The 72,089-nt window shown below is 40.5% G+C and overlaps 1 protein-coding gene, 1 long non-coding RNA gene and 1 pseudogene across 9 annotated transcripts; 2 read left to right on the forward strand and 1 right to left on the reverse strand.

Annotated features, from left to right (window-relative positions):
• The first annotated feature begins 40,219 nt into the window (after window positions 1-40,219).
• On the forward strand, window positions 40,220-43,393 carry LOC145109015 (putative lipid phosphate phosphatase 3, chloroplastic). Of its 2 annotated transcripts, none has more exons than XM_079046117.1 (9): window positions 40,220-40,720; window positions 41,306-41,395; window positions 41,477-41,693; window positions 41,944-42,031; window positions 42,228-42,337; window positions 42,406-42,496; window positions 42,594-42,782; window positions 42,865-42,924; window positions 43,031-43,393. In XM_079046117.1, exons 2-9 carry the CDS (start codon window positions 41,379-41,381, stop codon window positions 43,171-43,173), a joined length of 915 nt encoding a protein of 304 aa, XP_078902243.1. In that variant the 5' UTR covers window positions 40,220-40,720; window positions 41,306-41,378; the 3' UTR covers window positions 43,174-43,393. The 2 variants fall into 2 exon arrangements, with proteins under 2 accessions (XP_078902243.1, XP_078902242.1); XM_079046116.1 differs by having other exon boundaries at window positions 40,221-40,720; window positions 41,472-41,693.
• A 510-nt stretch (window positions 43,394-43,903) lies between these two features.
• On the reverse strand, window positions 43,904-46,909 carry LOC145109016 (uncharacterized). 7 transcript variants are annotated; one of them, XR_013708702.1, is made up of 7 exons: window positions 46,516-46,907; window positions 46,018-46,407; window positions 45,574-45,861; window positions 45,483-45,515; window positions 45,130-45,185; window positions 44,767-44,912; window positions 44,266-44,551 (listed from the first exon to the last, which is right to left on the reverse strand). It is a non-coding gene; the product is annotated as an uncharacterized LOC145109016 (long non-coding RNA). The 7 variants fall into 7 exon arrangements; XR_013708701.1 differs by having other exon boundaries at window positions 45,574-46,407; window positions 46,516-46,909; XR_013708707.1 differs by lacking the exon at window positions 45,483-45,515 and having other exon boundaries at window positions 45,130-45,482; window positions 45,574-46,407; window positions 46,516-46,906.
• Window positions 46,910-47,627: 718 nt separating this feature from the next.
• Window positions 47,628-48,217, forward strand: LOC145109017 (large ribosomal subunit protein uL24z pseudogene; annotated as a pseudogene).
• The last annotated feature ends 23,872 nt before the right edge of the window (window positions 48,218-72,089 follow it).

The raw sequence follows: 72,089 nt of genomic DNA on the forward strand, positions 1-72,089 counted from the left end.
TCAATTTTCAGGCTTTCAAAGCTTCGATTTTCAGTTCTTCAAAGTTTCGATTCTCAGGTCTTCAAAGCTTCGACACTCAAACTTCCCAAGCAAACTTTACAAGTAAGACGTTTGAGCAAGCTTCAGAAGCAAGATCTGATCAAGCTTCACATCTCAAGTCACCAAGAACAAACTGAAACATAATATTTTTGGTTTTTCGTGTTTTTCTGAGGATTAAAAAAAACAAACAAAACAAAAATCTTTTTGAGTTTTGAGGGTTTCTTTGAGGCATCAAAGAATAAAGAACAAAGAACAAAGACGAAAATGTTTTTTGTGTTTTCCAATTTTCTTTAAAATCATACCAAAAGAAAAGATAAGAAATAAAATTAAGATGGATGAAATGTCATTTGAGAAAGCTTCGCTATCAAAATCGATGGTCAGAGGCGAAGGTTAAACTTCGATTAAGTCGCCAACAACAAACTGAAACATAATATTTTTGATTTTTCGTGGTTTTCTGAGGATTCAAACAAAAAACCAATAAAACAAAAATATTTTTGAGTTTTTAGGGTTTTTTTGAGGCTTCAAAGAACAAAGAACAAAACAAAAATCTTTTATGTTTTTCTATTTTCTTGAAAATCAGACCAAAAGAAAAGACAAGAAACAAAGTTAATATGGATGAAATGTTCTTTGAGAAAGCTTCACTATCAAAATCGAAGGTCGGAGGCGAAGGTTAACCTTCGATATCAGAATCGAAGGTTTTTATGCCTTCCCATACACATCTTCCCAACCTTCCTGACACGTTTGATTTGCACTATGATGTCGAAGAATAAACTTCGATATGCAAACTCTTGATGGAAGACTTCAATTTACTCACCATCCAAAAAAAATCTTGAACAAAATCCAATTTGTTTTCTTCCCAAAACTCGTTAACAGCTCATACACACTTCCCAAACTCGTTTCAGCTGTCTAGACCCGCTTTCCAACAAAACACAATATCCAATGCTCCTTTACAGCTCATACATGTGTCACATGTTGTTTCTGATATGTTGAAAGCCAACAACTACACACATTCTTCAAGACAAATGAGTTGTCAGTACTATTCTCAAGAATATTAAATGCACCACCGCTTTTCAATTCCCCCATGAGCTTTTCAGTCCTTTTAAGACCTTTCGGTATACCAATGACGAAGAGGCTGGTGGTCTACGTGGACACGAGCGTTATCCGTGCACACCACCCCAACCTATTGTGGTCCAGTGTTTTCGTGGTGGTTTGTGGCGGGGAAGACGCAAGACAACGACCAATCACTTCTTCTTCTCTCTTATGCCTCAACTTTCTTCTTCTTCTTCTTCTCTCTCTCTTTCTCTCATTTGCAAGACGTCAATTCATTTGCAAAAACTCAAGAATAATACCAAGAAGTTCCTTGCACATGCCATATACGTGTATTAAATTCATATATATCTCTTGATATTTAATTCATGATAAGAATACCAAGTTATCAATTTTTGATAAGGCCACCAACATATTAAGTTTGATATGTCCACCAACTTATCAACAATCCATAAACATATCAAAGCTTCGATATTTGACCACCAGTATCATATTCATTTTTAAAAAAATCAATTCACCCATGTCGTTTATATCTTCAAATTGAATTCATGTATTTGTCGAAGAAATATCTCCAAATTTTGATATCGAACTTTTCCCTTTATAAAACGACTTCAAATATTTAATTGGCTCACTCTCAAAATAAGCTTTATCAGTTATCAAGATTTTTAGGAATTCACTTGAAATTAAGAATTGGAGAAATTGCCTTGTAAATTCGTTGCTCTTTCAAAAATATGAATCGAATCTAGAAGATCCAATATCATTCTTCTAAGAATAAAATGAACTTCTAGGCTCTTTGGTAGATACATAAGAATTATCAAACATCACATTGTACCATCCATGAAACTTTTTCTCACTTCTCCAATATTGAACTTCGTCATCATGTCGAATTTGAGAACCTTCGATATTTTTGGCTTTGAAATTCGAAGTCATAACAACATTTGAAGACTTTTTCTTAGGCACCCAAATTTTCTTGGATTTACTCTTCTTCTTTTTCATCTTTTTCAAACTTGAAGTTTTGCAATCAACAGACTCAACATCTTCCTTCACAACTTCAACATCATACATTTGTACCATATCATTTGGTGTTTAATACATTTGAACATCTTGCATTATGGGTTTTCTGTAAGACACCATTCCTTCAAATGAATTGCAAGAACATGAAAAATCATCAGTTTGAGTTCCAATAGAACAAAATACTTTCACAACTTCAGGAGATCTGCTGTTAAATTCTTCATTTGACATATCAGATTCGAAGTGTAAATCTTCTGAATCACAAGAATTACCCAAAACACCTAACTCCCCCTCAACATGAGCATTTGGAGTTATCTCCTTTTCTGGAACCTCAAGAACATGATGAACACTATGAACATCTTCAAGAACACCATTATGAACTTCATGAACATCTTCAACAAATTCAAGAGCACTAACAACACTTGGATCTTCAATCAGAGAAACATATTTCCTGATATAAATTTCCAATTCCTTAGGTTCTTTATCATAAGCTCTTGAAAGATTCATTGTTTCTTTAATCAGACGTAAATTCGAACTATGAAAAAGAGGTTGAATATAAACTTTCCAGAATTGTCTTCCATGCCATAAGAAATTGGAATGCTTCAATCGAATCTACCATCTTTCGAATATTTGAACATAAATCCATAATATTGCTCCCTATTGACTTTGTACTTGACATTTTCAATCATCACGATCCAAGAATCATACTCCAAATTCACCACTTTTTGATCAAATACCAAAAAGATCACCAGATCTTAGATATTTCAAGAGAGAGAAAATAGATCTGAATAGAATTCTAGAGAGAGAAAGTAGATTTGAAACGAATTTTTAAGAGATCTACAATGAATCCATGAAAAAAATCTGAATCTTTTTAACAACATCGCTTCTAAAAATTGAATCAATAACATATCTGAACGGCTTTTCGAATAAGAAATAAGATCTGAATAATGTTCTAGAGAGAAAAAACGAATCTGAATGAATCAAAGAATAAAATTTGATTTCTAGAACAAGAATTCCTTCCAAAACAGAATACTTACAACATTTGAAGATCGATGTAAGATTCACGAGATCAAATTGTCATTTAGGATCGTTTTCTTTAAATAGTTGCTTAAACCTCCAAGATTAAGCTCTGAGACCACATGTAGGATCCCATGGAAATGACATTGAGGAATTAAGAACATCAAACATGAATCAAATGATAAGCAAATTGACACAAGGTGTAAATAATTCTGTTTAAACTCAATTAGTCTGAAAGGTTATCTCAAGTGTACAAATTTCGAAATGTAAGAACTCTCTATTTCCAACACTTAAGCCTACAAAACTATATATAGTAGTGACCTTAACAGACTCAAAATACATAGCATGACTAAGGCATAAAGTACAACCTCAATGTTCACACTAAAATAGATAAATATATCGAAGTAAGATAGAATTCGATATAGAGAACTATCTATGACCTTCTCAACACCTTCTCTATCACCTTCTTAACACCTTCTTTAGAGAAGCTTCTACATCAGACTTCTCTATCAGAAATGCCACATCAACAGATTTAATATTTTTTGACTCAACAATGGTGAAGAACCGTTATCCACTTCCAAGAATCAACAATTTGTTCGATCAGCTGCAGGGTGCATATTGGTTTTCCAAGATTGACTTGAGGTCAGCTTATCATTATATGAGGGTCAGGGATGAGGATGTGTAGAAGACGACATTCATGACTTGTTATGGTCATTACGAGTTTTTAGTGATGCCTTTTAGACTCACCAATGCATCAACAACATTCATGGATCTCATTAACCGGGTGTGCATGCCGATGTTGGACCGATTTGTGGCTGTATTCATTGATGATAATTTATTATACTATAAGACTAAGGAGCAATATGAGGAGCACTTGAGAGAGGTTCTGTAGACTTTGAGGAGGGATAGGATTTATCCCAAGTTCTCCAAGTGCGAGTTCTAGTTGCGTGAGGTGCAATTTCCAGGGCATCTTGTTAACCAGGATGATATGTTGGTTGATACGGCCAAGATTGAGGCAGTGATGCAGTGGGAGGTTCCGATGTCTCCATATGAGATTTAGAGTTTCCTTGGGTTAGCAAGATATTATCAGAGATTCATCCAGGATTTCTCTAAGATTGCAGTGCGTTTGACCATGTTGACGAAGAAGAATGTCACCTTTCGGTGGGGGCCTGAGCAGCAGGCGACATTTGAGACCTTGAGACAGAGACTGTGTGAGGCCCTCATACTGACTCTTCTCGAGGGTGTGGATGGTTTTTTGGAATATTGTGACGCTTCTATCATGGGGTTGGGGGAATTGCTTATGCAGAGGGGTCACGTGATCGCTTATGCTTTAAGGCAGTTGAAGCCTCATAAGACGAATTATCCTACTCACGACCTATAGTTGGGGGTTGTGATTTTCACCCTCAAGATTTTGCGACATTACTTGTATGGGTGTACCATCTACACATATCATAAGAGCTTAAGATATTTGATGGATCAGTTGAATTTAAACATGAAGCAGCGCAGATGGTTAGATGTGGTGAAAGATTACGAGTATGAGATTTTGTATATTCTGGAAAGGCCAACGTAGTGGTCGATGCCTTGAGTCGCAAGGCGAACAGTACTCCTATCAGAGACCTATGTTTGAGGATGATTATCACTTCACCGTTGTTATATTTGATCAAGGAGTCGCATGTAGAGGGGGTTAAATAAAGAGAATTGGAAGAAAGAAAAGATTAGGTGTCATATTCCTTTATTTGCCAGAGATAGTCGGGGCTTATTGACTCAATGTGGCAGAGATTGGTTACTGCTTCTAGTGGGGTTAGGCAGACATTTTTGGAGGAAGAACACAGGTCAATGTTTTCGATCCATCCAGGCACTAAAAAGATATATAGGGATCTGAGACTTAGTTATTGGTGGCCCTGTATGAAGAGGGAGATAGCTTGGTACGTAGAGCGGTGCTTGACTTACCAAAAAGTCAAGACTGAAAATTAGAGACCCCACAACAAGATGCAACCATTACCCATCCCCATGTGGAAATGGGAGGAGATCATTATGGATTTCGTCACAAAGTTGCCAAGGACAACGCAGGGTTGATTCTATCTGGGTTATTATCGACAGATTGACCAATAGCACCCACTTCATCCCGATTCAGGAGAATTCATCCACTGATTGTAACATCCTTAAAAATCAAGCCAATTTAAAACTTTTTAAAACATTTAAAACCAATAATTATTACATATTTGTTTTCAAAATAGTTTAAACCAATAATTATTACATATTTGTAACATCCTTAAAAATCAAGGCACTGATTGTAACATCCTTCCCGTGATCATCAGAAGTACCTGAAACATAATCAACAACTGTAAGCCCGAAGCTTAGTGAGTTCCCCCAAAATACCAACAACATATAGATATAACCATATCATATAAACAAATACAACATGCATAATGACCCATCAGTCTGACTGGACCGCCTCACATGCCATCAGTCTATCTGGACCGCTCTCCGAGCCTTTGGCACGTCTGGACCGCCTCTCAGGGCCTTCAGCCTATCCGCACCGCTCGTCGGGCCTTCGGCCTGACTAGTATGCCCTAACCGTGTCTGCAGTCTATCCGGTCCGCCCTGGCTATCTTGGCCTACAGCACAAAGCAGGACCTGCCTCAACCCAATCCCCAAAACCAACAAACATGTGCACATAAATATCATACGCTAGCTAGCATGTACAGATAATCATACAGATCTACAGATCACTAACATAGCAACCATCCTATAAACAGGATACTGATCCAACCGATCACTAACATAACAACCATCCTATAACCAGGATACCAATCTAACAGATCACTAACATAGCAACCATCCTATAACCAGGATACAAATCATAAGGGTCGGCCTTGGTGCCTTAGACCCTGTTGATATAGTGAGAAGAACTCACCTCACAAATGTCGAACTGTAGTGATAAGATCAAGCACTCGAATCCCAGCCACGAACTCCACCACCTATATACATCAATGATTCACTTCCATAAATTCCCAAATTACCAAAATACCCCCAGAAGTCAACTGGTCAATCCCTTGGTCAAAGTCAAAGTCAACGGTCAAGGTCAATAGTCCACTTTGACCCAACTCGTCGAGTGCAGTTCACTGACTCGTCGAGTCCTTCCAGACTCGATAAATCGTGAAAACCCTAGTTGACTTGCCAAGTTTCCTGACAACTCGTCGAGTCTATGCGTGTCTAAAAGTCGGGAAAACCCTAACTGACTCGTCGAGTCGTCTCACTGACTCGCCGAGTCCACACAGAAACCAACAACGGCTAATCTTCATCGGACTCGTCGAGTTGACCCTGCAACTCGTCGAGTCCCTTCAGTCCATTCTCATTCAGACATTTTTAAGCTACCCCAAAGCTCCAAAATGCATATCTAACCTCCTAGGGCATGGTTTCCACATAAAGTTGCAAACTTTACATGCATGCATGGTCCTAGATGCCAAAACCAAGTTAAAGGAAAGGTTTAACCCAAAAAGAAGGGCCCAAGCTTGCTAAATCTGATAACTTTATGGCTATAGGGACTTAGAGAAGTCCAGATCTGAAGTTACAACTTCAGATCATGACTAACACCCGAAATGGTTCACATATATGCTAAAATGGCCCTAAACTTAAGCATGAAGAGATCTAGCTAGAGGGAAGTCAAGGTAATGACTTGTTACCTTCAAAATGATGCCAAGATGAAGTAGAGTCAGATCCACAAGCTTTTCTTTGCTCCAAGATCCTTAGACTTCAAGCCTTCTTCACAAGAACCACTTTCCAAGCTTCTTCACACACACAAATGGAGGGTATTCGAGATTAGGGTATTCTGGACTCAAGGGGGACAGTAAGGGAGGCTGGTGGAGGCTAATGACCCTTTAAATAGGGTGCAAAACCCCGGAAATTAGGGTTTCATTTTCCAGTTCCTACTCGTCGAGTCGGGTAGGTCCAATAATCCACGCGGGCTAACCCGCCTCTACACGACGAGTTGGGGAAACCAACTCGTCGAGTAGGTCCATAAACATGTATATAAGGTTTTAAAACTTATACCTGGGAATCGCGGTGTTACAATTCCCCCCACTAGAACTAGACTTCGTCCTCGAACTCTGCTGCGGCCAACAATTCTGGATAGTGCTCCCGCATATCTGCTTCAGGCTCCCACGTCCACTCGGATCCCCTCCTGTGCTCCCACTGTACCTTTACATTCCTCTCAAGAACGGCCCCCGACCTCTCCATGTAATTTAGGCGCTCATCAACCTGAATATCATCAAACGACACTACCGCCTCCTCATCCGGTATACACTTTCGCAACTGCGAAATGTGAAAAGTGTTGTGAATATGACTGAGCTTCTCAAGGAGGTCCAGTCTATACGCCACCTTGCCAACCCTAGCAATGATCCTGAATGGCCCTATGTATCGGGGACCCAATTTTCCCCTCTTCCTGAAGTGAATCACACCCTTCTAGGGTGAGACTGTAACGCCCCGATTCCAGGTATGGATTTAAATAAAAGGTTAATTGGTTTAATGCCCTACTCGACGAGTTGGTTGCCCTACTCGACGAGTTGGTTGCCCTACTCGTCGAGTAGCAGCGGGTTTGGAACGCGTGTTTAGTGACCTACTCGACGAGTCCACTAAGGGACTCGACGAGTAGGAGCTGGCAGATGAAACCCTAAATCTCGGGGTTTTGCACCCTATTTAAGGAATGATAAGCCTCCTATGGCCTCTTTACAGTCTTTGAGAGCCCCTTAAAACCCTAATACGTGTGTGTGTGTGTGCCCATTGTGTGCTTGAAGCTTGAAGAGAGGATCCTTGGAGGGAGAAGGCTTAGAGGAGAAGGAGATTAGAGAAAGTAGAGTGTGGGAATCAACTCTTATCTCAGTTATCATCTTCTGGAGGTAACCAAATCGCCTTTTTCCTTGTGAATCTCTTCTATTGGTTGAGTTTTAGGGTTTTTGGTGAGATATTAAGTTAGAAAGATGAGCTATGGGCTAGATCTGAGGTTGTAACTTCAGATCTGGACCCTCCTTGGATTCTATAAGCATAAAGTTTCAGTTTTGGTCAGGATTAAGGTCCCTCTTGAGCATGAAGTTTCATTAAGAACTTAAAATAGGCATTTAGAGCCTTTATAGCCATGCATGCACGTAAAGTTTGCAACTTTACGTGATAAGCATGCCCTAGAAGCTTGGATCTGTTATTTGGAGCCGATGCATGGCTCAAAACAAGTCTGTATGGAAAAGGGACTGAATGGACTCGGTGAGTCGCAAGGTTGACTCGGCGAGTCACATGAAGATGGCCGTGGACTCGACGAGTTGGATGAACAACTCGGCGAGTCCGATGAAGATTACCATAAGACTCGGCGAGTTGAAGAACAACTCGGCGAGTCGGATGAGTTTTCCCTAGGATATGTATGCGTGTGTATCCGTCGAGTTGCAAGGAGGGAACTCGACGGGTGGCCTTAAAGTTTGAACGAGAATCGAAGCAACTCGACGAGTCACCCCGATGACTCGGCGAGTTGGATTGTGCTTCAAGGAACTCGGCGAGTAGCCAAGGGTACTCGGCGAGTTGGGGTCAACATGGACTGTTGACCTTGACTGAGGACTTTGACTTTGACCAGGGGTTGACTAGTGGGTTATGGAGTACCTTATAAGTTTAAGGACTTATGAGTATATTGTGCTTTGGTGTTAGGTGGTGGAGCCTGTGCCAAGTGATTCGAGAGTTGGGTTTTATCTTCCGAGTCGACATTTGCGAGGTGAGTTATCCTCACTATACTAAGGGGTCTAAGGCACCAAGGTCGGCCCATTGGATATGATATCCTAGTAGTTGTATTATGTTGAGTATGAGTTGGTTATGCATCCTAGTTTGATATGCTAGAGGGTGGGTCTGTAGGACTACCTGTGATACTGATTGATTTCCTGTATGTGCATTATCGTTACATGTTGATATGTTATGTGGGATGGGTTGAGGATGTACTGCTCCGTGCGGTAGCCAACAAACCCTAGAGTATTCCAGATATGAGCTGAGGGCCCGGTAGGCATTCCAGACTCATACTGAGGACTCAGGAGCATTCCAGATACGAGCTGAGGGCCCGGTAGGCATTCCAGACTCATACTGAGGGCTCGATGGCATTCCATATATGAGCTGAGGGCCCGGTAGGAATTCCAGACTCATACTGAGGACTCGGGAGCATTCCAGATACGAGCTGAGGGCCCGGTAGGCATTCCAGACTCGTACTGAGGGCTCGATGGTATTCTAGAGACGAGCTGAGGGCCCGATAGGCATTCCAGACTCGTACTGAGGGCCCAGGGGTAATCCAGCTTGTAAAGCTGTGGACCCATTGCATGCTGTTATGTTCAGTTTGTTATGATATGTCATGGTGTGACATGGTTATGTGGACTGTATGTGTATCGGTATTTTGGGGGTAACTCACTAAGCTCTCGGGCTTACAGTTTCAGTTTATTGTTTCAGGTACATCAGGGGATCGCGGCAAGGCGAAGGCATAATCGTACAGCTCCTCCTATTATGTTTATGTTTCTGAGAATACTCTGATAAAAATGTATTTTGAAAACAAAGTTGTAATGTTTCGATGAACTTGACATGTTCTGAAAGTTTAAATTTGTTCGAAATTTTTGGGTATTACAAGTTGGTATCAAAGCCTTGGTTTGAGTGAATTGGAGGAACACTCGTGTAACTACAGTCTCAAATCAAGGAAAGGATTTTCAAAATGATTTTTTTTCAAAAAGGTTTTCAAATTAAATAAAGGAGGATGCAGGGCGTACGATCAGTCGGAGCCAGTAAGTAGACCCCAAAATACCATACAAATTATTTGATTATGTGATATGTTAGAACAACATGTTAGTGCTAGGCTAGGGATCTTCAGGAATTGCATGATAGAATTGCCTGATTACATGATGCCTGCTAGCCTAGGGTTTCCTTTATATGAGATTGACATCATTACTATAGTTGCTTAGTGTACGCATCACAGTTGTACATAATTAAGATCTTATAGCCTGAGAATGTTTGATTTGGCCTTATGTTCTATTCTTGTTTGATTGGGAGCTTAGGGTAGGATTGGATATTCGAAAGTCTATAGGGTCCAGCTTTATGTATGGCTAGCATACACTAGTGCTGCAGGGTTGGTGGAAGTTTCAGGGATAGGAGGGTGGAGTGACGTTGGGAGGCCAGTTATGAGATGTTTATCTTTCCTCTAGGGTGAGGGTTGAGCGCTCGCCATGTTGTGTATTCAGCTAGGGCATTGTGATGATGCCTAAGACAAATATGGGTAGGTGTGGAAGGTAGTATGGGCCCGTACTACTGAAAGCACAGGACCCATACGCGTGTCAAGTAAGTCACAATCCCTAGGGTTAGCAGGGAGTTGCTCCCAGTTATTTATATGGATATCTTGTGGTATGTTTCAGAATGGTGATGACGAGGCGCTTTGTGGCTGGATCCGGTTCGGGATCAGGATCAGGAGATAGGGGCCAGGAGGGGCCGACAGCACCCGAGCCGGTGGTGCAGATGGGTACAGAGGAGTTGGATGCCAGGATTCGAGAGATCCTGCATGATGAGGTTGTTGCTGCGTTCCGGGCTCAGTTACGGGAGATGTTCAGGTTGATTAAGACCGCCATGGTGGAGTATTTTGATGAGCGCTATGCAGCCCTTGCAGAGACAGCCGCCGCAGCAGCTGCATCAGCTGTTTCAGCGGCAGGAGGAGGAGTTGGTAGAGGTTTTCAGTACAGGGACTTCGATAACACGAAGCCCCCTACTTTTGATGGGACGCAGGATCCCATCAAGGCTATGAGATGGATTTCAGACGTGGAGGGGTGTTTCTTCACCTGCTCGTGTCCTGCTGACCAGAAGGTCAGGTGTGCTCTGAACCTGCTTAGGTCCGGGGCCAAGGACTGGTGGAGACTTGCGACTGGGTCATACACTGATGATCGGAGAGCTGCTGTTACTTGGGAGCAGTTCAGGGATATGTTTCGTGCCCGTTACATTCCACGGGTTGAGCGGGAGCGATTGGCACAGGAGTTTCTGAGTTTGAGACAGGATGGGGAGTCGGTGACGGAGATCACCCGGATGTTCACTGAGAGAGCGATGTTTTGCCCGAAGTTTGCTTCAGAGCAGGCTCAGATGACCCGTTATCTGAGCATGCTTAAGACGGATATCCGTCAGTTTGTGTCTACCCAACGATATGATACTCTTCTAGAGTTGCAGGAGGCCGCCAGACGGCGTGAGTTGGAGATTGAGCAGCAGTTGCGAGAACAGCGGCAGGCCCCGGAACATTCTCAGCCGGCGCCGAAGCGGTCTAAGACTGCTGATACTAGGACCGGGGGCCAGCAGAGCCGCACTTGTGGGAAGTGTGACAAGGGTCATTCTGGTGTGTGTCGAGTTGGTAGTGGATGCCACAAGTGTGGCAAGGAGGGGCATTACGCGAAGGACTGTCGCCAGGCCGCCCCAGTTCAGGGTATGAGGTGGTGCTATCACTACGATCAGGTTGGTCACATGAGGGCCAACTGTCCACTACTTTCCGCCAAGCCGGCACAGGCTCCTGCGCTGGCTACGTTGAGGATTACCGATGGGAGGCAGGGCAGAGCAGAGCCTCCGAAGGCTCAGGGACGCGCATTTCAGCTTACAGCAGAGGAGGCCAGGGCAGCACCAGATGTGGTGGCTGGTATGTTTCTATCTTTTATCTCGTTTCCTATATCTGTTGCATGCTTATCTGTTGTACCTGTGATTAGGTACGTTTTTAGTAAAATCCTTGCCTGCTTTGGTCTTATTTGACTCGGGGGCGAGTTGGTCCTTCGTATCTCAGTCGTTTAGCAGGGAGTTCAGTGCGCCTGTGGGCGAGCTAGAGTGTCCGTTGCGAGGGTCTATCGCCAACGAGCACGGAGTTTCTGCTTCTTCAGTTTATAGAGAGTGTGACTTGGAGATTTTCGGGGTGTCCTTTCCGATAGATTTGATTCCGATCCCCATGGGGGAGGTGTGCGTGATTGTGGGCATGGATTGGCTCAGTCGGTTCGGTGCTATGATTGATTGAGAGGGCCAGCGAGTGGTAGTTCGAACCCCAAGAGGGGGAGAACTGATTGTATATGGTGAGGGCACCAGAGTGGGATCAGGGTTTTGTTCAGCTGCCAGAGCTCGGCAGTACATTCAGCACGGGTGTGCGGGTTATCTAGCATATGTGGTAGATACGCGAGTCAGGGATCAGATTTCGGTTTCCGATGTACCGGTGGCCAGGGAGTTCGCAGATGTGTTTCCGGAGGAGTTGCCAGGGATACCTCCGGAGAGGCAGATCGAGTTCAGGATCGACCTGGTACCAGGTGCGGCCCCTATCGCTAAGGCGTCGTACCGATTGGCACCACCAGAGATGCAGGAGCTGTCGTCGCAGCTACAGGAACTGCTGGGCAAGCAGTTCATTCGACCTAGCAGTTCTCCATGGGGAGCGCCGATACTTTTTGTCCGAAAGAAGGACGGTTAGCACCGGATGTGTATAGATTACTGGGAATTGAATAAGTTAACGGTGAAGAACCGTTACCCACTCCCGAGGATAGATGATCTCTTCGATCAGTTGTAGGGCGCATCTTGGTTTTCCAAGATCGACTTGAGGTGTGGGTATCATCAGGTCAGGGTCAGAGAGGAGGACATGGAGAAGACTGTGTTCCGAACTCGTTATGGACATTACGAGTTCGTGGTGACGCCGTTTGGGCTCACCAACGCGCCAGCAGTATTCATGGACCTGATGAATCGGGTCTGCAGACCGATGCTTGATCGCTCGGTCATAGTGTTTATAGATGATATCTTGGTGTATTCCAAGACCCGAGAGCAGCATGAGGAGCATCTGCGAGAGCTGTTGGGAGTTCTGAGACGAGAACGGCTGTACGTCAAGTTCTCGAAGTGTGAGTTTTGGTTACGAGAGGTCCAGTTCCTCGGACATCTCGTTAACCAGGAGGGGATTTTGGTCGATCCGGCCAAAATCGAGGCGGTTATGCAGTGGGAGATTTCGAAATCTCCCTCAGATATTAGGAGTTTTCTGGGTTTGGCAGGGTACTACCAGAGGTTCATACGGGATTTCTCCAAGATTGCAGTACCCCTCACTCGTCTGACAAGGAAGGGGGTGGATTTTCGGTGGGGACCCGAGCAGCAGAGGGCGTTTGAGACCCTCCGTCAGCGTTTGTGTGAGGCACCAGTATTGACACTCCCAGAAGGAGTTGAAGATTTTGTGGTGTTCTGTGATGCATCCATCATAGGTTTAGGAGCGGTCCTCATGCAGAGAGGACGAGTGATCGCCTACGCATCGCGGCAGCTGAAGCCGCATGAGACGAGATACCCTACGCATGACTTGGAGCTGGGGGCGGTGGTGTTCTCCCTCAAGATATGGAGACATTACCTCTATGGGGTCCGATGTACCATTTACACGGATCACAAGAGCTTGAGACATATCATGGATCAGCCGAACCTGAACATGAGGCAGCGCAGGTGGCTGGATGTAGTCAAGGACTACGATTGCGAGATCCTTTACCACCCTGGTAAAGCGGATGTGGTTGCGGATGCTTTGAGCCGCAAGTCGGCTGGGTCTTCCACCCCCGCGGTATGTATGAGGATAGCGGTGGATTCTCTGCTTGTGAGTTTGATCAGAGATGCCCAGGTAGAGGGCATGCGACTGGAGAAATGGAAGCTGGAGAGGATCAAGGGTGAGAATACCCGGTTCGTATAGGATAGTCGGGGACTATTGACCCGATGCGGTCGGGTGTGGGTTCTGATGTCTGGTGGGGTTAGACAGACGGTTATGGAAGAGGCTCATAAGTCTCATTTCTCTATTCACCCGGGGCCCACCAAGATGTACCGGGATTTGAGTTTGAGCTATTGGTGGCCGTGTATGAAGCGAGAGATCGCTTGGTACGTCGAGAGGTGCTTGACCTGTAGGATGGTCAAGGCCGAGCATCAGAGGCCGCATGGAAAGCTGCAGTCCCTAGAGATTCCCATGTGGAAATGGGAACAGATCACGATGGATTTTATTACCAAGTTGCCGAGGACGGTGAAGGGGTTTGATGCTATATGGGTCATCGTGGATCGATTGACCAAGAGTGCCCACTTCTTGGCTATACGGGAGAGCTTATCGGCCGAGAAATTGGCCGAATTGTACGTTCGTGAGATCGTGTCTCGCCATGGGGTTCCTGTTTCCATTGTCTCCCATCGGGATGTCAGGTTTACCTCCCGCTTCTGGCAAAAGTTTCACGAGGAGCTGGGCACGCGGTTGCACTTCAGCACAGTATTCCACCCGCAGACAGACGGCCAGAGCGAACGGACTATTCAGACCCTCGAGGACATGTTGAGGGCATGTGTCATTGATTTCGGTGGGAGTTGGGATTCTCACCTACCGCTTGCGGAGTTCGCCTACAACAACAGCTACCATTCTAGTCTTGGCGCCCCGCCATTCGAGCTGTTGTACGGGCGGAGATGTCGCACCCCGGTCTGTTGGGGTGAAGTTGGACACAGAGTGATGGGTAGTACGGAGGTAGTCTTGCAGACTACCGAAAAGATCTAGCTTTAAGGGTCGAATTGTTGTAATTAGTCGAAGTATGTTTTGGACTCTTCGAATGTTTTGTAATGTATTTTACTAGGGCGCTTTTATTCGAAGCTTTAGAGTCAATGCCTTAGTATATTTTTTGTATGCTTTCAGTTCCCTATAAATAGGGTTATTTACTAGAGTTAAAAAAGAACTTTTACAGACTTGTCTATTGCACTCTGTAAAGAATTCGAAAGCATAATAGAGCATAACAAGATCATATTTACATCCTGTGTTCAAATCTCGCATTCTTACTTGAATTCATACTCTGATTAATTCATTACTCGATTCATTGTTTCATCAATTGGTATCAGAGCAGGAATCATATCTCTGATCTGATTTTCACGCTGTTCAAAAAGTTTTTGACTCAACTTGTTGATTCAAAAGTTTCCGCACTTTTTAAAAGTGAAAATTTGTCAAGATCTTAGTTTGTGATTCGATTCTGCATTTGAAGTGTTGAATCGAGTGTTATTCTCATCAATTTGATTTGATTCATCTAGTTTGTTTTCAAATTCTCAAATCTTTTCAAACTTCTCAAAATCTTCTTCCCTACAACAATGGCGAGTTTCAATCTCAATTCGATGACCTCGTTTTCTCATCTGCTAGGTTCATCAACCAAAATTCCAATGTTAATCCCTGAATACTATGATCAGTGGGCTGATCGTATGCAGGATTATCTGAATGGTCTGGATGAAGAGCTATGGTCATGTATCACTGGAAATGTCAATGTTCCAATGAATGTTCAACCTATTGGATCATCTTCTACAAATTCTGGAGTTGATAATCAAACTGGTCGTCTGAAGAAACTGGAGAAGAGGTGTATGAGGGAACTGCGAGGTGCATTACCTCCAGTTGTGTACAATTACGTTAGGAGTTGTACAACTGCAAAGGAAATCTGGAACAATCTGAAAGATAAATTTCAAGGAAGTGAGAAGATAAAAATAAATTCAGTTAAACAGTGTTTGGTTGAGTTGAAAGACTTAAAACAAAAAGAAGGAGAAACAATTGAAGTTTACTATGATCGTCTGAACGAGTTAATCTATCGTTGCAATCGCTATGGAATTACCAGGACTTCAATGGAATTCAATCTCATCTTTGTAATGGGGCTTCGAAAAGAATGGAGAAGTGTGAGCATGATGGTGAAGAATCAGCAAAGTTTTGATACATCAACTCTCAATGATTTGTACAATCAGTTGAAAACACACGAAATTGAAGTAAATGAAATAGCTGAGGAATCGAAGTTGAATATGGGAGGTCCATTAGCTCTTGTATCAAAGATTTTTGAGAAAGAAGCTGAAAATGGTCATTCTGAGGAAGAAGAAGGATTCATCATGAATTCGGATGATGAAGCAATAGCATTTTACTCGAATAATCGTGTCAAGAAATTTTTCAAAAAGCCATTCAATTCGAAGACTAAGCTTGCTGAGGTGAAAGGAAATTTTGTGAGTAAAAATGTTGTTGAGGAGAAAAAGAAAGTTGAGAAGCAAGATTCGAAGATAGCTGATGGAAAGGGTGAGAAGAAGCTGAAAGGTGATGCTGGAATAGATTGTCATTATTGCAACGGTGCGAATCATCTTGCAAATGACTGTATGCTTCGAAAGAAGGATGAGAGGAAGAATAAAGTCAAAGATGAGGCATACTATGCAGAGAAGCTTGAGGTGGTTCATGCTAAAGCAAAGAATTTGTCATTGGTTGCAAAGGGTGAGAATGAGGATGAAGATGGAACTTATCAAATCTGGTCATCCGGGTCAGACGATGAAGAAATGAGGAATCCAACGCATGGAGCGTTGTATGCGAAAATGGAGGAGGACTCAGATGATGAGGAATTCGAAGTGAGGGGACGATGCTTCGTATCCAAAGCAGCTGACAAATCTCCAATGACAACAAAGGTACGTAAAATTCTCGAATTTTTTAATATTCCTACACATGCTTATGACTCTGAACTAATTTCTTTTGATGAGACGGTTACTTATTTTGATTCAATTGTTGTGTCTGCTAGCAATGAGGCCAACAAGTTGTCAATGGAGTTGTTAGAGGTCAAAAAGAGATTAGACATGAAAATAAGCAAAATTGAATGTTTGGAATTACAAATGACAAATATAATGTGTGATAGGGATAGGTTATCGAGTGATGTTAAACTTTTGCTAGCACAAAGAAACATCTGCTGTAATTCTGCTAAACGACTTTATAGCAAATTAACTGATTTACATCATTCATGTGATATAAGTAAAGAGCAACATAGAAAATTACTACCTTTCCTAGCATTCGAAAGAGCCAAGGTAGATAATATTTCGTATGATTGTGAGCAAATAATAGTTGATTTTGACAGAGTTCCTGATGATAGATATAAATATGGAATTGTCAAAATTGATGAATGTCTTGATGCGAATGAATTAGTTAACATAGTGAATGATACTTTGACTAAATCTGAACAAATTCAAATTTTGAAAAAGACTGAGAATTCAACATCTGATTCTCAATCTAATTTTGCTGATATCGAAGATAATTCTGACAATATTAGTGAAATTAGTGAACTTGAAGATGTTGATTGTTCTCAGTTGTCTGTTGTTAATGTTGCTTCAACATCTAAAGGAAAAGAAAAAGTTAAGGATTTGATGGATGAAAATGAAACTGATATACCCTCAACTTCGAAAGTTTATGATATGAACTTCGTGGATCTCAAAGACAGCCAAACTGATGATAGTGATGATGAAGATGAAGTGAACATCTCGAAGGAAAAGAAATCTTCAAAGGAAGAAGAAACTCCTCGAATTGTGGTTGATCAGGTGTATGGTGATACACAAAAGTTCGAAAAAGTGATGAATGAAAAAGGTGAACACTATCTTGAAACGAATTCAGTGGTTTATCCAAATTTCAAATGTACAGATAATATCATTTTTCCAAATCAAGTTTTCGTAACAACTGGAAATGTTGAGAAAATCAAACCAGAATTAAAGAAGTTAGTTGAAGAGGATAATTCAAAAACAACTGATGAAGGTTTTTTCGCAAATCAAAGCACAGTTGAAAACAACTTAACAAAGAATTCGTATGTTTTCCAACGTCAAAAACCACAAAGAAAATGGGTTGAAAAATTAGAAATTGAAAAAGAGAATTCAAAACAAGTTGAAAAGGAATGTGAAAAAGTTGTCAAATTAAACTCCAAGGAATTCAAAGATCAAATTGACAAATTTTCGAAGGAAAACAACATTTCAAAAAGACAAGCAAGAAAGAAAATATTTTGGCAAAATGTTGAGTCTCAAAAGATGTCTGAATCACAATCACCCAAAAATGTTTTCAAAGCTAAAAATTCATCTTTTTCAACAAAACCTCAACACTCATCTCAATCAAATCATTCAAAGTCTGAAGTGAATAAACAACCAAGGTTTTTGAAAGTTTCAGAAACTAATATTCCAAGAAAATTTTCAAATAACTCAAAACCAAATCAAAAATTCTTTCCACGTCAACATTTTAAATCAACAGTTGATACATCATATGCTAAATCTTTTATAACAAATCAAAAAGTTGATTTTGTTCCTAAAAAGCCAAATTTTCCAAATCAAACGAAGAAAGAAACTCTGAAAACTTCACGAGAAAAAGGAATAACGTCACGGAAGAACATTGATCATTGGCTTGAAGGAAAAGGAAAGATGTATCAGTCAAATACATTTTCAAAGGAGCAAATTCACGAAGCATATGAAAAGTATGTGAATTCTTCATCAAACGGAAGTTCATCTTCTAAGGATTCGAACATATCAGTCAAATCTTGGAAACCAGTACAAAAAGGAAAGAATGTTCATACACAACCTCAGAATTCGAAGGGTAATGTCAGTGAACATTCGAAACCATCAAAAACTTATGTTTCGGTTCCTTTAAATGAAGATGTAAACTTAATTGATAGTCTCAAAACAAAAGTTTGTGATTGGGTTAAAAGTTCTTCATTACATTCGAAATTGAAATCTAATTTCCAAGGACCCAAAAAGCCTTGGGTACCTAAATTTTTCCATTGAATGTAGGTACTATGTGACGAGCAATATGATAACAAGTGGTACATCGATAGTGGTTGCTCTCGTCACATGACTGGGAAGAAGGAGAATTTACGTGATATTCGAAGTCTCAAAAATGCTGGAGTAGTGAAGTTTGGGAACAATAAAAAAATGTCAAGTCAAAGGATATGGGAAGATCACGAATGGTCAATTCACAGTGAATCGTGTGGCGTATGTTGAAGGTCTTCAACATAACTTGATAAGTGTTTCTCAACTTGTTGTGGGCACTGGCAATCAAGTTCTTTTTAACGAAGAAGGAAGTATTATTTCGAATGTCACAACAAAAGAGGTGTTACTAAAATCCAAAAGGAAAGGTGACATGTTCACTTTGGACATCAATCCGATAGTAGGGAAACCTGCTATATGTCTTCTTTCGAAAGCAACATCAGACTTAAGTTGGCTTTGGCATCGAAGACTTTCTCATCTCAATTTTCGAAACATCAATAAACTTGTGGTACAAGATTTGGTAAGAGGTTTACCTGTACTTAAATTTGACAATAATTCTTTATGTGCAGCTTGTGAAGTTGGCAAGCAACATAAACAAAGTCATCCAATTACAATTGATTCGAAAATAGTTGCACCTCTGGAGCTCTTACATATTGATTTGTGTGGACCTTCGACAGTTTCAACTCTCAACAAGAAACGGTACATTTTAGTGATTGTTGATGATTTTTCCAGATTTACGTGGGTTTATTTTCTCAGGCTTAAATCTGAAGTTGCACAAATCATGATTGACTTTATCAAAAAGATGGAAACAACATTGAAGAAGATTGTTCGAAAAATTAAGAGTGATCATGGAACTGAATTTAAGAACAATGTTCTTGATTCATTTTTAGTGGACAAAGGGATTTCGCATAATTTTTCATCTCCATACACACCGCAACAAAACGGTGTTGTTGAACGAAGAAATAGGTCTCTATGCGAAGCGGCAAGGACTATGTTGGCATATGCGAATCTTCCACAATATCTTTGGGCTGAAGCAGTATCAACCGCATGTTTCACTCAAAACAGATCTTTTATTCATCGTCGTTTTAACATTACTCCATATGAAATTCTCAACAATCGAAAACCTAACGTCAAATTTCTTCATGTTTTCGGATGTAGATGCTTCATTATGAATCTCAAGGATCATCTTACGAAATTTCAAGCAAAAGCAGATGAAGGGATTTTCTTGGGTTATTCGCATAATTCAGTCGCATATCGTGTGTTGAATAAAAGAACACGAAAAGTTGAAGAAACTTTTAATCTTACATTTGATGATTACTACATTAAACAAACAACATCACATTTTGAAAATCATCCTATTTTGAAAGACATACAAGATGAATCTGAATCCTCACAAACATTAGATATTGATTATGATTTAATTTTTGGAATTTCAGATCGTGCTGTTGATGCTGAAATACATGCAAATGATAATCATATTTCTGAACTCACAAAGCTTACTGATGATTCAACATCAAATTCTCCAGAGAAAGGCGAAAGTATGCAAAACAATCCAGTGGAGGGGGAGCACTTGGATTCGAATACATTAGATGACGACATGCATTCTTTCGAGGGGGAGAAAGAAAGATTGAATGCTGATGTTGAGGGGGAGCATAATGTTGAGGGGGAGCATTCAGAAAATATTGAAGATAATAATGATTTTGATGATGCTTGTTCGATTGTAGGCTCAGAGAACGATGATATATACGAAGATGCACCTTTGGAATTTGATCCAGCATATCCGCCAATGGAAAAATGGACAAAATATCATCCGAAGGATCAAGTAATTGGGAATCCACAAGAGGGAGTTTTAACAAGAGCTCAAATTCGTGCAAAGAATGAGGTATTAAATACTCATCAAGAATTTTGCATGTTCAATGTTTTCATTTCTAAGATTGAACCGAAAACAGTTAAGATTGCAATGGAATACTCAGATTGGGTTGTTGCAATGCAATCTGAATTGTCTGAATTCGAAAGAAACAAGGTTTGGAGATTAATTCCTAAACCTGAAAATGTTTCGATTGTCGGGTTAAAATGGATTTTCAAAAATAAAACCGACAAAGATGGAAATATTGTTCGAAACAAAGTCAGACTTGTTGTTAAAGGATATTCATAACAAGAAGGAATCGACTATGAAGAAACTTTTGCCCCTGTCGCAAGACTCGAGGCGGTTCGTATATTTCTGGCTTATGCAGCTCACAAAGATTTTGATGTTTATCAAATGGATGTGAAGTGTGCATTTCTAAATGGAGAGCTTGAAGAAACTGTTTACGTGGAACAACCCCCAGGTTTTATTAACGAAGAATTTCCAAATCATGTTTATATTTTAGATAAGGCAGTTTATGGTTTGAAACAAGCACCACGAGCATGGTATGCAACTCTTACCTCATTTTTGAAACAATCTAAATTTAAACAAGGATAAGTTGATCCCACATTATTTCGAAAGAAAGTGGGGAATCATCTAATGCTTGTTCAAATTTATGTTGATGATATTATTTTTGGCTCAACTGACCCTGCTTTGTCTAGAGAATTCGAAGATTTGATGAAGAGTAAGTTCGAAATGAGCATGATGGGAAAAATCAATAATTTTCTTGGTTTGAATATTCGTCAAAACAGAGAAGGAATTTTTATTAATCAAGAAAAATATACGAAGAATCTGTTGGAAAAGTTTGGATTGACGAATAGCACGAAGTTACGAGTTCCAATGGCAACGGGCATAAAGCTAACACCGTCGTTAGATAAACCTGTTGTTGACATAATTTTATATAGGAGCATGATTGGTTCATTACTTTATCTCACAGCTAGTAGACCTGATATCATGTTTTCTGTGTGTAATTGTGCTAGGTATCAGTCTAATCCACGAGAACCACATCTCACTGCTGTAAAGAATATATTTCGTTATCTTAAAGGAACAATTTCGTTAGGATTGTGGTATCCTTCAAAAACTGGGTTCTTTGTACAAGCGTATTCGGATGCAGACTTGGGTGGTTGTAATATTGATCAAAAAGCACAAGTGGTGGATGTCAATTTCTTGATGGCAAATTGGTGAGCTGGCAGTCGAAAAAGCAAACACGCGTATCAATTTCAACAGCTGAAGCAGAATATGTGGCTGCTGCAGCTTGCACTTCACAAATAATATGGATCCAAAGTCAATTGCGTGATTATGCAATTAATATGAAAAAGATTCCATTATATTGTGATTCTCAAAGTGCGATAAGAATTTGTCATAATCCTGTGCAGCATTCGAAGACTAAACATATAGCTCTTCGTTATCATTTCATCAAAGATCACGTGGAAGATGGAAATATTGAAGTACATTTCGTGAAAACAACTGATCAGTTAGCTGACATTTTCACGAAAGATTTGGATGAAAAATCCCTTGTGAAGATTATAGAAGGACTTGGAATGATCGATGGATATTCTGTTCCATGCGAAAAAGAAGAATGATGCATGATAAGGAATGATTCAGAGGCGTTGACTAAAAGATAATGCAAACTCATTCAGCATTCAGAGGTTACTGTTCATAGTCAACGCTTCGACCCCTTCGAATTCGCACATTTGTTACTTATTTTAAGGGTTGATTCAGAGGTTACTGTTCATAGTCAACGCTTCGACCCCTTCGAATTCGTACATTTGTATCAAGTATTATATCAATTTTCGAAAATTCAAAAATCCAAAAAGATTTTTGTTTGTTTTGTTCTTTAATTTTCGAAAATTCAAAAATCCAAAAAGATTTTCGTTTTTTTTGTTCTTTAATTTTCGAAAATTCAAAAAAAATCCAAAAAGATTTTCGTTTGTTTTGTCATTTAATTTTCGAAAATTCAAAAATCCAAAAAGATTTTCGTTTGTTGTGTCATTTAATTTTCGAAAATTCAAAAATCCAAAAAGATTTTCGTTTGTTTTGTCATTTAATTTTCGAAAATTCAAAAAAAAAAATTCAAAAAGATTATTGTTTGTTCTGCCTTTATTTTCGAAAAATCAAAACAACAAAAATATTTTGTTTCTTATTTCTTTTTAGTATTTTGTTGCAGATTCTCATGAAGATACAGAGGAGATTATGCTTGTTGTACTAGGGTCAGGTACATTTTTCATATAAATCGGTAAATTTGTCATCATTCGAACTCATTAGGTTGTCCCTAGAAGCATGCTGCTGTATGTTGACCAAAGCCTCCATGACTCAATGTGTGTGTAAGAAAGCCTTAATGAAATTATTCATACGAAGATTTCTTCCCAATTAGGCTTATATTCACATTAGTCTCTGAGCTACCTTACTCTTCTCAAAATGAGTTAAGAGTTTACTGTTTGGTCCAAATAAAACAAAGGTACTTTTTGTGTCTTGTATCAATCTTTTTGATCCAAAAAGTTCTAACACGATCACACACGAAGACATATGTCCGAGAGGTCTCTGATCAAACCCATCGAGACTTAGATATATCAAAACTCTGTGTTTATGATCTGACATCATGAGACCGTGATGAAAGTGAAACCCAATTTTCATTACCTTTTAAGGAATTGACGGGGAACTAAGTTCCAGATTTACACGAAACTTTTGTTTCTGTACCAAAATTCGAAACTCCAAATCATATTCATTTCGAATGAGTGGTCTTGATCAAACATTCGAAACCCACGATGTTTGTTACCCAACAAGATCCAGCACACAAATTTTTTCTTGAATATGATTTCCGTGTGAGTTTCATTCGAATGTCATTTTCATTTCAAAGTTTATCTAAATCAACTTGTCACTGACTACACTCGTCAAACAAGTAATTTCTGTTACAATTTCTCACCTTATGTTTAGGATGACATGTAACGAAATTTTTAAACTATCCATGAAACATTATAAAAGAAGCACTTCGATACTTATCAACAAGTATTCGATTGTAATTCACAGGAACCCACACAAGCTATTGATCATTTCTCTAAATGATTAATGAAGTAATCTTTGCCCGGGATGTCATCTGCTTTTGTGTCAATGGTTTGACATCACATTATCCCAAATTTTTCTTATATTTGTTTCTCGTCTATATTCTTTAGAACACTGCACTCACGAAATCCTTGAGGTTCTGAGTAATACCAACTCAGGCTGATGATTTCGAACTTCTAGCATATGACTTCGATTTTTATCCCAAAAGTGAAAGAGCCTTTCTTCCATTCGAAGGGTTCTGACGGTTACAATTTTCTTGGGGATTACAAGACAGGCTGTTTATAAATGACGTATGGTATTATGTCCGTTTTTCAAGGCGATGTGACAGCTACTTTTTGACGCATGGCTACTTTTACGCAGTAATGGTCCGATTTTCAAGGTGCCACGCCGGATCTCATTAAATGCATCCCGCTTCAAATTCAAAATTCAGGGTTACATATAAAAGGGAATTCAAGGGTTCATTCTCAGTTTACACGATTAAAACAAACAAATTCCTAAATTCTCTGTTCATCAAAAGTCTTCAAACCCTAACAATGGCCACTTCTGCTCCTGTTGATTCTCATACCACTGAAGATGCCTCTTCATTACCAATAATGAAGATTCAAGCAACAAACTACTACTTGGAGAGTGATGTTTCTCAGTATCCGGAAGAATTGAAGATGCTAATCGTTGCCTTGAAACACTCTGTCTTGTCTAAGGCGATGTTCAACTCTTTCTCTGTTCCACTTTCATGGCTGTCTCAAGCAGGATCAACTGCTACTTATAACAAAGCCTCGGATACGATTACTTTTCATCTAGTAAACGACAAAAAGGTTAGGCTATCCAAGAAACTATTTTGCCAAATCCTTGATATTCTGAATTCCCCTCCATATGTTGCTTTCACATTTCCTCAAATTGTCAACATGTTCAATGAGATGGGATATCAGCCTCCACTATCAAAGATTAGTGATTTTAAGAAATCAGGTCTTCCAAGATTATGGAATTTCTTATTTGGAATTTTTCTAAGATGTTTAACTGGGAGATCAGTTGGGCTTGACAAGGGGAGAATGGAGGTTTATGCAATGGTTGCTGGCATCTATTATGATCTTCAGGTGGACTACTCTACACAATTATGGAAGGAATTTCAAAAGGGTGTAGAACACACGAATGCTATTCATGGTATTTCGTGTGCAAGATACTGGAGTTTGATTTTGCAACACTTTTACAATAAAGAAGGGATTTTGGTACCCACTGATGAAGACAAAGCAGTTTTTCAATCATACCACTATTCGAAGGAGGTTACAGATAATGCTGATGTTTTTCCTACAGTTGCTCGTATTCCAGATGCGATGCTTAAAAGAGTTGATTCTTCGAACCCTGTATTGGTAGCCTATTTGAAGACAATTGATTCTTCAATTAAAACTGGTGTTTTACTGGGAGGAGATGATAAGAAAACCAAGAAGTCGAGAAAGCATGAAACTGAGTCCAGATCTTCGAAATCTCCAAAGAAGAAGCCTGAAACAGTTGAAGTGACTGTTGCTGAGACTCCAGTAATTGAGCCAATTATTGAAGAAACACAAGAACATGTAGTCCTTCCTTCGAAGACTGACATGTTTCGAAGAATTAAAATGAAGTCCACTCACAAAAGCAAGTCTCCAACGCACAAAGTGGTTCAAAAACCTCAAATAACTCATCAAGGGATTCTAATTAGAGAAGTGCCCGCACCTGTTTCTCCGGTGTCCAAGAAAAGAAGAGCTGAGGATATGGAAAAACATTTATCAAAGAAGAAGAAGAAGAAGACAAGAAAGCTGGTCATTTCTACTGAGTCAACTGAAGATGATGAAGAACGAATTCCTGAAACTCCTGAGAAGACAGTTGTCATACCACCCGAAGATTCGATTGCCAAATCAGTTCCTGAGGAGGTTCGAACTTCAGGCATCCCTGCACACGTATCTGATACGGATGCAAATGTCAATATGGGTGAAGGAGGTTCGAAAAATGAAGCTACAGGTCCATCTACTTCTACTCGTTTTGAAAGTATTGTTTCTTTACCATTATCCACTACACCTCTTACTTCAACTACAGATTCCCCAACATTCGAACATATTCTTGATCAACCTTTTACTTCTATTATTTCTTCACAATCTACTGAGCCACCCAAACCAACTTCACCTATTCAAGAAACTGTTTTTATGGAGACATAGACTGATAATGAGGGGTTTGGCGGTATGTTTGAAGACTTGGAGTTTCATGAAGAAGAAGAGCAGTTTCCAGATCACATGCTGATGACCATGAAGCAGTTTAAGATTTTAAATCAAAAGTTGAATTCTGTCATTCAATCTCAAGCAGATCTAGGGGTTGGTTCGTCTGTTTCCAGTGTTGAAGTTGATTCGTTGCTGAAGGTGTTTAAATCCAGAATCATAAGTAAAGTATCAGGGATGCTTAAATATTCTGAATCTCGAGTCTTGGAGAAGATTGATCATAATGATCAAAACAATGAAATTCGGATCAATTCTCAGAGTTCGAAGTTTGCTGGTAATCTGAAAGAATTGAAGAATGTTGCAAAGGAACGACATGTTCTTTTTATTCAAGATGTGAAGAAAGTACGAGAGGATGTAAACTAGCAGATTCACGAACTTCGTGAAGATATGCAAAAAGAAATTGTCACAGTTCAACAAGATTATGCATCCTTGAATCAAAAGGTTGATATCATTTGTGACGCAGTCACTCGATTTGTTAAGTTGTATGAAAATTTGAGTCCTCAAATTACTCAACTTTCAACATCCGAAAGTGCAAGCTTTGAAGAAGTGCTTAAGTTGCTCAAGGAGTTAAAAGAGCTTTCTGAAAGGCCGGTTTCTTCTCCATTGATTACTCCTGAATTTTTATCTCAGAAGTTTATCCAATTCGAAGCCATTATCAACAAGCAACTTGCTCATCTCTTTCGCATTTCAAGTCTTCTTCCAACCACAAATGCCCCACCTGTTTTCACAGGGGTGCAAGGGGGAGAAAGAAAAACTAGTGAGTCGAAGACTAGTGGAGAAGATGCGAAAGTTGTGGGAAAAGTCTTTTCTTCGAAAATCCCTACAACAAAACCAATAATTGTTTCTACTGAACAGGTGACTTCAACAGTCGTAACAACAATGCCAATTGCAAGACCAATTTCGAAAGGAATTGTGATTGGTAAATCTTCGGAGACTGGTGGGAGTGGTTCGAATCCAAAAGAGACAATCGTCAATCCAGCATTGAAAGATAAAGGGAAATCGATTGTTGTGGAAAAATCAAAAGAAGAAAAGAAGGCTGAAGCTGATGCTGAAATTGAAAAGCTTAGAATAGTTCAAAGCATTATGGCTCAGCGAGCAAATGATCCGAAGGGAATGGATAAAGGGGATCCAACTAAACACTATAACTACGAAACAATCGAGGCCAAGGTTGCATTTAATCACATGTATTCATTTGAGAAGAAACCAAAACAAATTTATTTGATCACGAATACTGATGTAAGCCAGCTGGATTTTCCAATAAACGAAATGATGTTTATCATGCCTCAGTTTAAAGTAGAAGGAAACTTTAAAGATAAAGATGAAGGCACACACATGAAAATTCATTTTCATGCTGTTCTTGGTAAAGCCCCTGAAGAAGTGTGGTCATTAATCAAAATCAAGAAGGTGATCAGTATGAAAAGGGATGTGGTTTTCGAAAACACAGTCCAAAATTTTAAGTATGTGGTTGCCAGGGCAAATGGAAATATTTGCGAATTCACTATTGCAGATTTTCCATTAGTGAACTTGTATGATCTTATACAAGTTGCATTACTTTTGAAAGACAAATCATTCTCATACCTTCAAAACACAGAACCGGATGAATTCAAGCTTGGAGTAGCTCACATCAAGATTTTTATCGAAAACTATTATGAGTGCTTGGCACTAACAGATATTGAATTAGCTACTGCCAAAGGAATGGAAATTAAAGCTCCAATGGCTCCTACGAAGACACAGGTGGAATTGAAGAAGTATGTTGATGGTGAAATTTGCCTGAAGCCTTTTGGAATGGTCTTCGCAGGAAAAGACAAAGCCGGAAAAGCTAAACGATTTTTGTTCCAGGCAAGTGAAGTAGAGAGATATTCAACATCTCAATATACGAACTTGATTGTTCATATGAATCATTGCAAGAAGAACAATGAAGGAGACAAGAAAGAGCTGAAGAAGATTATCTCCTGGTACACGGAGATTCGAAGAGTGTTACTGCATTCCATTACACTTCTTACAAATTGAAGACTTCGACTATGATTACAAAGGGGGAGATTGTAAGGGTCGAATTGTTGTAATTAGTCGAAGTATGTTTTGGACTCTTCGAATGTTTTGTAATGTATTTTACTAGGGCGCTTTTATTCGAAGCTTTAGAGTCAATGCCTTAATATATTTTTTGTATGCTTTCAGTTCCCTATAAATAGGGTTATTTACTAGAGTTAAAAAAGAACTTTTACAGACTTGTCTATTGCACTCTGTAAAGAATTCGAAAGCATAATAGAGCATAACAAGATCATATTTACATCATGTGTTCAAATCTCGCATTCTTACTTGAATTCATACTCTAATTAATTCATTACTCGATTCATTGTTTCATCACCAGCAAGTTAGACAGCGTTTGCAGACCGCTCAGAGTCGGCAGAAGAGTTATGCTGACAGACGCTGATCTGAGTTGGAATTTCAGGTGGGTGACATGGTACTCCTGAAGGTCTCGCCCTGGAAAGGTGTGATTCGCTTCAGGAAGAGGGGAAAATTGGGTCCCCGATATATTGGGCCGTTCAGGATCGTTGCCAGGGTTGGCAAGGTAGCTTACAGGCTAGAGCTGCCGGAGGAGCTTAGTCGGATACACAACACTTTCCACGTTTTGCAGCTGCGAAAGTGCATTATGGACCAGGAGGCAGTAGTATCGCTGAATGATATTCAGGTCGATGAGCACCTGAACTATGTGGAGAGACTTGTGGCCATTTTGGAGAAGAAGATGAAGATTCTGAGGAATAAGGAGATACCTTTGGTGAAAGTACAGTGGGAGCATCGAAGGGGGTCCGAGTGGACGTGGGAGACGGAGGCCGAAATACGGGAGCATTACCCGGAGTTGTTCACTGCAGCGGACTTCGAGGACGAAGTCTAGTTTAAGTGGGGGAGAACTGTAACGCCCCGATTCCAGGTATGGATTTAAATAAAAGGTTAATTGGTTTAATTCCCTACTCGACGAGTTGGTTGCCCTACTCGTCGAGTAGCGGCGGGTTTGGAACGCGTGTTTAGTGACCTACTCGACGAGTCCACTAAGGGACTCGACGAGTAGGAGCTGGCAGATGAAACCCTAAATCTCGGGGTTTTGCACCCTATTTAAGGAATGATAAGCCTCCTATGGCCTCTTTGCAGTCTTTGAGAGCCCCTTAAAACCCTAATACGTGTGTGTGTGCCCATTGTATGCTTGAAGCTTGAAGAGAGGATCCTTGGAGGGAGAAGGCTTAAAGGAGAAGGAGATTAGAGCAAGTAGAGTGTGGGAATCAACTCTTATCTCAGTTATCATCTTCTGGAGGTAACCAAATCGCCTTTTTCCTTGTGAATCTCTTCTATTGGTTGAGTTTTAGGGTTTTTGGTGAGATATTAAGTTGGAAAGATGAGCTATGGGCTAGATCTGAGGTTGTAACTTCAGATCTGGACCCTCCTTGGATTCTATAAGCATAAAGTTTCAGTTTTGGTCAGGATTAAGGTCCCTCTTGAGCATGAAGTTTCATTAAGAACTTAAAATAGGCATTTAGAGCCTTTATAGCCATGCATGCACGTAAAGTTTGCAACTTTACGTGATAAGCATGCCCTAGAAGCTTGGATCTGTGATTTGGAGCCGCTGCATGGCTCAAAACAAGTCTGTATGGAAAAGGGACTGAATGGACTCGGCGAGTCGCAAGGTTGACTCGGCGAGTCACATGAAGATGGCCGTGGACTCGACGAGTTGGATGAACAACTCGGCGAGTCCGATGAAGATTACCATAAGACTCGGCGAGTTGAAGAACAACTCGGCGAGTCGGATGAGTTTTCCCTAGGATATGTATGCATGTGTATCCGTCGAGTTGCAAGGAGGGAACTCGACGGGTGGCCTTAAAGTTTAAACGAGAATCGAAGCAACTCGACGAGTCACCCCGATGACTCGGCGAGTAGCCGAGGGTACTTGGCGAGTTGGGGTCAACATGGACTGTTGACCTTGACTGAGGACTTTGACTTTGACCAGGGGTTGACTAGTGGGTTATGGAGTACCTTATAAGGTTAAGGACTTATGAGTATATTGTGCTTTGGTGTTAGGTGGTGGAGCCTGTGCCAAGTGATTCGAGAGTTGGGTTTTATCTTCCGAGTCGACATTTGCGAGGTGAGTTATCCTCACTATACTAAGGGGTCTAAGGCACCAAGGCCGGACCATTGGATATGATATCCTAGTAGTTGTATTATGTTGAGTATGAGTTGGTTATGCATGCTAGTTTGATATGCTAGAGGGTGGGTCTGTAGGACTACCTGTGTTACTGATTGATTTCCTGTATGTGCATTATCTGTTACATGTTGATATGTTATGTGGGATTGGTTGAGGATGTACTGCTCCGTGCGGTAGCCAACAAACCCTAGAGTATTCCAGATATGAGCTGAGGGCCCGGTAGGCATTCCAGACTCATACTGAGGACTCGGGAGCATTCCAGATACGAGCTGAGGGCCCGGTAGGCATTCCAGACTCGTACTGAGGGCTCGATGGCATTCCAGATATGAGCTGAGGGCCCGGTAGGCATTCCAGACTCATACTGAGGACTCGGGAGCATTCCAGATACGAGCTGAGGGCCCGGTAGGCATTCCAGACTCGTACTGAGGGCTCGATGGTATTCCAGATACGAGCTGAGGGCCCGATAGGCATTCCAGACTCGTACTGAGGGCCCAGGGGTAATCCAGCTTGTAAAGCTGTGGACCCATTGCATGCTGTTCTGTTCAGTTTGTTATGATATGTCATGGTGTGACATGGTTATGTGGACTGTATGTGTATCGGTATTTTGGGGGTAACTCACTAAGCTCTCGGGCTTACAGTTTCAGTTTATTGTTTCAGGTACATCAGGGGATCGCGGCAAGGCGAAGGCATGATCGTACAGCTCCTCCTATTATGTTTATGTTTCTGGGAATACTCTGATAAAAATGTATTTTGAAAACAAAGTTGTAATGTTTCGATGAACTTGACATGTTTTGAAAGTTTAAATTTGTTCGAAATTTTTGGGTATTACAGAGACCTTCAGGAGTACCATGTCACCCACCAGGAACTCCAACTCAGATGGGCGTCTGTCAGTGTAACTCTTCTGCCGACTGAGCGGTCTGCAGCCGCTGTCTGATCTGTTGAATCCTCTCGGTAGTCTGCAGAACTACCTTTGTCCGTCTCATCACCCTGTGACCGATCTCACCCCAACAAACTGGGGTGCTACATCTCGGTCCATACAACAGCTCATATGGTGGAGCACCAATTTTGGGATGAAAGATGTTGTTGTAGGAGAACTCTTCAAGGGGTAGGTAGGTAGGAGTCCCAGCTCCCACCAAAGTCAATAACGCAGGTTCTCAGCATATCCTCGAGAGTCTGTATGGTCCGCTCACTCTGGTCATCCGTCTGCGGATGATAGGATATACTGAAGTGCAGCCGCGTGCCCAGTTCCTTGTAGAACATCTGCCAGAAACGGGAGGTGAACTGAACATCGCGGTCTGAGACAATAGAGACCGATACCCCATGGCGTGCAACAATCTCGCGGATATACACATCGGCCAGCTTCTCGGCCGATGAACTCTCCCGTATCGCTAAAAAGTGGGCGCTCTTGGTCAATCGAACCACGATGACCCAAATAGCGTCGAAGCCCTTCGTAGTCCTCGGCAGCTTGGTGATAAAAGCTATCGTGATATGTTCCCACTTCCACATGGGAGCCTCTATAGGCTGCAACTTGTCATGCGGCCTCTGGTGCTCGGCCTTGACCATCCTGCAGGTCAAGCACCTCTCCACGTACCAAGCGATTTCTCGCTTCATGCACGACCACCAGTAACTCAATCGCAAATCCCGGTACATCTTGGTGGCCCCCGGGTGAATAGAGAAGCGAGATTTATTAGCCTCCTCCAATACAATTTGTCTGACCCCGCCAGACATCGGAACCCAGACCTGACCGCAACGGGTCAATAATCCCCGGCTATCATGCACAAACCGGGTGTTCTCACCCCTAATCCTCTCAAGCTTCCAGTTCTCCTGACGCATACCCTCTTCCTGAGCTTCCCTGATCAAGCTCACAAGTGGAGAATCCATGAATATCCTCATACATGTCATTGGGGTAGAAGATCCAGCTAACTTGCGGCTCAGAGCATCCGCAACCACGTTCGCTTTACCTGGGTTGTAAAGGATCTCATAGTCATAGCCCTTGACTACATCCAACCACCTGCGCTGTCTCATGTTCAGGTTCGGCTGATCCATGATGTGTCTCAGGATCTTGTGGTCCGTGTATATGGTACAACAGGCCCCATAGAGGTAATGTCTCCAAATCTTGAGAGCGAATACCACCGCTCCCAACTCCAAATCATGAGTAGGGTATCTCGTCTCGTGCGACTTCAGCTGCCGCGACGCGTAGGCTATCACCCGTCCTCTCTGCATGAGGACCGCTCCCAGTCCCGCGATGGATGCATCACATAACACTACAAAATCCTCAACTCCCTCCGGGATAGTCAAGACTAGAGCCTCACATAGTCGTTTTCTGAGGGTCTCAAACGCCCTCTGCTGCTCAGGGCCCCATCGGAAATCCACCCCCTACCTCGTCAGACGAGTGAGGGGTACTGCAATCTTGGAGAAATCATGTATGAATCTCTGATAGTACCTTGCCAATCCCAAGAAGCTCCTGAAATCCGAAGGAGACTTTGGAACCTCCCAATGCATAACCGCCTCGATTTTGGCCGGATCGACCAAAATCTCCTCCTGGTTAACGAGGTGCCCAAGGAACTGAACCTCTCGTAACCAAAACTCGCACTTCAAGAACTTGGCATAAAGCCGTTCTCGCCTCAAGACTCCCAATAACTCACGGAGATGCTCCTCGTGCTGCTCTCTGTTCTTGGAGTACACCAAGATATCATCTATGAACACGATGACTGAGCGATCGAGCATCGGTCTGCAGACCCGATTCATCAGATCCATAAATAGTGCCGGCGCATTGGTGAGCCCAAATGGCATCACCACGAACTCGTAATGTCCATAACGAGTCCGAAACGTGGTCTTCTCCACGTCCTCCTCCCTAACCCTGACCTGATGGTACCTAGACCTCAGGTCTATCTTGGAAAACCAAGATGCTCCCTGAAACTGATCAAAAATGTCATCTATCATCGGGAGTGGATAACGGTTCTTCACCGTCAACTTGTTCAACTTCCGGTAGTCAATGCACATCCGGTATGAATCATCCTTCTTCCTGACGAAGAGAATCGGCGTTCCCCACGGAGAACTGCTCGGACGAATGAACTGCTTGCCCAGCAGTTCCTGCAGCTGTGATGACAGCTCCTACATCTCTAGTGGTGCCAATCGGTACGACGCCTTGGCGATAGGGGCCGCACCTGGCACTAGGTCGATCCTAAACTCGACCTGCCTCTCCGGAGGCACTCCGGGAACACGTCAGCAAACTCCCTGACCACTGGAACCTCTGATACTGAAATCTGATCCCTGACCCGCGTATCCACCACATATGCTAGATAACCCGCACACCCGTGCTGAATGTACTGCCGAGCCCTGGCAGCTGAACAAAAACCTGATCCCAATCCGGTGCCCTCGCCATAGGCAATCAGTTCTCCCCCACTTAGGGTTCGAACCACCACTCGCTGACCCTCGCAGTCGATCATGGCACTGAAGCGACTAAGCCAGTCCATACCTACGATCAGACACACATCCCCCATGGGAATCGAAATCAAGTCTATCGGGAAGGATACCCCGAAGATCTCCAACACACATCCCCGATAAACTGAAGAAGCGGAAACCCCGTGTTCGTTGGTGATAGAGGCTCGAAACGGACACTCTAGCTCTCCTACTGGCAAACCGAACTCCCTACTGAATGACTGAGAGACAAACGACCGACTCGCCCCCGAGTTAAATAATACCAAAGTAGGTAAGGAGTTCACTAAAAATGTACCTAATCACAGGCACAAACATATAAGCATAAAACATATATAATCAGTAAGATAAGGGATAGAAACATACCAGCAACCACGTCTGGTGTTGTCCTGGCCTCCTTTGTTGTAAGCTGGAAGGCGCTTCCCTGAGCCCTCGGGGCGCTGCTCTACCCTGACTCCCGTCAGTAATCCTCAGTTTTGCCTGCGCTGGCCTGGCAGCGAGCTGTGGACAGTTGGTCTTTGTCACACCCCCGAATCGGGACGGCGGAAACGTCCGGGGGCGGGTGACTTCATCTTGTAATATCATAACAATTGTATATAAATGAAACATAGCAACCATCATCATCATACATTAACGATATCAACATTCATGTTTTACATCATTGTGTTTGTTTACGAGATACACCCAAAAATAACATAATGTATGATAATTCAAAAATACTACAAATATCCAAATTTCCTTAGTTGTCCACCTGCTTATTGAGTTCCTGAGAATACAAGTCGTTTTGAAAAGCATCAACATAGAATGTTGGTGAGTTCATAAGCATGTTTGTGAGAAAACTTTGTAATAGTTTGTAAAATTCCAGAAAATCCAATATTTTCTTGTAAAAATAGTTTGTAGGTCTCGTTTCAAATCATGTATAAATGCATGTGTTTCTTTGTTTAACTTGTTTGAAAATATAGAGAGAGATTCCCAGAAAATCCTGTATTTTCTTTTATACGATAAATTATGGTCTTAAACCCTAAGACTCGAGTGGTGAAATTAGATGCAAAATAGCCGACGCATAGGTTTGTACTTCGTAACGTGGCTAAAGTATTTGCATTGCGTAAATTTTAGTATATTATTCTTATTCTCTATGTGAGTCGTTACAATCATACTAATATGACGAGAGCGCCTGTCTTGACGTTCTTCAGGCGTCGGTTTCTAAAGATAATTGTCACCCTAGACTGGCCTGTCTATCTGTAGCGAGCAGCTCAGGTGTGGGGTGTCAACCCCGTATAGATCTATACACAATATCCCGCTCTCCCTCCAGGAGACTTTGGTTATAACTACAGGACTTACTATGTACACTAGGTAGGTACGAGTGAAGGAGCATCTCACAAGAGCCTTAACGGAAATTTACACGAATATTGAATTCCATTATTTAACGTTATAAATAATGTTAATAGAGTGTATTTTCGACCTATAAATTATAAGTGACAAAAATAGCCATTTTTACAATAAGTGTCAAAAATAATCCATCTTTATCATTATGGTCCTAAATAGCCCAATTTTACCAAAATTGTCAATAAAGACCCAAATTTTACTAAAATGCCAAAAGTGGCCCAATATTATCTAAAATTTCAATAATGGCCCATTATTACCAAGAATGTCGAAAATGGTCCAATAATACCGAAATTGTCAAAAACGGCCCATTTTACTAAAATAATCATTTAAGGCCCATTTTTACAAAAGTGTTCAAAAATGGCCCATATTTACTAAAAAGCCCATTTTCGGCCCATTTTTACTAAAATGTTAAAAAAATGGCCCGTGTTTGTCTTTATGGCCGAAAATAGCCCATTTTGAGTGGGGTTTACATATTTTCTCATTTTTGCAAGTTTTCTTGCCAAAACTTTGTTTTAGTATGTTCTTGGACATATTTTTGGTTATCTTTAACACAAACCAAGAAAAACCATTTACACCAAGTAACCTATTTCCATTTTTGACAAACACCTAGATAATGAAAACATATAATGAATACTAAGCTCCATCAACTTGAGACTTGTACAAAAATCTCGAGTTTATGGACCTTTAACATGAAATCGCAACATTTCACACACATATCATATAACACAAGCACAAGCAATCAATTATACAAAGATTTACACAAGACTTTGGCTTGTATCCTCCCCAAAAGAAAGAAAAACTCGAAAAGTAGGGGTATGAAGCTCACCTTGGGGCTTTTTCGGTTTTGAAGAGGAAGATGGTGAAGGTTTTCGGCCTTAGCTTGCTTCCTTGAAGAGATTTGTAAAGTTTTGGGGCTCTAGAGAACATATACACGAAAATAGAGTGGTTTGAGGAATGTTCTTAGTATAAGATGGAATAAAACAACTTGAGTGTGATATAAACTTACCAAGTTAATGATCCTTGAAGAGGAACTCTTGATCACACTAGCACACTCACGAAAATTTGGAGGAAAGAATGAGAGAATTTTGGAGATTAGAGGAGAAATGAGGAGTAAGAGGAAATGTTGAAATGTAAATGGTGGGGATGGGGGATGGTTGCGGCCGATGAAGGGGAGAAGAGATGGGAGATCCCTCCTTGATGTATGTTGGACAACATTTTCATTCCTAGTTACACGCTAGATAATAACATAGATGTATGTTGGACAACATTTTCATTCCTAGTTACAGCTAGATAATAACATAGATGTATGTTATGTAAATTTGAGGCGGCACACAAATTTCAATCTCTTCCATTTGTTTTTTTTATTATAAAAATCCGATTGGTTATGGGGGAAGAAAGAAAGAAATTTGGGCTTGGTTTTTGAAGGGTAACCGAGAACCCCTAGGCCCATTAGTGTTTTCGGTTGGCACAAGGTTATTGGGCTCGGTTTGGGCCCAAGAATAGTTTCGGTCCAATAGTAGGCCAAAAGAAATGTATTAGGCCCAATAAGGATTTTTGGTTTAAGTGAGAGAGCCCAATAGAGATCTTTGGCCCATTAGGGCCCAAAGAATGGTCTTTGGCCCAATGAGACTAAATAGAAGACTTTTCGACCCAAAATATTTCCTAATAGAGGCATTCGGCCCATTAAGCTTTGAAATAATTATTCACGACCCAATAAAGCCCAATAAGGGTCTTACGGCCCAAAACTACATCAAATAAGAATTTTCGGCCCAAATATGGGTTCTCGGTCCATATAAAGGTTAACTAGGGCTTTTAGCCTAAGAAGGGCCCAATAAGAAGGTCTTGGTCCATTAAGAGATTTGAACCGAGAAGTCAGGGTTAAGACCCAAAGTTGAGTGGACATAGCTTATTGGATTAGGTTTTGGGCTTACAAGAGGAAGTTTCGACGTGAACCACAATTTTGGACGTATAAACTTGTATAGCACTAAAGTTAATTTATACTATATGTAGTGTCACTTGGTTACACAAAGAAACTATTTGTACATGGATAGAAATTCCTAGCCCTAAAATGCTAGTTGTGACAGTCTTCACGTGACCAACCTGATGACAGTGGTAGCAGATCCTCATATCCTGAACCAGGGCTTGCTGGCAACAATCCCTCGCAAAAGTGCCCTTCCTGGCCGCATTTGTAGCACACGCTACCCGATCTGCAAACCCCAAAGTGACCCTTCCCGCACTTGCCCAACGATGTGATACCTTGCTGGAGTTACAGGAACCAGACCCGACCGCAACGGGTCAATAATCCTCGGCTATCCTGCACAAACCGGGTGTTCTCACCCCTAATCCTCTCAAGCTTCCAGTTCTCCTGACGCATACCCTCTTCCTGAGCTTCCCTGATCAAGCTCACAAGTGGAGAATCCACGGATATCCTCATACATGTCACTGGGGTAGAAGATCCAGCTGACTTGCGGCTCAGAGTATCCGCAACCACGTTCGCTTTACCTGGGTGGTATTCGTGGTTGACCGCCACCACGACATGGTATTCGTGTTAATCCTGTATCTGCCATGTCAGCAAATGGGTCATGATTCTTCCAATTACCACGTCACGGTTATGTGACCACGACGTGGTCGTCATACCTTTGCTTTCTTTATATTGTTTTAGCTCCCGTTTCCTGCTTCCAACTCCTCATACCCTTCCGTTTTGTCCCGAGCAAGTCTTCGCCGCTATAAAACATAATTTAAACATAATAAGTATCTAATGTTCCATATTAAGCATAATTGTAGCTAAAAGTATTAAAAATATGCATTAGACATGTAGTTAATTATGCACACATCATTAACCCTAGCCTCCCTTTGAATTTCTTGGCTCATTTTGGTGTCATTGGTGCATTTTGAAGGAAGAATAAGAAGGTTTTGGTGCAAGGATCAAGCAAAAAACTCATCTCCATCTTTGGAATCACTCTTTAGATCATTTGTAATACTTCAAGACTTGATCTTTTTGGTTCCTTCTTAGTAGATCTTGGTTTGGTTTGCATTTTTAGGTTCATAGTTATGGGTGTAATGGTTCTATGAGATAAAGTTTGCAACTTTATGATTCACCAAGGTCCCTTTAGCATAATACCTTATGGATCTAGAAGATGGTTGAGTTTTTAGAGTATGCATGTGGTTTAGGTCATTTTCCCCATATTTCGACATGCTTGGTGAAGGACATGCATGGGTCATGCATATCCATAAAGTTTTGTTTTTTATGAACCATTAGGGTCCCAGAAAGCTTACTGGAAAGTATGAGCAAATGGCTTAGCGGATTAAGGACTAATCCATTAAGTGGTCCAAATTGCAGTAACCATGACATGGCAAGGAGGGTGCCACGACGTGGCGAAGAAGGGTTTCACGACTATTTCACCAAAATTTTGACATGGTGTAGTGCCTTTAATGAAGGTAGACTAAGGATTTACCTTATATGATTCAGTAGGAGGTGTGTAGCACTCGCTTTCCGACTGTGAGAGCTCGTTAGTTGTCGACTACGTTTGTGAGGCGAGTCTTCTCATTATACTATGTATGATGTTAGTTGTCTTTGTGATACTTGCATGGAAGACCATGATTTAGCCCTAGAAAATTGTATGAAAGACTATGGGGGAGCCCATGGCAATTGCAGGAGTGGTGTAAGACTACAAATTTTTCGTGTAACCTTCACTTGTGATGAAATATGCCCGTTAGTTGAAATAGGTTGTTGCATGAGTGACTGTAAGTCTATGATTTGGCCCATAACATTTCACTTGGGAACTCACTATGGTTATGGTATGTGGTGTTTTGGGAAACTCACTAAGCTTGTAACCTTAGTAGATTTAGATATCTCAAAATACGAAGAACTGCTTCCCAATAAACAATACTCAACGTAAGCTCTGGGTTTAGGAGCTGCATTCGTGTCCGCAGGTCACGCCCACACACAAGTTTGATGAATTTGGCCTAGGAAATCCAAGATTCGCACCTCCTACGCATGGGTAGGAGTTAGAGTAAAATCATATACATAAGCTTGTAAACCTATCATACATTCAAGCTTATAAACTTACTTGAATATGGTCTTTCTACCAATGTGAGACTCATTTCCACACCACCTTACTTGCTAACTTTTATTCTCAAATACCAATCTTTGAGTATTGATATCTTATTCACATATACTCAATTTTGGACATACGATATATCGTTTCAAAGCTCTCACGGAGAACACTAACCCACTTAGAGTTAATTATATTTACAATATATGTATGTATTTATATATGTCCAAAATTAGTAAAATATATAAATATTTATACTAAAATTTCCAACACATTCCACCATATTTTATCGTGTGATATCAATGTTTTAAAAACTGGATTTTTAGTTGAACCGGTCTAGTGACCGGTTCCCGGTTTAACCGGTTCGACCGCTTGGTCAACCAATTCATTTTTTTTAGAATGACAAGTTAATATAAACCTGGGATTGAACCTGCAACTTCCTTGTTAGAAACACTTTGTTAGCCAAGTGGGCTAACCCCAACTTGTTGGTGAACCGGATCAATTGTCGAGCATCGGGCGTAGGAGAAGAAACACACTTGATGGAGTACTTTTGGATCTCTATTTTGCTTCAAATAGGGTGGACTCACTTTAGACGTATTAAGTACTAGAGATGCACACAAAAACCGATTTCACTATTTAAAACTGGATCCAATCCGAAACCGGATTGGGTCAAAACCGGTTTTGACCAAACCGGATCAGATCGGATTTAAAACTGGATTTTCAGTTAGATCGTAATCCTATATTCCAAATCGGATGTGATACCGGATCGTAAACCGGATTCGCTAAAAACCGGATCCAAATCCGCCCCAAATCCGCTTAAAACCCATTAAAATCGGTGTAAACCGGTTTCAAATCGGATTAGAGTCGGATTCGGATTTTGGTTGGAACCGGATCGGATTTTTGATGACGCAAGCAAAACCGGATCAGATTGGATTCGGGTTTTGTGCATCTCTATTAAGTATATAGTCCACATTTTGTAGCCCAAACATTGAAGTCCAACTTCAAATACATCGGTTCGGCCGAGTTTTTTTGTAAAACAGTCTGATTCTTTCCAATCCATAAACAACCGTGTTTTTTGTAAAACAATCCGATTCTTTCCAATCCATAAACAGATATAAAACCGATGCTAATTGGACCGTCCAATTCACCGGTTTTTAGTCCAACCGGTTGGATTTTAAAACATTATATGATTTTCTCATATTCACCCTTTCCCCCTTGATAATATATAAATTTAGAATAATGACTTCCTTGGATCACCCCTATTTTAATACTAGAAAGCAAAATATCAATTTCGCTCGATCTCCAAAATATCCATTTCCATCAATGCAACAGAATTTGTTCAAAAAGGAACACGTACTCGCCACTTCTTTCATCTCAACGTGACACATCGTGAAGCTGGCATCACGTCGACATGGGTTTGCCCCCCCTGCTTCCTCATCATCAATATCTAAATCTCCGGAATTTAGTAATAATGACTTCTAGGTCAACTGATGCAGACCATACCCTTTTGTAGTTTTACTAATTCACTACCATTAACAATTGTTCATCAATCATTTCTTTTGTTGCTCCAAAAACCTCTCTCTCGAGTCTCGATATCCCTCTTCTTCCCGATACCCACTCATTATTGCATAATTTTAACAATTTATTTGATTCAATGCCATTCATATATGCATTGTTTGCATAATTCTTCGATTTGTGTCTGATGGGTAATTGGCAATTTTCTTCGTGGAATTTGAGATCCCTTTTCAATTCTAGGAATTCCGCAGAAACCTCTCAGGTGAGTTTGTGAAGGGTTTTTTCTCTTCTTGTCTACGTGTGAAGAAATGGATTTCTTACCTGATTTCTCCTTCTGGAGTACAATTAGACTTAAGGGTCTTCATAATCTTGTGATTTTAGTTGTAATTACTTACTTACATTGATTATAAGTCTGAATCCTTAGCTTACATATGCGTACTTTACGAGCTGAAAATTACACATTACAGTAGTGGAATCAAGTAGAAATAGTTCAAAATCTAAGCTCCATCTTCAAGCTTGTATAAGTTCACTTAGCTTTAATGCTTGAAAATTTTGATCTTTATGAAGTTAAAGACAATAAAATTTTCCCTCTGAACTACTGAATCATGTGGTTACTTCCTTCTGTTGCTCCAGTAAGAATCATATCTCACTAGTTAAGTGGAAATGTGATAATTGTTATTCCATAATTAGTCATATTCTGATACTCATATTCCCAAATTGATGCTCAAACATTCAATTCAATATATATTGTTATCTATTTATAGCCAATTTTTCCAAATTCAATTCAATAATGGCATTCAAACTATATCATTTCCCACTTCAAGACTGATTTTTTTAAGTTCTATAGAATGCATCAAGCAAGAAGCAAGACATTTCAACCGATAAAGATCCGTTTTATCATCTTTATTCTCCTTTAGTAAATGAAAAGAAGGCTGAGGTACCACTTACCAAAACTATTATATAATACATTCTCTTGATTTTATTCCTAACTTCTTTTTGGGCCTATTTTATAGAGTAGAATGAGAAATGGACAGCTTGGAACTCATACCATGAGATCTCATGGATTTATGGTTGCAAAAACTCACATGCATGATTGGTTGATTCTTCTACTACTTGCAATTCTAATGATTGTTTTAAATTGTATCCATCCGTTTTATCGTTATGTTGGAAAAGATATGATGACAGATCTTAAGTACCCGTTGCAGGATAACACTGTTCCAATTTGGTCAGTTCCCGTAAGTAATCTTTTTATTGTTTAAATCGGTGTTTGGATGTGCATTTACAAATGATTATTGTGAGGTTTGATTCTAAAGAGTGTGGAAGTTTCAGTTCCAATGTGAATTGAGATTCTTCTGGGGCTCTAGGCTGTTATGTCAGCCAGCTAGTGGGCCACTGTGTACCTGATTTACATTTACAGATACTTCCAGGAGACGGTGTAAAACCAAGTTTTCAAAATTATAATCTTATTTCGTTATTGTTGATTAGGTATATGCAATCTTGTTTCCATTGGCTATCTTTTTGGCTTTCTATTTCCGTAGAAGAGATGTCTACGATCTTCATCATGCCACATTAGGTGACTAAAGTCTATTATCATTATTATTTTTTATTTTTAAAAATGATGTCTAAAAGATATTTGAGAAAATGATGACATAAATGGGAAAACCCTATTTTCCTTTCTTTGTCAATTGAAACATTCTATCTACTTTAAGTAAAAAAAGTAACACTCATATATAGCTTACCAGATTAAATCTTGTATACTGTATACACAGGGATTTTATTCTCAGTATTGATAACCGGTGTTATAACGGATGCTATAAAAGACGCGGTTGGGCGACCTCGCCCCGACTTTTTCTGGCGATGTTTTCCAGATGGAAAAGATGTACGTTTTTTTTTTAAAAAAGAAAAATATTTAAATTTCGGTTACTAAAATACAATGATTATTTTCAGTTTTATGATCAATTAGGAAACGTAATATGTCATGGCGATAGCAAAGTTGTAAGAGAAGGCCACAAGAGTTTCCCAAGTGGACATACTTCATGTGAGAGCACCAAATGTCCCTCTATTTATGTAAAAATAAAATCCGTATGTTTTAATTCTAGTCAATAAAATCCTAATAAATTATAATTTTATTACAGGGTCTTTCTCGGGTCTTGGATTTTTGTCGCTATATTTATGTGGAAAAGTAAGAGTGTTTGATAGAAAAGGGCACATTGCAAAACTATGTGTGGTTTTTTTGCCTTTACTTGTTGCATCACTTGTTGGGATTTCTCGTGTGGATGATTATTGGCATCATTGGCAAGACGTATTTGCCGGAGGTCTTATAGGTAAATTCACACCTCTTGACCAAACGTTATTCAACGTCATATCCAAAAACATAAGGGTAAAATAGTCATTTACTTGTTTCAGGTATGACAGTGGCCACATTTTGCTACTTGCAATTTTTCGCACCACCGTATCATGCCGAAGGTATCGTTAAATGTGTTTTTTTTTCTTTTATAACTTTTTATATGTTCCAAATTATTTCAAAGTCTCATAAATTTGTAACAAAATGAAATCGTGAATGGTTATGAAGGTTGGGGACCTTATGCATTTTTTCGGGCTTTAGAGGAGTCTAGACCTACGATTGTTGAAACAAACGTGCTTTGTGAAGAAATTGAAGAATTGGATAATAATCCTGATTTGGGGTTGAATGATCTTGAAATCGGCATTAGGTAGTTTGCTATATTTTGCAATGTTTAGAAATTTAGATTTTTCTTTCATTTTTTTTTTTGCTACAAATTGGTATAGTTATGATTGTTTGTATTGATTTCCACAAGATTTGTTTGGTTTGCAAAGAAATAAGGAGCGTTGATTAATGGTTAAATAGTTAATTGTACAACGATGTACATATATATGATCAAGCTATTTAATCGAATGCCAACTTTAGTTTGTTTGAGTGGACTAGAAAATTGGAAGAAATTCAATATTTTTGTTTTGAGGTTTTTATTATAATACATGGTAAAGAGAAAGGTGATTTATTTAACATTTACATGGTAAAGGATATTCAAGATACTATGGGATGCAATTCTTCCAGGAGACATTGACAAATCAATTTTTTTTTGTCAAATCAATTTTTTTTTTGTCATACGTAGGGTGTTCGTTTTGATGGATCGGTTTGATCCAATCAGGTAAATCCAAATTAATTTTGGTTTTCAAAACGTGAATTCGAATACTCCAAACTAAATTCAAATCCGATCCGAACCAATCAAATTACAATTCGGTTGGATCGGTTTTTACAATTCGGTTTTCAAGAAGCAGAATATTTAAAAATATATATAACATAATATTAATCAACTTTAAAATAAACTAGTGAAGAATCCCCGCTTTGCGGGGTTAGAATAGTAGGATGTCATATTTGAACAAAAAAAGTATTTATCTATGAAAATAGAATGCTACCAGCCACACATTCAATTTGAATGTTCTAAATTCAAATATTTCTAATTGTGTTCATGGTCAGCATGTGTTAACAAACTCTTAACTGTTGTTTTTGAGATTTCTTGGCATGTATAATGCTAAAAAAATATATAAAACAATTCCTGCACTGCATCTTTGAAGTTTAAGAAACAAAGCACGATCTATGTATAACTATAGTCCCAAAATTCTAGCATGTGAAAAGAAAATTGTGCAACACTTGAAGTCGCTCCAAACCCAAGGGTAAAATCGGAAATGTTTTTATACTTCAGCCTTCTCCCGCACACCTATATGTAAGAGAAGATATTACTTCTTCTTGAGCAAGGTAATTCCAAAATTAAAGCCATCCAAAGCCAGTTTTGCAAGCAAATAACTTGATACATGTCAACCTTCCATAAAATTAGGCGATAAAACATACATATTTCCTGTAATCTAAGAGATGTCAACTGAATATATCATTCTTTGCCCACAAATGAATCATACAAATGAAAAAAAAGAGAATAAAAAAAATAGAAGGCCAGTAAAATATGTAAACTGAATCTATCATTCAAACCCGAAAGTAATCTCATAATGCAGCTATAGTTGTGGAACTATGATGATATTGGCCTTTGATTTATATCTATTGTTATTGGGTTTACCTGAACTGCAGTAACAAACAAACAAACATATGTCATGTTAATCGACAGAAACATCACAAAGAAAATCAATAGAATCATAGAATCACATAACCAAATTAGGAAATTATGTTATTTATATATGGGTTTAGTTTGATTATATAGGTATTATTGTCAAACAAACATTAGTGATCTTTCTGATAAGTGTAGGATAAAGTCATAAAACAAAAGATAGAAAGCAGACCCTAGCAGCAAGATTTCTCTTTGCAGGAAAATAATTTGGGAAGGAATCAGAGACTGGTGGTTTTGATTGCACCTCCTTCAAAATTGTAGTTGGATTGAAAAATTTCATTTCATCATCTGATGTGTACCGCATAGCACTCGGGTGAACTATAATAAAACCAAAAAACATTATGAGCAAAGGGTAAATCAGTAAGTGATACAAAGATTGACTTCTTTTTGTTTCCATGTCAAGTTCGTTCCTTAACAATCGCACAAAAAAAAAAAAAAAAAAAAAAAAACTCACAAACTCATTCCCAATCAAACTGTATATGAAAAAATCAGAGAGTTTTCAAGAATTTGAAGAAAAATTTATGCATATTCATACCTAAATTAAATCGAGATGGCTGCAGCTCTTGGATCTTCACCTTCATTAACACCATCCTGTTTCATAAGCTTACATTAGATCCATATATTTCTTTTTATTTCATTTGCATATATATTGTGTGAATTCTGATATAAAAGATTTGGGTTTTAATCTACCTTCATGTTACCATAGGAGATGCAAGAGTATGAGTGTAATCTTCTGATTAGTTTGGATTAAAATAAACAAATTTGGAGTTGTTTATAGTTTTAATGAGCTGATTAATTCTCTGAATATCCACTGGTACTCCAGGGAGAATCAAACAATTTACGATTTAGGTAGTACAAACCTAAGGGGTTTTGTTCGTAACCCTATACCTGTATTAGATCCTCATCGTCAACACCATCATCCTACAAATCCAAATCAAAAGTTAATCTCTTAAAGAAAGATTAAAACAGGGGGGTATACCTGAGCCAGGGTGGCAGGTTCCTTCAGCTGCCCCTTCCTGGCGGCTTCTGGAAGCTGAGCAGCGATCTCACCAGCTATGGAGGTTAACACCTTATCAACCTCTTCTTCAATCTCATCTTCCATGTCATCTGTATCCAATGCAAAATCAACAGCATCATTCACCATTTCTTCAATCACTCATGCTTTGATCATTTCTTTGTTGAATTCTTGCATTGTGACAGCCATTTGTGGAGATTTCATTAGGTCGTTAACAATCTTCATGACTTAAAGCACTTTTTGATAGATGCCCTAATGTTCGAGCAACGGATGCAAAATCCCAACGCTTAGAAATTAATACTGTAATAGGTAATTCGTGATGATAATTGATAAAAGAAAGTAATTATCACATAGCAACACTTTCTTCTAGATGCATTGATATGGAATTTAAAGAGCATAAAAACGAACCGGAAGATGCAAATTCGAGTAGCCGCACTGCCAATTCGACATAAAACTATTAGGGCATGAAGACCATAGAAGAATCAACAAAGACATCGACGGAAGATTCAATCGAACTGGTGGAGGTTGAGGCAGATGCTGTGTCATCGACTCCTGCTTCTGTGGTGGACGTGGACTCGCCGGCGTCACAATCTCTGTATTGGCGGTGGAGGGACTAACTTCAAGGAGGGGTAGAAGATTGACAGTGGACGGAGAAGTACCTTGGTCATGTACTGTGTGGAAGGAGGAAAAAGGAAGAAGTTGTTCAACAACTAAATATGTGTGGGTATCAGATTGTTAGTGTTGGTCTTCACCGACGCCTTGCGTCCTGCCGCCCTTCTCCTCCAATAATATCATCAACTGAATAACAAAATTGAAACGATCTTTAAACAACAACAGACATCGATAATTGAATCGATTAATCCCATAATTGAAATCAACAAAGGACGGTGAAGGAGGTAATATTACGTTGAATCAATTGCAGAGGTAGGGTACATCGTCATCGTCGGAACTTACCGTGTCCCTCTTCGTTCTGTGCAATAGACGCAAGAACAAAGAGGAAATCAAAGATCGAATGAAATCCATGGAGCCAATCAAAACCACCTTCAGAAGGTGTGCGAGACCGGAGATGAAAACGACGTCGGAGGAGGGAAGTATGTGCGAGAACGGAGTGGAAACAGAATCATCGATGACTCAATGTTCCAAAAGAAAAGCGGGCAGAAAAAATCAGATGAAAGGAAAACACTAAAATGAGTAGAATCGAGAAGATATCGATCGGTGGAGGTAGCAAATGTGGATGGAAAGAATTGGTTAAGAAAACGGTGGAACAACACGTATCAATAGCACTCGGTAAAAAGAACCACCGACTGATAAAGAGAAAACAAAAAAAATTAACCCATCACATGTAGTTGTAAATTAGTATATATATATAAATTGTTTGGTAGGAATTAAAATTATGAACAACTATTAAAAAAATTATTATAATTTAATATTTTATAGATAAAAAGCTATTGAAAAGTATACATTGAAGTATTTTATTGGATAATACTTTCTAATCTATTTAAAAATACAATTTAGAAAATTAATAAATAACTAAAAGATGTATATTTGGAACAAATATATATAAATAAACAAATAATCAACTCTTATTCGGTTTTTTTGGACTATTCGTTTTTAATTTTATAAACCGTAACCAATCCGAAATCTAAAATAATAGTTCGGTTTTACTGGAAACTCATCTAAAAATTCAAAAATCCGAACCAAATAGTCCAATCCAAATTGTCCAATTGAACAATTCGGTTTTATGTGAACAACCCTAGTCATACGATGTATTTGTAGAGATAATTGAGAAACATGTTAAAAAAATAGAATATTTGTTATAATCAATTTGATATATCTTTAATGAGTTATTAAATAACATATTGCTCTTATCTAAAAAAATACAAAAAAAAATACGAAAAACCAAGGGGCCCAAAAACCAAATACAATTTAGCAATAGTGTTTTTGTAAAAAGACTAAAGATCAAGGTTATTTTCGTAATTTAACATGAAACCCTAGTTCCCTCTCTTCTTTTATAAGTTATAACTATTCGTTTCAATCTGTTTCGTCGGCCAAGAACCCTAGACGCTCAAAATGAAGTACAACCCACGAGTCACCAGCTCCCGCCGCAAGTGCCGGAAGGCGCACTTCTCCGCTCCATCCAGCGTCCGCCGCGTGCTGATGAGTGCGCCGCTCTCCACCGAACTACGAACCAAGCACAACGTCCGGTCAGTTCCCGTTAGGAAAGACGACGAGGTGCAGGTGGTGCGTGGAACTTACAAAGGCCGTGAAGGTAAGGTGGTTCAGGTCTACCGGCGGAAGTGGGTTATCCATATCGAGAGGATCACCCGTGAGAAAGTTAACGGGCAAACAGTGAACGTAGGAATCAATCCTTCAAAGGTCGTCGTCACCAAGTTGAAGCTTGATAAGGATCGGAAGTCGCTACTTGACCGGAAAGCCAAGGGGCGCGCCGCCGATAAGTCGAAGGGAAAGTTCACAGTCGATGACGTTGCTGCCGGTGCTTCTCTTCAAGAGATCGATTAGGGTTTGCAACATTTTAATTATCTTATTAAATGCTTCTTCAAATTTTGTTTTTCTTTTTTCTATAATGATAAGGATTTTTGGGTGATTACTCTTATGGGTTTTATGAATTTGATCTGTTTAATGCACTTATCCATACTTGATTTACTTAATCTAGTAAGTGGTTAATTTGATTTGAAGCAATTATAGTGTACTCTGTTGTTCCTGGTTATGATTGAGGTCGAATGTTCGAATAATTTTAACATTTTAGAATGTAAGATTGTTCTTATTGAGCTCAAATGGAATCAAAGTGATTACAGATGAAAGATGACTGACCTATTTATGCTTCCATACAAGCATTAGGAACAGAGATATTCATGAATTCTTTGGATGATGAAGTCATGGCTTCTACTTTCCAGAATTGGTTGAAGGTTATCAATTCTAGATTACATCCAGTCCTTTGTGGATGCCTTCAATTAGTTTTGATAGTTTTTGTTTTAATGTTTTTATTAATTTTATATACTTTAAAAACTTACAACTATTTTTTGTCAGATACTACAAAAAAAAATTAACTTCTGGTTCTTAGTTTGAAAAAAATTTAAGCTTAGCTTGTTTTGCCTAAACTTGAGTCAAGCTATTTTTAGGTCGATTTTTAAGTTTAATAGACAAAATGTTTTCTTGATCCATTCTCTTTTGCATCCTTAAGAAATTAATTTTCTTATTTTAATTCAAAGTGTGTATAATTGTGATGGAAGCTTTTTGTATGTAAATGTAAGACAAATTTTCATAAACAATGTTTATGATTTCTAAAAGGTAGCAATTTTGAAATAACATTCAACAAGACTACTTTATACACTACATTACACTAACACTACATGTCCTTGTGATTTCCAAATCAAACACATATCATCATTATGAGCAGCTCCATTAGAAATCCGAGATTAAGTATAAGTAAACGTGAGTAACTCCACCAGAAATCAGAGATTAAGGTGTTGTGGTGTTTGATTTGGAAGTGGTCAAATGTCTTGTCTTTTTTCATGTCTGTTGAAGAAGACGGGGTAGGTTTTTTTTTTTCTTTTTTTTTTTAATTCATACAAAAAGTCTTAATGCAAAAAGATTGTTTTTTAATTAGAACTAGAAAAGAATCCTTGAGTTGTGGCGTTTGTAAAATATGTTGTTGATTTTTTTAGAAGTATGTTTGCTTATGTTAATTAGGTCCGGCGGTATCGTATGCGGGGGAAGACGCATGACTCTTCCCGTACGGCGGAACACCGCACCGTCGGTGCGGGGAATGGTGGTGCGGGAACGGGTGAGGGAACCTTTTGCCACGTTCTCTCTCCTTCGTTGATTTGTGGAAAAGTTTTTTTTTTTTTTTTTTTTTTTGAAGTATCCGTTTTTTAACGGTAAAACATGTTTTTTTACCAACGGCTATATGCATTAAAATTTAATTTTTTTTGTTTTTGTTTTTGTTTTTTTTACCCTTTAAAACATCTATAAATACTCATAACTGTTTACCTTCACTCAACATTCAAACAAACCCTCTACAACCTCTATTTTCTTCAAAAACAAAAATAATAAATGAATCATGACAATCAAACTCCAACCTCCGATAGAAAGAAAAAAAACTTATGTTTCGAGTTTAAGCACCCTACTCGAAACATTTTTGCTATCGATTCATCATCACAAGGTGTTTATCGTCCTCAACTCGATGCTCTTATTCAATCTCCACTACAATTTCAATACCAAAATGATAGACAATATTACCCGGTCCAAGTTCCAAATGTTATTCCGCAATTGTTTTCAAACTTTGTTGTTTTTCCCGATCAACATTTGCCAAATCAACCTCAAATCCAAACCCAAACTCAAACCCAAACCCAACAACAATTCCAACTTGTCGATGAGTTGGATGACTCGGAAGAAGAAGAGATGGTTCCCGAAACTCAACCCACACCACCCCCACAACAACGTAAAGGAAAACAACAAGCGCACAAGGGTGTCGCACAACCGGAAAGACAAAAGCCGACAACATGACTTCCACAAGAAGAGCTAGTTTTGGTAAAAGTTTGGGTTGACATTTCTGAGGATTCGAAGAAGGGAAATGCACAACCGGGAGAGCATTTTAAGTTTCGCATTTTAGAACGGTTTCGGGAGGAGCTAGAAAAAGAAGACGCCTACCGTACGAAACACCAACTAAATTTGAAGTTTCAAGAAATACCAAAGGGGGTTTCAAAAATAAACGGGTTGTACAACAACCTAAAAACCCAACGAAAAAGCGGTCAAGGCGACGAAGAAATACTTCAAGAAGCTTTGCAATTTTACCCTGAGGAAGTCAGAAAACCATTCAAATGACACGATTGTTGGAAATTATTGGTTAGATGTCCTAGGTGGAAAAAATACGAGCAAGATTTTATTTTTGGAGTACAACAATCAAAGCGAACGAAAACGGGCTCTAGTGGTTACACAACTTCCTCCGATGCTCGGGTCGGTCTAGATTTAAATCAGGAGGACGAACTCGAGCTAGAAGAAATTGTCCGACCGATGGGTAGGGACAAAGCAAAGAGGAAGGGAAAATGGACTTCTTCGGGTGCATCGGATTTCAGCATGGACTTTGACGAAATGCAGAAAATAACAGCGTCGTGTGATCGAATAATCTTAGTTTCTCTGAACGTTTGGCGTTCGACAAAGAAAAAGAAGAAGCAAGGAAGAAGGAGCGGGCGGAGAGATAAGAAATGGAGGATAGGAAGGAGTTGATTTCTTTGAGACATATTCTCCAGTAGCTAAGCTTGTTACAGTTTAAATGCTTTTAGCCATTTCAACAATTCGTCATTGGGAAATGGTTCAATTGGACGTAAATAATGCATTCTTAATTGGCGAATTACACGAAGAAGTTTTTATGGATATTCTTCCAGGATTTCAGATTCAGGGGGAACACAAAGGTTCAAAAATGGTGTGCAAGTTAAATAAGTCCATTTATGGACTTAAACAAGCTTCAAGACAATGGTTCAACAAATTTTCTCAATTTATGCTGATTTTGGGTTTTACTCGATCCAAATCCGATTATTCATTGTTTCATAAGGGCATTGGAGACAATTATGTTGCATTACTTGTGTATGTTGATGATATAATCATCACTGGTCCAAATACACAAGGAATACAATTCTTGAAGCAACAACTGAGTAACCAATTTAAATTGAAAGATTTGGGTTTCTTGGGATATTTTTTGGGATTAGAAATTGCCAAATCCAAGAAGGATATTTTTGTCTCTCAGCGAAATTATACTCTTCAACTCATTGAAGATGCTGGTTTATTAGCTGCAAAACCCAAAACTACTCCTATGGATCCCAATATTCATCTTCAAAAGAATGTTGGTGAAGTGTATTCTGATCCTTCTAAATATAGACGTCTCATTAGCAGATTGTTATATTTGAACATCACACGTCTAGACATTTCTTTTGCTGTTCAATGTTTGTCTCAATTCATGTCAAATCTGTGTGTTCCTCATTATGAAGCAGCTTGTCATCTTATTAAATACTTAAAAGGATCACCTGGACAAGGTTTAGTTTTCTCCAAAGAATCACCTTTACAATTGAAAGGGTTTTGTGATTCTGATTGGGCGACATGTAAGGAAACGAGAAAGTCTATTACTGGTTTTTGCATTTTTCTTGGAAATTCTCTTATTTCCTGGAAAACCAAGAAACAGCCAACAATTTCCAGGTCTTCTGCAGAAGCTGAATATAGAGCAATGGAAACAACTACTTCTGAACTTATTTGGCTTCAACAATTATTATAAGATTTTGGAATTCATGCCATTGATTCTACATTGATGTTTTGTGATAATGAAGCGGCGATTCAAATAGCCACTAACCCTACATTCCATGAACGGACCAAGCACATAGAAGTCGATTGTCATTTTGTGCGAGAGAAAGTTGAAAACAAGTCTATAAAGTTGCTTCCGATTCGATCAGCTATGCAATTAGCATATATGTTTACAAAACCATTACCAAGTTCGAAACTTTTACCCTTTATAAGCAAGTTGGGTCTTTAGAACATTTATTCTCCAGCTCCAACTTGAGGGGGAATCTTAGAGGGTTAGAATTGTAAATAGTGATTAGTAGAAGGTTTAATGTGTAATTATGTGTAAAAGTTAGTTAGTCGTTATATTCTTCTTCAGTATATGTAATCAGATTGATGATTGAAGTTTTCTTCCTCATTTCTGTTGTCTAATAAAATTGAAGCAAATAATGCAATATAATATGAGCATAATGACTCTTGTAACCCACAACTTTCCTTTATGAAAAACGTACTGTAACACCTGGTTCCTGGTACGTATTTAAATTCAAGTAATGTTGTAATTTACTCTAGGACTCAGCGAGTTGGAGGCACAACTCGTCGAGTAGACTCGACATTATGCGGGGGTTTTAATGATCTACTCGACGATTCGGGAGACCGACTCGTCGAGTAGGAGCTGTCTGGAAAAAACCCTAATGTTTAGGGTTTGCACCCTATTTAAACACTTTATCTCGTCCCAAACCAACCTCCATCACCCTCCCAACTCAGAGAAACCCCAGATTGAAACCCTAAACCCTTATTGAGTGTTCTTGAGCCTTTTGGTGCTTTTTGTATGTGTTTGAAGTTGGAGAAGAAGAAGGAAGCTTGGAAGTTCAAGTAGAAGCAAGGAGATCCAGAAGTTTTACTTCATTCTCAGCTCATTCAAGGTAAAAAGCTGGAACCTTGACCATCTATCTCTTAGATTTTGATTTGGGGCTATTTCTACTCTTTTTATGAGTATAGAGAATCTAAAATCGGATTTTGTGGGTGTGCTTGGATTTACACTTCGGATCTGGGACTATTGGGGGTCTTTGTGGCATAAAGGTGCAAACTTTGTTGCCATAAACACCCCATGCATCTTGTAGACCTTCTTTTATGGATTTTGGAGCCAAAAACCCCATGCATGGACTCAAGTTCGTAGCTTTACGTATGAAATGGACCCTAGGAAGTTAGATCTATGGTTTTGATGCACTAAGACCCATTATAATCGATTGTATAGTTATGGACTAGGAGGGACTCGGCGAGTCGCTTGGGTGACTCGGCTAGTCGGGACGCATTTTTCCCCCAAAATTCTTCCGGAAATGGTTTTGGTTGAGTGGAAGGAACACTCAGCCTGCTAGGGGGTTTGTTTTGGACCTGGAAATCATAGGACTCGGCGAGTGGATGAACAGAATCGACGAGTTCAAGGAAATGTCCCAACCACATGAAGATGGACTCGACGAGTTCAAGGAGAACTCGACGAGTCGTAGACAGAACATCTTCATATGGATGAAGATGAACTCGACGAGTTCAAGGACGAACTCGACGAGTCGGTTGAAGATAGTCAGATGTGTTGTTGAAGGCGAACTCGTCGAGCTCTTGCTAGACTCGACGAGTAAGGACGAGATTATGGCAGTAGGTGAACATGGGGACTCGGCGAGTTGGCGGACCAACTCGGCGAGTCGAGTCAACCAGATGTTGACTTTGACCAGAGGATTGACCATTGATCAAGGTGTTGACCTTGACCTTGTCTTGGACTTGAGTTGGCCCTTGTAAGGGTTACGAGTATGAATTGATAAGTTAGAAAAGTTGTTGTGTAGGGATTGGGGATTCGAGGAGAGTTGGTTTTCATACCGAGATCAGTGCAGACACTACACGACTTTGAAGTGAGTTTTCTCCTAGTAGGAGTGGGTCTACGGCCACAATGCCGACCCATGAGTAAGAGTGTTGGATATGATTGTCTTTGTGATAATTATCTAGTGTTGATATGAGATATGATTACTGTGCCTGATATGATTATTGTTCTTGATATGTTTACTGTGCTTGGTATGTGTTAGCAGTAGTAAGGGGTGAAATAGTCCTCGATTACCGGTTGAAAGATACCGAAGGGGACGGTAGCTCCCAGTTACCGGTTGAAAGATACCGAAGGGGAGGTTATTTCTTGGTTACCAGTTGAAAGATACCGAGGAGGAGCCCAGCTCCTGGTTATGCCTGACAGTTACCGGTTGAAAGATACCGAAGATTATGCATTATTTGGTATGGGTATGATGGGGGAACTCACTAAGCTTTGTGCTTACGGTTTTTAGTTTTGGTTTCAAGTACCTCTTCATCTAAGGGGAAGGAGCCGGCGGGGTAACAGCGCATCACACATTCACACATGATATTCCGCATTTGAGAAACCTGGGATTGTACTCTCATATTATACTATTTGATCATATGCTTTTGAGACTTGTGATTTGTGACTTTATGTTTGAAATGATATCAATGCTGTTTTCCGTTAACTGTTCTTACAAGTAATATACTCTAAAACGAAAAAAAAATTGGGTCTCAATTTTGGGATGTTACAAGTTGGTATCAGAGCCTTGGTTTGAGGGATTCGGGCACACCTTCGGGGGTGTCTGGACTCAAATCGAGGGCTTGAAAGATTTTTGCAAGAAAAAAAATGTTTTCTAAAATTTAAAAAGAAGGAGTTTTGAGAAAGAACAAGGTGTGTGATGCGTGCGACCGGCCGAGCTCAAGTAAGTTTTTCCCCAAGATACCCATACATGATATGTTATGTTATATGATATGATTATGAGAACTGCATGCTAGACTAGGGCTAAGGATATAGGGAGGATGCCTTGTATGCCTGTTATGTGATTTTGAGAACTGTATGCTAGATTAGGGCTAAGGATCTAGGAAGGATGCCTTATATGCCTATTGTATGAGCTTATTGAGCTATATGCTAGGGCTGGTTAGTCAGCAGTAGGGTAGCCAGAGTAGGTTATACTTGGTAATGGTTACTCAATGCACAAATGCTGCTTGCTTTGTGCTGATAGGGGTTCCGACTAGCTTTAACTAACTAGGGAGCGGATATGTGATAGTATCCGCAAGCTAGTTAGGGAAAGATGGTAGGGACTCCTTTTGCTGCTGATGGCAGAGAGTAGGTCAGAGAGTGCCCTAGGAAAAGCCTAGGATGAGATTAGCTTGGAAAGCAGTACTAGTATAAGGGACTTGGTGAAGTCGAAGCCACCCCTGAGGAAAGTACGGATAGATGTGGAAGGTAGTATGGGCACGTACCACTGGAAGCAGAGGATCCGTACTCGAATCAAGGAGGGCTAAGAAAGAACCAGGGAACTTGGAGAGTGTGTGAGACCTCTCGAGAGTATGTATGACCCTGATGTTTATCCGTTTTATTTCAGTATGGCGATTACGCGACATGGAGCAGGAGGTTCAAGGTCTGGATCAGGATCAGTATCAGGCTCGGGTGCAGGATCCGAGCAGGTTGATGACGGGCTACGCGAGTTCATTGCGTCTGAGATCACGAGAGGTATCCTTGAGACGACCCCAGTTATTTTCGGGTCAATCAAGGAGGGGATTGTTGAGCTGATGGAGGATTGCCTCCGGACATTCAGGAGTGACTTGGCGTCCAGCCAGTCGGGTTCGCACACACTGTCCTCAAGGACTTCAGGGGGAGTGGTGTACCAGACTTTCACGGGGTGAAGGACCCCATTGTGGCCAGGAGATGGATTGCAGACATCGAGTCTGCACAGTTGACGAGCTTCTGCCTGGGGGGGGGGGGTCGAAGGTCCACTTTGTTGTGGGTTGTTTGAGGGATTGAGCCAGAGATTAGTGGGAGTTAGTGGGTGATTCACTGGGGCCCCAGCCATTGAGGCTATGACTTGGTCAGATTTTGTGACCAGGTTCGGGGCTGAGTTTGCGCCGGCTGTGGAACTTCACCAGCTGGCCATGGAGTTTCTTGATATGAGGCAGACTACTGAGACTGTGGCGGAGATCACCGCCAAGTTCCGGGAGAGGGCCTTGTTGGTACCTTAGTACGCAGGGGATGAGGAGATGCGGAAGACCCGCTATCATGATATGTTGAGGGCTGACATTCGGGAGCATGTCAGCTATTCTGCTTGCCCGACTCTGGATTCCATGATTGGCAGGGTGAAGGAGAAGGAGATTGATTTAGAGCACCTCGGGAAGAGGAAAGCGGTGATAGGACAAGTTGCTGGGGTTTCAGGGAAGAAACCCAAGGGATTCGATGCTAGGTCAATATAACGCCCGTGTTTCTGGGCTAGGCATTAATGGCGATGTAATAGTCTAGGTTAACCTTTGTAACTCATTTTGAAATAATAAGAATGTATTATTTGAGTATTATGTGTTTTACGCTTAATTGTGTGGCTTAATTGAATTAAGAATAAAAATAAGCATCAAAATGAAAGGTTAGATAAACCCGATATCTATGAAGGATGTGGTAGTGGTCGTGGCAAGGTTTCCGAATATATAAAGAATGCCGAAATCCGAGTTATAACGAAGAAGTTATGACCTGTCGAAGTTTCACGACAGAACCGGCACGACACTGTATGACGTAAAATACGAATATAAGATAGAGAGATATCTAGCCTTAGTGATCTAAACGAAAGTCGTAGAATACGTTAACCGAGAGCGTGCATAAAGAGAACGTCTAAATCTGACTTCGTATGAGGAAGTTATGATTTTTCGAAGTTTCAACATTAGCAGTATGCAGCCCAAAGTTCGAATATGAGATTGAGCGATATTTAGCCAAAACTTTCTAAATAAGAATTGAATATCTCATCGATAGTAGTCCAACGGAAGAAAGACAGACGAAAACGGACGTCTGATGAAGAAGTTATGGATTTCTAACGGAGTTTTCCTGTCCCGGCCTACTAAAAATAATATAATAAAGATATAATAAAAATAAAGACAAAATTAGCCGACGGAGTCTAAACGAAAGTTGTAGAGCATAATCTCACCTACGTGTGGATATAAATAACGTCGAAAACGGAGATCGTATGCGAAAGTTATGAATTTCTGAAGTTCGAGGCACGAATCCCAAAGTGGGAACGCCCCGCGTTCGATACTTGGCTCCGGATTGGCCACGTCGATGCTGACTCAACGGATAAGGGATAGGATCGGCACCCCGTTCCTACGCGCTTCATTCGTGTGGAACGCGCTGCGTTCCCAGAAGGAACGCACTGCGTTCGCGGCAGACTTCACCCTATAAATAGAACACAAAGGGCAGCCGTTTGTGGTTGCCAAATCTCTTCTCTCTCACCCTTATTTCATCGATCTACGTGAAAATTATACCCCCGAAGCCCCGGTATCATCCCGAGACCCGAAGCGAGTCCCGAAGCCCCGAAGATCCCGAGAAGTAAAGTTTCCGAGCCGAAACTCTGTCCGCTAGAAGCCCGATTTTTGTGAAGATCTTCCGGTTTCACCGAAGAGTACTACTTTTAAAGCCGTAGTGCTGTCCGATCATCTTCTGATCAAGTGAGTGTATATTCCTTTTCTTCTAACACATAGATATAAAGTATCTCCTAGTGAATACGTGCTATGTGTATATAGATATATATTATCTGTTACTTGGAATGAATCTGTATATTTGGATTGAGTATTAAATGAATATCTTATCAGTTTTTAAGTTGCATATGTATGTATATGTATGTTGTTATCTACGAAATGTTGGGTAGAACTTGAGTAGATAGTTGTCGTGTGATAAACTGATGAGAGGCCTCGATGTTGATGTTGTTAATCTAGCCATCTAGCGGAGTATGGATGACGACCACGAACTCTTTCTAGACTGTCCTGTGGAACGCTGGCAGGTTCATAACCTGTAGGTGTTGTGGGCTTGATGTTCACTGGTGTACTCTATCCCCCTCATGGTTGCCTTTAGGACATCTATTGTTGAGAAAACCCCTTGCAGTAATGTCCGTCCCGATGAAAAATCCTAGATTAGGTCCCTTGAGATAGATGTTGTTTTAGGGACGTAAAGTGAGGATAACGGAAATGGGTAATCGGGTTATTGTTGGTTGGTGAAATTAAATATAATTATTTATTGTGGGTTGAAAACCCTATATGCTCACCAGGCTCCCAAGCCTGACCCACTCAGTTTATTTGTATTACAGGAAGTGGCGCGAGGGCATAAGATGGATGAATCATCAAGTTATTTTGTTTATAAGCCTGTAGTTGTATATAACTGTTGTATGGCTTGTAATTTGTCGTTTATGCTTTTTGGTCTGTATCGGAACATGACATCCCGAGTTTTGATATCTAATGAAAATGCATTCCTTTATGAAATGCTTTGGTAAATATTATTTTATCATATTTTGTTTTTGGGAACAAATTCCGCAACTCTTTTAAATCAATGGATTTACTCTGAAATTATTTTAAAAGCATAAATTAAAACGGTCTTTTCTGGCCGTGATTTTTGGGATGTCACAGTTAGTATCAGAGCATTAGTTTAAGCGAACTAGGAATTTGTAGGATTTCTAGACTTAAACTTAGAATGCTAAGTGAAGATTGTGAGATGAGTGTTTGTGGTATTTTAGACACGAGCACTAGTTTATTTTAGGAAAGTTGCCTAAAATGCTTTTATGTGCTAAATGTTATATGTTTGCCATATATGATATTATTTGTTCGGATCTATGGTTTGATGCCAACCGGATCTGGAGACCTTATGTGTTTAGGATTCTAAGCGTAGGATTACGGTATTAGAACTAGCATGTAAACGTTTCGGAGTGATAAGGATGATTTAATTATCTATCATGATTGAGGATCTAATTTCACCTTATTCGGTGTATAGATCAAAATGGTAAGAACCAGAAGTGGCGTTGGAAACGCAGATGAAAACAGAAATCAACCACCTGTGATTGAGCGAGTACCTGTTGTAGCAGCAGCACCTGAGCCAATGACAATGGCTGGGGTACAAGCGATGATGCAAATGATGTTGGATCGTCAAATGGAAGAAACTAGGCGTCTGCTTCAGCAGAATCGCGAAGAACCTTCAATGCCGATTGAACATCCCGAATTAAATGAAGGGCATTCAAAAGGAGGAAACTTCAGTGGAACTGTTGGTCAAGCCAACCCACCGATTGTTAGGTAAATCAACCAGGATGGAAGAAATGATGGACGTGGGTGTAAGTACAAGGATTTCATGGCATCCAAGCCACCATGTCTATCCGGAAGCCCGATGCCGGTAGAAGTTATAAAATGGATCTCCGAAATGGAGTCAATGTTTGAAAGTTGCGAATGCAGCAACAGACAGAAGACCGCTCTTGCGATCCCTCTGTTAAAATCTGGCGTGTTGAGTTGGTGGAAGCTGTTAGCTGACTCGATGCCCAAGGGAGAAGCGAGTAAGATGTCTTGGGAAGACTTTGTGGTGCAACTCAAATTGCAATACTGCTCCAAGCAGGACCTTCTAGAAATCAATAATGAGTTTCCGAATTTGAAGAAGGGAAAATTGAGCGTTACTGAATACGTTGCTAGTTTCACAGAAAAGATGAAGCTTATCCCATATTTAGTTCCAACTGAACTCTCTAAGGTCAACAAGTTTGCCCTCGGACTACCAGCGGACTATGGTCCAATGGTTAAGCAAGCAACCACATTGAAAGCCGCCATCTGGGCTGGTAGAAATGTTGAGACCCAGATCAGGGAGAAGGGGCTGGAGAGGTCAGAGGTTGGTGAAAAGAGGAAATTCGACGGACCCTCGGGGTCCAGCAAAAAGGGTAAATTCTCGAAGTCTAGTTTGAGAGGAGGTGGAGGAGGCGAAGCGAAATGGTACAACAAATTCAAGAAGAAGCATCTTGGGAAATGTGGTGGGGAAACCACATGCTTCAAATGTGGAAAGCCAGGGCACTATGCCAACGAATGCACCCTTACCAAGAAAGTCTGCTATGGGTGTGGTGAGAAGGGGCACATCTTTAGAGATTGTCCGAAGAAGAAGGAGGCAGCAAAACCCAACATTCCGCCAAAGCCGAAGGCGAGAGACTTCCAGATGAAACTGGAAGCTGCTAAAGATGAAGCTGATGTCGCTTCAGGTACCTTTCTCGTAAACGAATTGCCTGCCCAAATTTTGTTTGATTCTGGAGCCAATTACTCCTTTATATCGCATGAATTTGGTAGAAAACTAGCTTTGCCTGTAGATAGACTAAATAATGCTTTATTAGTCGAAGTTGCTAGTGGCAAGTTTGTACCTGTTAGCCATCGTCTGAAAAACATCTTAATTGACTTGAATGGGAATAAGTTCCACGAGGAATTATTTCCTATTGGGCTAAACGGTTTCGACATCGTGTTGGGGATGGATTGGCTTAGCGCCAACGATGCTGAGATTTTATGCAAGAAGAAGATAGTAAAAGTAAACCCTCCAGGGAAAGAGTCATTTATGGTGTATGGGGAAAAACGCAGAGTAAATTCTGGAATCATTTCTCTAATGAAAGCCAGAAACTGTTTGGCCAAAGGATGTACATCATATTTGGCATTTGTGATAGATGCAAAGAAGGAGAAAAAGGAGATGCAGAGCATTCCTGTCGTGTGTGATTATACGGAAGTATTTCCCGAAGATCTTCCTGGATTACCGCCTGATAGACAAGTGGAGTTCAGAATAGACTTGTTACCAGGGACGACGCCAATAGCAAAAGCACCTTACAGACTAGCACCGACGGAGATGAAGGAGCTGATGATGCAACTTCAAGAGTTGCTGGACAAAGGTTTCATTATACCTAGTTCATCACCCTGGGGAGCTCCGGTGTTATTTGTAAAAAAGAAAGACGGGAGTATGAGGATGTGCATTGGTTACAGAGAGCTGAACAAGGCAAAAATAAAGAATAGATATCCGTTGCCGAGGATTGATGACCTGTTCGATCAACTACAAGGTTCAAGTTATTTTTCAAAGATCGACCTAAGGTCAGGATATCATCAGCTGAAGGTGAAGGAGCAGGATATAGAGAAGACTGCATTCAGAACACGATATGGACACTACGAGCTTTTGGTTATGTCGTTTGGACTAACCAATGCTCCAACAACATTCATGGATTTAATGAACAAGGTTTGTAATCCGTTCCTTGATAAATCTGTGATAGTGTTCATAGATGACATTCTGATTTACTCGAAAAGCCAAGAGGAGCATGGCAGACACTTGCGAGAAGTGTTGGAAGTCTTGAAGAAGGAGAAGATGTATGCTAACGATTTTTGGATTCGAGAAGTCCAATTATTGGGTCACGTGGTTAACCAAGAAGGGATAATGATTGATCCAGCAAAGATTGAAGCTGTGATGAAGTGGGAACAACCGGAAAGTCCCACGGAGATCCGAAGCTTTTTGGGATTAGCCGGATATTACCGAAGGTTTATCCAAGGCTTTTCTTCGATCGCTACTCCATTAACAGCTTTGACTCACAAAGGAGCTACTTATGCTTGGAGTGATAAACACAAAGAAGCATTCGAGTTGCTAAAGAAGAAGCTATGTGAGGCACCAATTCTTTCTCTACCTGATGGAGTCAAAGACTTCACTGTCTATAGCGATGCGTCTGGTGTTGGGTTGGGTTGTGTTTTGACCCAAAGAGAAAACGTGATAGCATATGCGTCTCGACAGCTGAAAGAGCATGAAAAGAACTACCCTACTCATGACTTGGAGCTGGCAGCGGTAGTTTTCGCTCTGAAATTATGGAGGAATTACCTCTATGGCTCGAAGTGCAAACTTTTCACTGATCATAAGAGTCTCCAATATCTCTTTAATCAAAAAGATTTGAATATGAGGCAACGACGCTGGCTAGAGTTACTTAAGGACTACGACTGTGAGATACTTTACCACCTCGGTAAAGCAAATGTTGTCGCTGATGCTCTCAGTTGGAAAGTCAATCTTGAGAGAAAAAGGCCAAGAGCGTTGAGAATAGAAGTTGTCTCGACAATTGTGGAGAGTATAAAGAAAGCTCAAGAAGAAGCTTCTGAGAAGAATGACCGAAAGGGAGAACGTTTGGTCAAAACGTTAGTGTTCGGTACAAACAGTCATGGACTGAAGGTATTCCAAGATCGGATTTGGGTACCTAAGTCAGGAGGAATAAGAGATCTTCTGATGGAAGAAGCTCACAAAACCATGTACTTAATTCATCCTGGCAGCACTAAAATGTATACGGACCTGAAACCATATTACTGGTGGCCGACGATGAAGCTTGATATTGCAAAGTATGTGGCCGAGTGTGTGACATGTGCAAGGGTCAAGGCACATCATCAGAAACCATACGGGAGTTTAGAACCTTTACCTGTGCCTATGGGTAAATGGGAAGACATTGCTATGGATTTTGTCACTAAACTGCCCAGAACAAAGAATGGTCACGACATGATTTGGGTGGTCGTTGATCGCTTCACTAAGAGTGCGCATTTCATAGCAGCCAATGAGAAATGGTCTATGGATAAGCTTGCGAATTCTTATGTGAAGGAAATTGTGAGGCTTCACCGTGTTCCGTTAACGATTGTGTCAGATCGTGACAGCCGTTTCACCTCGCGATTTTGAAGAAGTCTACAAGAGGAATTGGGTACCAAGTTGTGTTTGAGTACAACTTACCATCCACAGACTGATGGTCAGAGCAAACGAACGATACAAACGCTTGAAGATATGCTGAGAGCATGTACCCTGGAATTCCAAGGCAACTGGGATGAACATTTTCCTTTGGTAGAATTTTCCTACAATAATAGTTTCCACTCGATCATAAAGATGGCACCTTATCAAGCTATGTACAGACAAAAATGTCGTACGCCGTCTTGTTGGCTTGAGGCTGGGGAAAAGCAGTTTATGGGACCTGAGATAGTCCATCAAACTGCTGAAAAGTTGAAAATAATTAGGGAGAGAATGTTAGCAGCTCATGATCGTCAAAAGAGCTATGCTGACAACAAGCGAAGACCGATGACTTTTGAAGTTGGAGATTCGGTTTTGCTTAAAGTCTCACCGTGGAAGGGACTTATACGATTTGGTAAAAGGGGAAAGTTAAGTCCAAGGTTTATTGGACCGTTTAAAGTTCTTCAGAGGGTTGGGAACCAAGCTTACAAGCTCGAATTACCCGAAGAAATTAATGGAATTCATAACACTTTCCATGTGTGTTATTTGAGGAAGTTCACGGGAGAAGTTCCCGACATGATTCCACTTTCGGAGTTGAGAATTGATGAGAACAAGAGGTTAATTGGAGAACCAGAGGCAATCGTTGACCGAAAGACTAAGAAGTTTCGACGCAAGATGGTCGAGTTAGTGCTTGTCCGTTGGAAACATACGAATGAGCCAAATCTCACCTGGGAAAGGGAGAGTGACATGATGAGTTGCTATCCGCATTTGTTTGTTGATGTGTGATTCCGGGGACGGAATCATTCTAAGGTGGAGAGAGTTGTAACGCCCGTGTTTTTAGGAGGGCATTAATGGCTATGTAATAGTCTAGGTTAACCTTTGTAACTCATTTTGAAATAATAAGAATGTATTATTTGAGTATTATGTGTTTTATGCTTAATTGTGTGGCTTAATTGAATTAAGAATAAAAATAAGCGTCAAAATGAAATGTTAGATAAATCCGATATCTATGAAGGATGTGGTAGTGGTCGTGGCAAGGTTTCCGAATATATAAAGAATGCCAAAATCCGAGTTATAACGAAGAAGTTATGACCTGTCAAAGTTTCGCGACAGAACCGGCACGACACTGTATGACGTAAAATATGAATTTAAGATAAAGTGATAGCTAGCCTTAGTGATCTAAACGAAAGTCTTAGAACACGTTAAACTGAGAGCGTGCATAAAGAGAACGTCTAAATCTGATTTCGTATGAGGAAGTTATAATTTTTCGAAGTTTCAACATTAGCAGTATGCAGCCCAAAGTTCGAATATGAGATTGAGCGATATTTAGCCAAAAATTTCTAAATAAGAATTGAATATCTCATCGATAGTAGTCCAACGGAAGAAAGACAGATGAAAACGGACGTCTGACGAACAAGTTATGGATTTCTAACGGAGTTTTCCTGTCCCAGCCTACTAAAAATAATATAATAAAGATGTAATAAAAATAAATTCAAAATTAGCCGACGGAGCCTAAACGAAAGTTGTAGAGCATAATCTCACCTACGCGTGGATATAAAGAACGTCGAAAACGGAGATTGTATGCGAACGTTATGAATTTTAGAAGTTCGAGGCACGCATCCCAAAGTGGGAACGCCCCGCGTTCGATACTTGGCTCCGGATTGGCCACGTCGATGCTGACTCAATGGATACGGGATAGGATCGGAACCCCGCTCCTACGCGCTGCATTCGTGTGGAAGGCACTGCGTTCGGGGAACGCCCTGCGTTCCCAGAAGGAACGCACTGCGTTCGCGGCAGACTTCACCCTATAAATAGAACACAAAGGGCAGCCGTTTGTGGTTGCCAAATCTCTTCTCTCTCACCCTTATTTCATCGATCTACATGCAAATTATACCCCCGAAGCCTCGGTATCATCCCGAGACCCGAAGCGAGTCCCGAAGCCCCAAAGATCCCGAGAAGTAAAGTTTCCGAGCCGAAACTCTGCCCGCGAGAAGCGCAGTTTTTGTGAAGATCTCCCGGTTTCACCGAAGAATACTACTTTAAAGCCGTAGTGCTGTCCGATCATCTTCTGATCAAGTGAGTGTATATTCCTTTTCTTCTAACACATAGATATAAAGTATCTCCTAGTGAATACGTGCTATGTGTATATAGATATATATTATCTGTTACTTGGAATGAATCTGTATATTTGGATTGAGTATTAAATGAATATCTTATCATTTTTTAAGTTGCATATGTATGTATATGTATGTTGTTATCTACAAAATGTTGGGTAGAACTTGGGTAGATAGTTGTCGTGTGATAAACTGATGAGAGGCCTCGATGTTGATGTTGTTAATCTAGTCATCTAGCGGAGTATGGATGACGACCACGGACTCTTTCTAGACTGTCCTGTGGAACGGTGGCAGGTTTACCTGTAGGTGTTGTGGGCTTGATGTTCACCGGTGTACTCTATCCCCCTCATGGTTGCCTTTAGGACATCTATTGTTGAGGAAACCCCTTGTAGTAATGTCCGTCCCGATGAAAAATCCTAGATTAGGTCCCTTGAGATAGATGTTGTTTTAGGGACGTAAAGTGAGGATAATGGGAATGGGTAATCGGGTTATTGTTGGTTGGTGAAATTAAATATAATTATTTATTGTGGGTTGAAAACCCTATATGCTCACCAGGCTCCCAAGCCTGACCCACTCAGTTTATTTATATTACAGGAAGTGGCGCGAGGGCATAAGATGGATGAATCATCAAGTTATTTTGTTTATAAGCCTGTAGTTGTATATAACTGTTGTATGGCTTGTAATTTGTCGTTTATGCTTTTTGGTCTGTATCGGAACATGACATCCCGAGTTTTGATATCTAATGGAAATGCATTCCTTTATGAAATGCTTTGGTAAATATTATTTTATCATATTTTGTTTTTGGGAACAAATTCCGCAACTCTTTTAAATCAATGGATTTACTCTGAAATTATTTTAAAAGCATAAATTAAAACGGTCTTTTCTGGCCGTGATTTTGGGGATGTCACAGTCGAAGGGCCAGCATGGCCCGGACCGCTGTGGGAAATGCGGTAGGTCACACGAGGGAGTTTGCCACACTGGGTCGGGATCGGGCTGCTACAAGTGCGACAAGACAGAGCAATTTGGCAGGGATTGTACTGCTCCTGCCCCCACTGTTCAAACTTCGGATCTGATTTGCTTTCATTGCAATCAGAGGGGCCATAAAAGGCCAACTGCCCTAGATTGACAGCAGCAACAGCAACAGCAGCGCAAGTGGTGGCGCCAACTCCAGCGGCTACGCGGGTAATGGATGGCCGAAAGGTCAAGTCAGAGGCTCCAGTGGTGAGGAGTCGAGCTTTCCAATTGACAGCCGAGGAGGCACGCGCCGCACCCGATGTGGTGACGGGTATGGTTTCTTCTCTCTAATTTTTATATATATGTCGCTTGTGATATTGATGTATTATGCTATATGTTTTCTTTAGGATCGTTCAATGTGAACAGTATCCCGGTTCAGGTGTTGTTTGATTCGGGTGCTATCCGATCATTTGTCTCTCTTGCGCTTAGCAAGAGGTTTCCTGAGTCTTCGTGCATGTTAGATTGCCCTCTAGAGGTCAAGATTGCGGACGACCGGTCAGTGCGAGCGTCAGAGATTTTCAGAGATTGTGTTTTGAGGTTGTACGAGGAGCGCTACTTGGTAGATTTGGTTCCCATACCATTACGGGGGAATAAGGTTATTATATGGATGGATTGGTTGAGCCCCAATGGGGCAGTGATCGACTGTGCGCAGCAGTTGGTTTAGAATAGGACCCCAGGTGGGGGAGAACTGGTGATTCAGGGCAAGAGGCCACAACGCGGACCAACTTTATGTTCAGCAGCGAGGGCTAGGCGCTACCTCCAGCAGGGTTGCGCAGGGTATGTCGCCTATGTTATGGATACTCGGGAGGCGGGTCAGGCGACGGTTAGTGATGTGCCAGTGGTACGAGAGTACACAAATGTATTTCCAGAGGAGCTGCCTGGGATACCTCCGGAGAGGGAGGTGGAGTTCAGGATCGACCTGGTCCCTGGTGCGGCTCCGATAGCCAAGGCACTATATCGGTTGGCTCCTCCTGAGATGCAGGAGTTGTATACACAGCTGCAGGAGCTGTTAGACAAGGGATTCATCAGACCGAGCAGTTCGCCTTGGGGAGCCTCGATACTGTTTGTGAAGAAGAAGGACGGGTCGCATCGGATGTGTATAGATTACCGGGAGCTGAATAAGGTAACGGTGAAGAACCGTTACCCACTCCTGAGGATTGATGATCTCTTTAACCAACTTCATGGATCATCTTGGTTCTTCAAGATTGATTTGCGTTCAAGTTATCACCAGATGAGTGTCAGAGAGGAGGATGTGTAGAAGACTGCCTTTCAGACACGATATGGTCACTATGAGTTTGTGGTGATGCCTTTCGGGCTTACCAATGCTCCAGCCGCGTTCATGGATCTCATGAACCGTGTGTGCAGACCGATGTTAGATCGATCTGTGATAGTTTTCATTGATGACATATTGGTCTATTCCAAGACTCGAGAGTAGCATGAGGAGCACTTGCGGGAGGTGTTGGATACCCTGAGGAGGGAGAGCTTGTATACCAAGTTCTCCAAGTGTGAGTTATGGTTGCGCGAGGTGCAGTTTCTTGGGCACCTTGTCAACCAGAACGGGATTTCGGTCGACCCGACGAAAGTGGAGGCCGTGATGAGGTGGGAGGTCCCGAGGTGTCCATCTGAGATTCGGAGCTTCCTGGGACTGGCGGGTTATTATCGGAGATTCATTCAGGACTTCTCCAAGATAGTCGTGCCCTTGACCCAATTGACAAGGAAAGCCGTGGTCTTTCGCTGGGGGCCTGAGCAGCAGGCCGTATTCGAGATGTTGAGACAACGGTTGTGTGAGTCACCAATCTTAGCCCTGCTAGAGGGTGTGGAGGATTTTGTTGTGTATTGCGATGCGTCCATCTCGGGTTTGGGCGCGACATTGATGCAGAGGGGGCATGTTATCGCCTACGCTTCGAGGCAGTTGAAGCCTCATGAGGTGAACTACCCGACGCATGACTTGGAGTTGGGGGAAGTTGTTTTCGCCCTCAAGATTTGGCGTCATTACCTCTATGGGGTCCGTTGTACTATTTACTCGGACCATAAGAGTTTGAGGTACCTTATGGATCAGCCGAATCTGAACATGAGGCAGGGTCGGTGGCTGGATGTAGTGAAGGATTACGATTGTGAGATCCTCTACCACCCGAGGAAGGCCAATGTCGTGGCCGATGCGCTTAGCCGCAAGGCAGCGCCGATTAGAGACATCTACATGAGGATGACCGTGGTGACTCCGTTGTTGGAGCGGATTTGTGAGGCCCAACAGGAGGCTATGAAGGAGGAACATTGTAAGAGTGAGCGTATTCGATTATGACAATTGTGGAGTGTTGACTCTACACCGTAGAGTGTGGGTCCCATATCATGGAGGTGTGCGCCAGGTATTGATGGAGGAGGCGCATAAATCTAGGTTTTCTATCCATCCCGGGGCAACGAAGATGTCCAGGGATCTCCGTCTTGATTATTGGTGGCCCTGCATAAAGAGGGATGTAGCTTGGTTCGTTGAGAGATGCCTGACTTGCAGGAAGGTCAAGGCCGAGCACCAGAGGCCTCACGGCAAGACCCAGCTGTTGAATATTCCGCTGTGGAAATAGGAAGATATCACTATGGATTTCATCACAAAGCTTCCCAGGACCGCGCGGGGAGTGGATTCGATTTGGGTCATTGTGGATCGGTTGACCAAGAGCGTGTTGGCTTATGAGCATTCTAACACTCCTAAGTGTACATGAAACCCTAAATACCTTGGATCTATGTTTTCTCTATTATACATGCAAATATGAATATCCCAAGGTATTACCCGATCTAGCATACAATCTTTTGATACTTGGGTAATAAAATATATAAAATACATACCTTGTTGATGTAGCTTGACTCCATGAAGCTCGAGAACCTAGTGCCCCAAGTGTGACACCTCAAATGGTTCACACAACATCAAATACACATGGAATAACTTAGAGAGAAATGATACGCTTCAGGAAATCGGCTAGCCCTCACCATTCCTTCATAGTCTCTCATGGTCGCCGATTTTGACAAGAATAAGATGCTTATATAGTGTGTCACAATTAGGGTTACACCATGTAAACCCTAATTGTCATGGCCTTTCATTTCCATGATCCATGGGTACAAAAACACCATGGAGCATCCTATGGGTTTTAGCCCAACTTGATAATCCATGGAGCATTAGCCTACTATACAAGTATGGATGATTTACACAATCAACCCATATATTTAATTAGTCTCCTTTTGATCACTTAATTAATTCCAAATTAATTCTTGATCAATACTAATTAAATAATCTTATTAATATATTAGAACTTATAATATATTACCAAACCTTAAGTGTTATTTCTCTCATTTTAGTCTATCTAAATGCATGATGCCATGCAACCCAAATGGACCATGCCGAGTCGGGTCAAGTACATACCAAATATAGTTATGGAATTACACACTAATCCAACAGCCGCCCACTTGGATAAGTCTAAAACTATTATTGAGTATGACTTCAAAACCTAACTGGCAATCGTAGCTCTCAAAAGCCGCTGTCGAACTCTGACCTTGTCGATGAACTCTGACCTTTGTCAATGACTTGTCCATTAGATAAGGGATCATATATTCCTCCATTCTAGATATCAGATGGACTGAGACATGGATTATAATGATTCTCTCTGTCCATTTTTTGTTTCCCGATTTCCGATTTATGATGACTGACTGATTGAACAGATCAAATCAGTCCTGGCTTGGCCAAGCACTCACATGTATCATCACTAAATCATCAAGGGGACCACATATATCGCTTTTATTCTGAAGGTAAAAGGAATGGATAAACTTCGACTCATATGGCTTGTTGTACTACTTGTTGAATCATACACAAAGGCACGTTTTATAACATCGAGTTACCAATGCGGTTTCGTGCAATCAATGTATAACCAACTCATAGTAATAACTCATATCTCCAGGTTTGAAGAATATAAGATATTATCGTCTCATGATCACTCGTGATAAAATCCATGAAGTGATTCCAATGAGCGTGGGTTGAATCCAATACTCAGAACTTATGAGCACTCATGAGTGTTGTAGCACCACTTTGTCCAACATCTTAGACCTCTAGAAGCCAACCCATGACAGTCTTGATTGATATCTACTTCCAACATATGACCGACTGTGGATTGTTTGAATAACTTAGTCAATCAGGAAGAACGACCTAGTTATTCTGGAAGTCAAAACATGCAAAGTGAAACACAAGAATAATCGAATCCAATATGGTCTCAGAACTTATGAATATGAATAAAACACCCTTTATTTATCACCATATTGATTACCCATCATTCATTGCATACTGTTTCAAACTATCAACTTTATACTTGAATTAAAACAATAGTTGTCCCATGCTCCAAACATGTGCACTATGTTTTTTTCTAAACACTAGTCATGCCATACTCCAAGTATGCATACTATGTTTGTCTAAACATTAGTTATGCCATACACCAAGTATGCATACTAAGTTTTTCTATGATCTTTACTTTGTGAAATAGATCGATTGAACATAATTCCAATGATTCTTATTTCACAATCCCAATTCCTTACCGCAAATGTAAGAATTCCAAATTCCTGCCATTTACCTAAATATGTTAGATTCTAATCTTATATGCATTGGTCCTATTGTAATGATTATGCACAAAGTCACAAAGACTTGTCAACATACATTACATAGTATTCTAATGGAGACCAACTCCATGGAACCGAAGTCTCATATTCAAAGTTCATTGCCTTTAAACATTCTTCATGCATTAAGTTTCCTAATCTTACACAGATTTGATGAATAACTTCCACCTATGGGAACAACTCCATATTCCCATTTTGACTATCACTTCTGAACAAGAGTTGCCTCTTTTCAGAATCTATCAATATGGTCCTTCCAAAATTAACACCATACTTCCAACTGTCCCTGAGCAACCAATCTTTGGTAAACCTTAGATTGTCCTCGACAATTGCTTAATCATTTTAGTTATATCCAATTCTAGACTTTTCCCCTCTTAATTCCCCGAGCATTGGGTTATGAGCATTCTAACACTCCTAAGTGTACATGCAACCCTAAATACCTTGGATCTATGTTTTCTCTATTATACATGCAAATATGAATATTCCAAGGTATTACCCTATCTAGCATACAATCTTTTGATACTTGGGTAATAAAATATATAAAATACATACCTTGTTGAATGTAACTTGACTCCATGAAGCTCGAGAGCCTAGTACCCTAAGTGTGACACCTCAAATGATTCACACAACATCAAATACACATGGAATAACTTAGAGAGAAATGATACACTTCATGAAATCGGCTAGCCCTCACCATTCCTTCATAGTCTCTCATGGTCGTCGATTTTGACAAGAATAAGATGCTTATATAGTGTGTCACAATTAGGGTTACACCATGTAAACCCTAATTGTCATGGCCTTTCATTTCCATGATCCATGGGTACAAAAACACCATGGAGCATCCTATGGGTTTTAGCCCAACTTGATAATCCATGGAGCATTAGCCTACTATACAAGTATGGATGATTTACACAATCAACCCATATATTTAATTAGTCTCCTTTTGATCACTTAATTAATTCCAAAATAATTCTTGATCAATACTAATTAAATAATCTTATTAATATATTAGATCTTATAATATATTACCAAACCTTAAGTGTTATTTCTCTCATTTTAGTCTATCCAAATGCATGATGCCATGCAACCCAAATGGACCATGCCGAGTCGGGTCAAGTACATACCAAATATAGTTAAGGACTTACACACTAATCCAACAGTCTCCCACTTGGATAAGTCTAAAACTATTATTGAGTTTGACTTCAAAACCTAACTGGCAATCGTAGCTCTCAAAAGCCGCTGTCGAACTCTGACCTTGTCGATGACTCTGACCTTTGTCAATGACCTTGTCGATGAACTCTGACCTTTGAGGTGAGTTTTCTCCTAGTAGGAGTGGGTCTACGGCCACAATGCCGGCCCATGAGTAAGAGTGTTGGATAGATGATTGTCTTTGTGATAATTATCTAGTGTTGATATGAGATATGATTACTGTGCCTGATATGATTATTGTGTTTGATATGTTTATTGTGCTTGGTATGTGTTAGCAGTAGTAAGGGGTGAAAGAGTCCCCGATTACCGGTTGAAAGATACCGAAGGGGAGGATAGCTCCCAGTTACCGGTTGAAAGATACCGAAGGGGAGGTTAGTTCCCGGTTACCGGTTGAAAGATACCGAGGAGGAGCCCAGCTCCTGGCTATTGTAACATCCCAAGTTTGGAACAAGAAGTGAAGGGTACTAGGTGTAAATAAAAGAAGGGATTCGACGAGTAGGTACGCTTACTCGCCGAGTCGGAGCGGGTTTGGATCGCGAATTAAGTGACCAACTCGCCGAGTCGGAAGCTGGACTCGACGAGTTGGTGCTGGAATGAGAAAACCCTAATCTTAGAGCTTGCACCCTATTTAAAGGACATTATGTCCT

Source organism: Lactuca virosa, chromosome 4 (genome assembly GCF_052849685.1).
Source record: "Lactuca virosa cultivar CGN04683 chromosome 4, Lactuca_virosa_CGN04683_v6, whole genome shotgun sequence".
NCBI lineage: Eukaryota > Viridiplantae > Streptophyta > Magnoliopsida > Asterales > Asteraceae > Lactuca > Lactuca virosa.

Excerpts from the sequence above, each read along its gene's own strand:
- LOC145109015 (XM_079046116.1), top strand. The coding sequence starts at position 40,646 with ATGGGTAATTGGCAATTTTCTTCGTGGAATTTGAGATCCCTTTTCAAT. Across the intron at positions 42,338-42,405 it reads GTTTTCCAGATGGAAAAGAT|TTTTATGATCAATTAGGAAA; the intron begins GTACGTTTTTTT and ends GATTATTTTCAG. Across the intron at positions 42,497-42,593 it reads CCCAAGTGGACATACTTCAT|GGTCTTTCTCGGGTCTTGGA; the intron begins GTGAGAGCACCA and ends ATTTTATTACAG.